General features: G+C 43.5%; 1 protein-coding gene across 1 annotated transcript; it reads left to right on the forward strand.

Moving 5' to 3' along the window:
• The first annotated feature begins 5,581 nt into the window (after nt 1–5,581).
• On the forward strand, nt 5,582–59,793 carry RAD23B (RAD23 homolog B, nucleotide excision repair protein). Its single transcript, XM_084628113.1, has 10 exons — nt 5,582–5,756; nt 31,342–31,423; nt 32,920–32,999; nt 34,353–34,630; nt 36,537–36,592; nt 42,343–42,470; nt 46,815–46,941; nt 49,891–50,018; nt 51,330–51,500; nt 58,467–59,793. The coding sequence occupies exons 1-10, from the start codon at nt 5,691–5,693 to the stop codon at nt 58,578–58,580; spliced, it is 1,230 nt and encodes a 409-aa protein (XP_084484239.1). The 5' UTR covers nt 5,582–5,690; the 3' UTR covers nt 58,581–59,793.
• Nucleotides 59,794–72,089: the final 12,296 nt, after the last annotated feature.

Raw genomic sequence — 72,089 nt, forward strand, 5'->3', positions numbered from 1 at the left:
CTGTTTGGGTGATTTGATTTTAAGCTAATGAATGTCAGATCAGCTACGGAAGAGTCTTAGATAATGGAGGAAAGACATGGGCGAACTGATGGGGACAAATATTTAGAAATGAAAGATCAGGTCTTTTGAACAGATAATAATCACGGGGGGCATTTAGGTTTGCAATCCAGACCTTAACTGAAAGTAGTGAAATCTTAGGTTCAACTTTACTGCCAGTGAAGCAAACAGGAATTTTGCCATTGACTTTGAATGGAAGCAGGATTGTTGCCCTTACAGAGCCAACAAAAAAAAAAATTGTTACCAAAGTGTACATTGTGAGCCTTGTTATGCTCACAGAGCAATAATTGTTCCCAATATGGTAGAATGAAAAGAGAAGAAAACAAACAGATTCCAAAGCAGAAAATATTTCTCTGCTGTCGAAGGACCAAACATGGTGGAAGCACCACAATTCTACTACCTGTAGGAACCGGGCTGCAGAAAGAGCATGCAGGTGGTGGTGGGGTGCGCGGGGGAGATGCCACATCTCCAACAGCCAACATCAGCAGTGACCTGCTTTATGGAAATGAAGAGGTTATGTATGGGCCGTACGATTGTCAAGCGTGCGACTACTGGGTTTCTGTCCTGCTCAGATCCACTGGTTCCAAACCCTGCAAAGGAGAAGCAGATGGTAAAGTTGCCCCAGGGCCTTGCCCTCTACACTAGGGGAGGATTATGCTCTTTTTCATCCGCTGTTGATTCATAGAATCATAGAATATCAGGGTTGGAAGGGACCCCAGAAGGTCATCTAGTCCAACCCCCTGCTCGAAGCAGGACCAATTCCCAGTTAAATCATCCCAGCCAGGGCTTTGTCAAGCCTGACCTTAAAAACCTCTAAGGAAGGAGATTCTACCACCTCCCTAGGTAACGCATTCCAGTGTTTCACCACCCTCTTAGTGAAAAAGTTTTTCCTAATATCCAATCTAAACCTCCCCCACTGCAACTTGAGACCATTACTCCTCGTTCTGTCATCTGCTACCATTGAGAACAGTCTAGAGCCATCCTCTTTGGAACCCCCTTTCAGGTAGTTGAAAGCAGCTATCAAATCCCCCCTCATTCTTCTCTTCTGCAGGCTAAACAATCCCAGCTCCCTCAGCCTCTCCTCATAAGTCATGTGTTCCAGACCCCTAATCATTTTTGTTGCCCTTCGCTGGACTCTCTCCAATTTATCCACATCCTTCTTGTAGTGTGGGGCCCAAAACTGGACACAGTACTCCAGATGAGGCCACACCAATGTCGAATAGAGGGGAACGATCACGTCCCTCGATCTGCTGGCTATGCCCCTACTTATACATCCCAAAATGCCATTGGCCTTCTTGGCAACAAGGGCACACTGCTGACTCATATCCAGCTTCTCGTCCACTGTCACCCCTAGGTCCTTTTCCGCAGAACTGCTGCCTAGCCATTCGGTCCCTAGTCTGTAGCTGTGCATTGGGTTCTTCCGTCCTAAGTGCAGGACCCTGCACTTATCCTTATTGAACCTCATCAGATTTCTTTTGGCCCAATCCTCCAATTTGTCTAGGTCCTTCTGTATCCTATCCCTCCCCTCCAGCGTATCTACCACTCCTCCCAGTTTAGTATCATCTGCAAATTTGCTGAAATTCCTCACTTAAAGCGCAAGTAACAGGCTTTGATAATTTCATCCTAAGAAATTAAATGTCTTTGGATTCGAAAGAGACAAGATGGGTGAGGAATTGGACCAACTTCTGTTGGGGAGAGACAAAAGTTGGGGTTTACACAAAGCTCTTCTTCAGGTCTGGGAAATTAGCTCTGGACTTGATTCTCATTTACACTGATGCCATTTTATACTACTCTGCCAAGGTAAAAGGGCCTTAAAGTGGGCATTCATTTTCTTGAAGCCATCTTTAAAGCCCCGTATGCTGGCAGAGAGGTGCAAAACAGCCTCAGCGAAAATGAGGATCAGATCCTATATTTGGGAGGAGAAGTTTGCAATGTATAAATTGCAACCATGCACAAATGATAAAAGGGATTGTTTATGTTTAACTGGTTCTATTTGATTTCAGTGGTGAAGGGTAGTGCAATTGATGGAAATTGAACTATTCGCTACAAAATATCTACATTTGTGCTCACCTATTAACTACAAAACATCTATATTTACATGCTGAAATCAGCATTTAAGGAGGTTTGATTGCTTTTAATTCAAACACTGCTAAATGAAATGCTAAAGTACAATTAAAGGTTTTAGCTGCAAAACAAAAAATTAGATACAGTAGCATGCAGGAGTAGTAAAAGAGGGTAAATGATGTTTTAACTTGTAAATAAACAACCAGTACAAAAACAAGTGATATTAGATGTGCTTGAACACAGAGGGGAGGGGACAGCTCAGTGGTTTGAGCATTGGCCTGCTAAACCCACGGTTGTGAGTTCAATCACTCTCTTTTTGAATGACCCTGAATACAAAGCAACCAAGTTATTCTCTGCTGTCAAGATTGCTGGATTCCTATTAGCAACAGTCAGCAGTTTCTTTGGCTGTCTGGTAAAAGCGTGTGTCAGAGCCCAAGGTGCAGTGGATGCAGACAGCAATGCCCCTCACACATTCATTCTCACTATGAGGCTCCTCCTAAGTCTCCCCTGGACTACAGAGAAATCCTCCAATTTCTGATCCTCAGTGCTGCTTGGGAACCTTGCAAATTATCAGAGACATTCATCAGTTTAAGCACAAAATCTAATCCTCCAATTTACCATGCTAATGATGATAATGATCCAAATATTTTACTTACTCATTACAAAGTTCTACTCACCCTGCATAAAGAGAGTGAAGAGAACTTTGCAAGGCATCCTGGGATAAGAAGGAGGAGGGATTTTGTTATTATTTATAGTATAATAGTGTTGTAGTTGGAGCATTCATATATGTTGACATCTAAATGATGTTAACATTGGTATTTAATGGGGATTTTAGGTGTGTCTGTGTGTGTGAGTGAGACAAGGTGGGTGAGGTAATATATTTTATTGGAACAACTTCTGTTGGTGAGAGAGACAAGCTTTCAGGCTACTCAGAGCTCTTCATCAGGTCTGGGACAGGTACTTTGGGCTTGTCTTCACCTGCAGCACTACAGTGGGGTATCTGCACCGGGGCAGCTACGCCACTGTATCGCTGTATGTGAAGATGATACTAGTTAACCCACCTCCCCAAGAGGCAGTAGCTATGTTGATGGGAGGAGCTCTCCCATCAACACAGCGCTGTTTACATGGGGAGTGGGGGGATTAGGCTGGTATAAGTAGGTCACTTAGGTGTGTGGATTTGTCACACCTCTGAGCAACATAGGTCTGCAGAGTAAACCTGGCCTTAGGGCTTGTCTACACTACACAGCTTTTAGTGACACGGCTGCGTCGCTACAGCCGTGCTACTAAAAGTCGGGCAGCGTAGCCAATGTCTGACAAAAATCTTCCACCCCCCCCAACGAGCAGCATTTGTGTTGTCGGCAGGAGACATGTCGCAGCAAAACTTGCGCCTTTGGAGGGCGGGGGGAGGAGGCTGACACCGCTGAAAGACAAGTTTTGTCATTCAATTGCCAGTGTAGACATAGCCTTAGTGTGTCACAGCTAAATAGGAGATCCAACAGACAGAATATGCACCAAGGGACCATTAAAAGTGAAGTGGCCCATTAACAACCCTCTAGTCATAGGACAAAAAAAGGGTGGGGGTTAACGGGTTACAGAGACACAGACAGACATCATTAAGCTCCATAGAAGTATAGTGAGACAGGATTTTTTTTATAGGGGCATCATAAAAAGAGTATAACACTTTTGCTAAAATATGTGGGAGAGGTGCCATCCATGTGTAATGCTCATCACAACCCCCGTGTGCTCAGGCTCCTGTGTATTATACTGAAAAACACTCTACAGGGGTAGCAGCCGGGCAGAGGACCCTGGATCCCAGCTCCTCCTCCAGTCTCAACTGCTCTTCACTCACGCCCAATCCCAGACAGCCCCCGGACTGCCCCTTCCCTCCTCAATCCTAGCTCCTTCCAACAGCCCCTTCCCCCCAGCAACCCGAACCCAGCCCCCCAGCAGCCCCTTCCCCCCAGCAACCCCAACCTAGCACTCAGCAGCCCCCTCCCCCAATCCCAGCCCCCCAGCAGCCCCTCCCCCCAGCAACCCTAACCCAGCCCCCAGCAGCCCCTTCCCCCCAGCAACCCGAACCCAGCCCCCCAGCAGCCCCTTCCCCCCAGCAACCCCAACCTAGCACTCAGCAGCCCCTTCCCCCAATCCCAGCCCCCCAGCAGCCCCTTCCCCCCAGCAACCCCAACCTAGCACTCAGCAGCCCCTTCCCCCAATCCCAGCCCCCTAGCAGCCCCTCCCCCCAGTAACCCTAACCCAGCCCCCAGCAGCCCCTTCCCCCCAGCAACCCGAACCCAGCCCCCCAGCAGCCCCTTCCCCCAATCCCAGCCCCCCAGCAGCCCCTTCCCCCCAGCAACCCTAACCCAGCCCCCAGCAGCCCCCTCCCCCAATCCCAGCCCCCCAGCAGCCCCTTCCCCTCAGCAACCCCAACCTAGCACTCAGCAGCCCCCTCCCCCAATCCCAGACCCCAGCAGCCCCTCCCCCCAGTAACCCTAAACCAGTCCCTTCCCCCAATCCCAGCCCCCCAGCAGCCCCTCCCCCCAGTAACCCTAAACCAGTCCCTTCCCCCAATCCCAGCCCCCTAGTAGCCCCTTCCCCCCAGCAGCCCGAACCCAGCCCCCCAGCAGCCCCCTCCCCCAATCCCAGCCCCCAGCAGCCCCTCCCCCCAGTAACCCTAAACCAGTCCCTTCCCCCAATCCCAGCCCCCCAGCAGCCCCTCCCCCCAGTAACCCTAAACCAGTCCCTTCCCCCAATCCCAGCCCCCTAGTAGCCCCTTCCCCCCAGCAGCCCGAACCCAGCCCCCCAGCAGCCCCCTCCCCCAATCCCAGCCCCCAGCAGCCCCTCCCCCCAGTAACCCTAAACCAGTCCCTTCCCCCAATCCCAGCCCCCCAGCAGCCCCTCCCCCCAGTAACCCTAAACCAGTCCCTTCCCCCAATCCCAGCCCCCTAGTAGCCCCTTCCCCCCAGCAGCCCAAACCCAGCCCCCCAGAAGCCCCTTCCCCCAATCCCAGCCCCCCAGCAGCCCCTTCCCCCCCAGCAGCCCCCTCCCCCAATCCCAGCCCCCCAGAAGCCCTTGCCCCCCAGCAGCCGTAACCCAGCCCCCCAGAAGCCCCTGCCCCCAATCCCAGCCCCCAGGCGGACCCTGCCCGCCCCAGCCCAATTTAGCCCCTCCCCCTCCTTCAATCCCCTTCCTGCCCAGCAGCTTCTCCCGCCCCAGCCGAAGCCCTCCCGGCACATGCGCAGCGGCCGCCCCCTCCCGCGCCTGCGCGCCGAGCGTCCCTGCCCCGCTCCCCTCCCCCTCCTCCTCGCTTGCGCAGGGGGCTGCGGAGGCGAGTCATGATGGCGGCGGCCAGGCTGTGAGCCGCGAGAGACTCTCCCCCGCCCGCCCGCCCGCCCGCACGCGCGCCCCCGCCCCTCCCCCGACGCCCCCTCCCCTCCCCTCCCCTGCCCTGCCCTGCCCTGCCCGCGCGCCCAGCGGCGGGAGCGGCCCCCGGGGCCCCGGCGGCGGGAGCGGGTCCGGGAGGCGCAGGCCGCGAGCGCGGGGCGGCCGAGCCCCGGGGCGGCGCCCTCGCCATGCAGATCACCCTGAAAACCCTGCAGCAGCAGACCTTCAAGATCGACATCGACCCCGAGGAGACGGTGCGCGGGGGGGCGGGGAGGCTGGGGGGGGAGTGGCGCGGGGGGAGGTTGGGGGGCGATAGAGGTGGGGGGAGTGGCGCGGGGGGAGGTTGGGGGGCGATAGAGGTGGGGAGGCTGTGGGGGGTTGGGGGAGTGGCGCGGGGGGAGGTTGGGGGGGCGATAGAGGTGGGGGGAGTGGCGCGGGGGGAGGTTGGGGGGCGATAGAGGTGGGGGGAGTGGCGCGGGGGGAGGTTGGGGGGCGATAGAGGTGGGGGGAGTGGCGCGGGGGGAGGTTGGGGGGCGATAGAGGTGGGGAGGCTGTGGGGGGTTGGGGGAGTGGCGCGGGGGGAGGTTGGGGGGCGATAGAGGTGGGGGGAGTGGCACGGGGGGAGGTTGGGGGGCGATAGAGGTGGGGAGGCTGTGGGGGGTTGGGGGAGTGGCGCGGGGGGAGGTTGGGGGGCGATAGAGGTGGGGAGGCTGTGGGGGGTTGGGGGAGTGGCGCGGAGGGAGGTTGGGGGGGCGATAGAGGTGGGGAGGCTGTGGGGGGTTGGGGGAGTGGCGCGGAGGGAGGTTGGGGGGGCGATAGAGGTGGGGAGGCTGTGGGGGGTTGGGGGAGTGGCGCGGAGGGAGGTTGGGGGGGCGATAGAGGTGGGGAGGCTGTGGGGGGTTGGGGGAGTGGCGCGGGGGGAGGTTGGGGGGCGATAGAGGTGGGGGGAGTGGCGCGGGGGGAGGTTGGGGGGCGATAGAGGTGGGGGGAGTGGCGCGGGGGGAGGTTGGGGGGGCGATAGAGGTGGGGAGGCTGTGGGGGGTTGGGGGAGTGGCGCGGAGGGAGGTTGGGGGGGCGATAGAGGTGGGGAGGCTGTGGGGGGTTGGGGGAGTGGCGCGGGGGGAGGTTGGGGGGCGATAGAGGTGGGGGGAGTGGCGCGGGGGGAGGTTGGAGGGGCGATAGAGGTGGGGGGAGTGGCGCGGGGGGAGGTTGGAGGGGCGATAGAGGTGGGGGGAGTGGCGCGGGGGGAGGTTGGAGGGGCGATAGAGGTGGGGGGAGTGGCGCGGGGGGAGGTTGGAGGGGCGATAGAGGTGGGGGGAGTGGCGCGGGGGGAGGTTGGAGGGGCGATAGAGGTGGGGGGAGTGGCGCGGGGGGAGGTTGGAGGGGCGATAGAGGTGGGGGGAGTGGCGCGGGGGGAGGTTGGAGGGGCGATAGAGGTGGGGGGAGTGGCGCGGGGGGAGGTTGGAGGGGCGATAGAGGTGGGGGGAGTGGCGCGGGGGGAGGTTGGAGGGGCGATAGAGGTGGGGGGAGTGGCGCGGGGGGAGGTTGGAGGGGCGATAGAGGTGGGGAGGCTGTGGGGGGTGGTTAGCAGCTGTTCCAGTTTGTGAATAGTGGAGACCTGTTTTGCAGGGCATGTGTCTCCTTAGGGCGCGAGGGAGGACTGGTGCGTCTCTGCTGGGTGAGGCCTGTGTGTGTCTGGTGGGGTTGGTGTATGTGGGGAGACTCATGGCCTGGCCTGGGGTGCAGGTTGCTGTGACTGCACTTCTCCTCGGGGAGGGGGGGAGTCTTGGAGGGGGGGTGGCTGTGCTGGGTGTGAATTGAGAGACCCCAGAGGCTTTTGTGTGTGTGTTTGGGGGGCGGGATTCTAGTAGTTCCTTTAGAGTTTCGGTTGCAGTGACAGCTCTGTAGTGGGGGTGCATGCGTGGGGTGACTTCACTGGCAGTCCCTGTGAGTGGTTTCAGAGTAGCCGCCCTGTTACTCTGTATCCACAAAAAGAAAAGGAGGACTTGTGGCACCTTAGAGACTAACTCTGCAAGGTGGTGGGGGACGGGTGTTACTGCAAAATATTGATATTGGGGGGGGGTGGGAGGGGGGGTTGTATGTGTAACTAAAATGAGGGTTAGGTACTTATACCCTGACCAGCTTTGGAAGTTCACTACGGTGCCCTTTAAACTCAGAGAGGAATGTGGGTGCAAACTCTTACAGCTTGTTCCCCCATGTTACACCCATACGTGCTGCCATCTTTTAACACCCCACTGGGATTTCAGTGGATCTTCCCCAGGCCTTGCCCATTAGGGCTCGGCAGTGAAACTATCGAAAGACCTCTGTGCCTCATCGTTTCCCTAGGTTTGATTGTTTAAACACCTCTGCTCTCCTCTTCTCCCCCCACCCCCAAAAAGAAAAGATAATTGAGTGTTGTGAAGGGTAGCTGCAGCTTGCTCACAGGGGTGCTTGGGTCTAGACAAGTTGGCTGAGAGAGACTGTGAATGTTTAATTGAAATGTACACAGCGGAGTCCTTCACAGGCTTAAAACACTAGCCTTTATAATTAATCCCTACCCAGGGAGTCACTTTCTCTCTTTTTATTCCCCTTCTCATCATATTGAGTGAATTGGAGCAGCTCTGAGGTCCTAGGAAACCTCAGCAAAAGGAGGGGATTAAGCGGGGGGTTTGCCCAGCCACACAAGCCATGCATGTGAGACTGCAAAAAGTATTGGCTAGGTCAGGGGTGGGGAACCTTTTTTCTATCAAGGGCACTGACCCACATAAAAAAATCAGTCACAGGCCACACACAGCCCTGCAGGGGCGTGCAGAGGCTCGGGGCTTCCCCTAGGCTCCGGGTTGGGGCCAGATATGAGGGTTTCAGGGTGCGGTACAGGGCTCTAGGCTCTGACAAGGAGTTTGGGTGCGGGAGGGGGTGAGGGCTTTGGCTGGTGGGTGCAGGCTTTGGGGTGTAGGAGAGGGCTCTGAGCTGGGGCCAAGGAGTTTGGAGTGCAGGAGCAAGCTCATTGCTGGGGTAGGGGATTGGGGTGTGGGAGGAGGTTTGGGGTGCGGGCTCAGGGAGGGAGTTTGTGTGTGGGAGGGGGCACAGGGCTGCGGCAGCCAGTTGGGTGGGGGTGCAGGGTCTGGGAGGAGTTAGGGTGTGAGGGAGGGGGTTCTGACTTAGGGCACAGAGTTTTGGGGGGTGGGGGGACTCAGAGCTTCTGGCCCACTCCACGGAAAGCTGCCAGCTAAAATGAAGCAGCGGGCTGGATCTGGCCCATGGGCCGTAGGTTCCCCACCCTTGGGCTAGGTGTTGGAGGATGGGGAAGTAGAATGGCTTCTCCAATTAATAAACATTTGATCACTGTGTAGGTGTACCTGAGCAAAGAACTTGCTCCAGTAAATTAGGGGCTTTGCATACACACAATGTTTCAGTAGAATTATGGCTAAAAATATGAGAAGATTTTTTGGGTATCTTATGTCAAATTATATATCATGAAACCATGATCTTGGTAACTCTGCAGCAATAGGGTTGAAGTATTAAACTAGCAAATTCAGGAGAAACTAGTTGGAAAAAGTATGCCAAACATTAGAACAGCTGATGATACAGTTGTAATGCCAGCTTTATAAAAAAACATGCTCATGAGGCCTGTGTTAAAAACCAAAATCAGTTTAAATCACCAAATCCTTTAAAATAGTCTTGTTAATTTAGGTTTCAAAGCTGTTTTATTGGTTGGATGTTCCCTTTCAGTCTAATTTTGAAAATGGCCCTTTATAGTGAAGTGTACTAGTGCCCAAACCAAATGTTAGACTTGTGTTGAATCAAAACGTGTTAACTCCTGGGAGTTTTTGAAACGTTACATTTAGTCAATTCACTGTTTCTATGTGCTCAATGCCAAAGGTAGGTTTGATTACCTGGAGCACTGCCCTGTACTGTGACATGGCCAAAATTATCTAGTTAAGATAGGCTCAGGAAATTTGTTTTAAACCTCCTACTATTCTAGCAATTTCTGACCACTTCTTTAACTTTCTTTATATAAGTCAAGCTTAAAAGAACAAAGAAATAACTGATCTTGAGTGCAAAGTAAGAAACACTACAGATTGTCATTAGAAGTATTCAACCATCAGAAGTCAGGAAAATATTTAACTATACTTTCCACTAAGAACATGAAAGAACACACTTAATTTTCATTTTATATTAAAATAACCACAAATTTAGTAACAATTTCAGCATTTTGCATAAACTTCTGACTATATCTCCCTTAATCAAAGAACAGGCTCACATAACCAAGTTATTGAATGTTGTTGCTATGGTCCTAAGTTAGATGTTGGTGTTGCTTTTATTTATTTATTTATTTATTTATTTTAAGTACTAGCATGGTCTGAACTTCCCCTTTTTAATTACTAGACTTGAAGCAGGACCTGTCTTGTGTCCATGGAAGTACCCTTCTAAATTTATCAGGTAGAAACTGTAGAACATGTCATCTGGTATAATACTTGGTTTAAGAAAGTCTTGGCTAAAGGCCTCATGGTTGGAGAAGTTCTGTGGGGTTTGCATTGGGGGGGAAAATACGTGCCACACTTTGTTCTGGCCTCTGAATTTTGGGCAGTCAACTTTTGGAACAAGTGTGCAGAGATCATATTTACACCCCTCATTCTCAATGGAAAATCATTTTGCCAGTTGGAGCAGTTGCAGTGTTTTAAGTTTTGCTGGCTGAATACTTGTAATGCATTCTGTTTGGTTCAGGATGAATAAAAGCACCTGTTTATATAATATCAGGGGATAGCCGTGTTAGTCTGTATCCACAAAAACAAGGAGTCCTGGCATAATAGTTGGTACTCCTGTTTACTGACAATGTTTGATTGAAATGGTGAATGCAGTAGAGGACCACAGGCTGAAATAATTCCCACTACCTGAGACTTTTGCAATAGTGTCTAGCAAAGGAGTTCTTTCCTGTGGCTGAAAGACAGTTATGACAATCCAGAGTTGTAGACTTTGAAAGGTGTTATGTTGTTGGGAATGCCTAGACCAAGGTGCAGTTGATGTGGCCCAGGAAAAGCATGCTGCTAAATATACAGCAGTGCTGGGTAAAATGTTTTTAAGCTTCCCTAATATGTTGAATACTGATCTCAATAATTCAACCTGGTTAAGTTATGTTTAACTTAAATTTTACGAGGCTATTGAAGTAAATCTCTCTTTCCAAGCTGAGAGAAATGCCAAAAATGTCACTCTTCTTCCAAAAGTGTCTAGTTAACATTGCCTGATTTCTCCTGTGCTAGCACTCTTTAGGGAATGCCTGTTTGAGAAATGTCTTTTTTTTAAAAAGTTGTGGAAGCTATTTTAAAAACAACTTTTGGACAAATTTTGTGTTCATGTTAATTTTAACAGTAAAATATAAATATAACTAGTATGTACACATCAAAAAGCCCTGTTCATAGCAGATATCTGTTGTGGTGATGAAAGTGTCAGCCTCTCAAATTTTAGCATTATGGAATCTGCTTGGAGGGTGGGGTCTAACAAAAGGAATCCTGGACATGAAGCAGGTTCCATTGAAGCTGCAATGGGAAGAGGAAGGGGGAAAAGCTACAGTGGGGATGGTGGTGTTGCATGTGGGCTTCATTGAGTCAGCGTTCTTAGTGCTCCATCAAAACTGATACTCGGGTCTTGGAGGGTGATAGGAAGAAGTGACTACTCTAGCAGGGAAGGTAAGGGAGACTTTGAGGGGTGGGGAGTAAGGCAGCAGGCTTACAATAAAGGATGTGGGTAAAAACCTGTCAGTCAGAGGAGCACAGAGCCTAGGTAAAATCTGACAAATCTGAAATGCTTTTTCTGGTGATGTAATCACAAACATATGTGGGGGAAATCCCAAAACTTAACTCTGGTTCTTTTCTGTGGTCCTACTTGTAGTGGTAATGTCAAATTTGTGAATCAGATAATGTTACTAAACCAAATAGTCTTTTGGGTGGTTGAAACTTTACAAATGGATTTATATGCAAGTTTGAGACTGAAAGACATATTGGTCCCATCAGTTTCTAATCTCTTCAGTACTTCAGAAGTTTTGCTAAAGACTGTTTAAAAGCTGTTAATGAAGTGGGAAGGCCACAGCGCTTAAAAGCACAATCCTGCCCTAACTGAAGTCAGTGGTAGTTTTGCCATTGAAATCAACAGGAGTGGCATCTAGCCCTAAACACTTGATTTTTGTGGCAGATAGGACTTTGCATTTGGTCAATATTCAAGAATAAAGTGAGTAATAAATACCCCAAAATGATCTGCTTTACTTGTCTAAATTTTAGACTTGCCCTTAGTTTTAACAGATCACCTTGTGAGCAGATCTACAACTACAAGCACTGCAGTGACACAGATCACCACTGTAGTGTAGACCAGGGGTAGGCAACCTATGGCATGCCTGCCAAAGGTGGCACACGAGCTGATTTTCAGTGGCACTCACACTGCCTGGGTCCTGGCCATCGGTCCCGGGGACTCCGCTGCTGGCCTGGGGTACTGGCTGCCGGCCCCCTGCCAGCTGGGTTTTCGTCTGCCAGTCCCCCTCAGCCCCGAGTCTCTGCCACCTGTCTGGGGGCTATGCTGCTAGCCTGGGGTCCTGGCTGCTGGCCCAGGGCTCTGCAGCTGCCCCCAGCTGTGGCCCACTGGTCCCAGCCTGGGGCAGTGAGGGGTGCAGGTAGGGGCAAGATGGGGCACAGCTCAGCACCCCCACCTTAAGAATTGTTCCAGCGCCACCGTACTGGGATATTTTTAAGTCCTGATTTGCTGCTTATATCACTCTCACGCCACGTGGAACAGCGCGCTGCGTCTGACGTTGAGATTAGAATGTATATGCAAGAACTGGAATCAGAATATTCCGACAGATTTCAACAGTTCTAGCGATTTGGCCCAATGCTTTCTTTTGTAATTAAACCTGAAAAGTTTGATGAAAGCAACTTGGATTTGTCTGTATTTTAGTGGATGGGTGTTGAAGATTTCAAAATGCAGCTCATTCAATAAAAAAAAGCTCAGATTTGTGGGCATTGAAGTTTGGAGATCTGCAGAGTGCACTTGAAGCTACGAAGAGAGATCATGGGGCCTCAATTCTGACCTGCTGGACATCCCTGCCAGTGAAATTTAACTGTTTGAAGAAAACTGCGTTTGCAATGCTTTCAGCATTTGGATCCACATACCTGTGTGAACAGGTATTTTTCACACATGAAATCTGTCCTCTGTCCCTCTCAGAGCCAGTTAACAAATGATCAAGCTGCACACAGGCTTCTCAGTGAAGTATCCAAATACATGCCAGACATTGGAAAACTCAGCAAGGAAAAGCAAAGGCAAGGATTACACCAAATTTATAAGATCTGCATTTTAATTTAATTTTAAATGAAGCTTCTTAAACATTTAAAAAACCTTATTTACTTTACATATGATAGTTTAGTTATATATTATAGACTTATAGAAAGAGACCTTCTAAAAATGTTAAAATGTATTACTGGCATGCGAAACCTTAAATTAGAGGGAATAAATGAAGACTTGGCACACCACTTCTGAAAGGTTGCCGACCTCTGGTGTAGACACTTAGCGACAGAAGGTGTTAGCTAGGTTGATCTAAATTTTAGGTTTAGGCCAAACCTAAGGTTTGGAAGTATCCCTATTCTTCCATTCATCTACTGTAACTTGTCATTAGCTCTTTCCTAAACATTGTCATCAGCTGCCAATGCCATAGTATGCTTTATGCTTGCTAGCGTGGAAGGGCATGCTTCTTGACTCAACAACCAAGTTGTGGTGTTATGATATAAAAGTAAATACTGCAGTTCTGCTACTTTTATTTCCTATGGTGTGGTAGAAAAATCAAGTATTTTCTTTCCAGTCCAATAAATCTTCAAAGGGAAAAGTTGGCAATTTTAAACCAAAAGGGAATATAATGTGGCATGCTGAAACTGAAGCTGTGCTTCTGAATAGAGCCTCTTATAGAATCTTAGAATCATAAACTTTAAGGTCAGAAGGGACCATTATGATTGTCTAGTCTGACCTTGCACAGTGCAGGCCACAGAATCTCACCCACCCACTTCTGTAACAAACCTTTAACCTATGTCTGAGCTACTGAAGTCCTCAAATCGTGGTTTAAAGACTTTGAGGTGCAGCGAATCCTCCAGCAAGTGACTCGTGCCCCACGTTGCAGAGGAAGGCGAAAAACCGCCAGGGCCTCTGCCAATCTGCCCTGGAGGAAAATTCCTTCCCGACCCCATATATGGCCATCAGCTAAACCCTAAGCTTGTGGGCAAAACTCACCAGCCAGACACCCAGGAAAGAATTCTCTGTAGTAACTCAGATCCCACCCCATCTAACATCCCATCACAGGCCATTGGGCATATCTACCGCTAATAGTTAATCAATTAATTGCCAAAATTAGGCTATCCCATCATATCATCCTTTCCATAAACTTATCAAGCTTCGTCTTAAAGCCAGATAGGTCTTTTGCCCCCACTGCTTCCCTTGGAAGGCTGTTCCAGAACTTCACTCCTCTGATGGTTAGAAACCTTCATCTAATTTCAAGTCTAAATTTTCTGATGGCCAGTTTATATCTATTTGTTCTTGTGTCCACATTGGTACCGAGCTTAGATAATTCTCCTCCCTCCGTGATATTTATCCCTCTGATATATTTATAGAGAGCAATCATATCTCCTCTGTCTTCTTTTGGTTAGGCTAAACAAGCCAAGCTCTTTGAGTGTCCTTTCATAAGACAGGTTTTCCATTCCAAGGATCATCCTAGTAGCCCTTCTCTGTACCTGTTCCAGTTTGAATTCATCCTTCTTAAACATGGGAGACCAGAGCCGCACATAATATTCCAGATGAGGTCTCACCAGTGCCTTGTATAACGGTACTAACACCTCCTTATCTCTACTGGAAATACCTTGCCTGATGCATCCCAAGGCTGCATTAGTTTTTTTCACGGCCATATCACATTGGCGACTCGTAATCATCCTGTGATCAACCAATACTCAAGGTCCTTCTCCTCCTCTGTTACTTCCAAGTGATGTGTCCCCAGTTTATAACAAAAATTCTTGTTGTTAATCCCTAAATGCATGACCTTGCACTTTTCACTATTACATTTAATCCTATTACTGTTACTCCAGTTTACAAGGTCATCCAGATCTTCCTGTATGATATCCTGGTCCTTCTCTGTATTGGCAATACCTCTCAGCTTCGTGTCATCCACAGACTTTATTAGCACACTCCAACTTTTTGTGCCAAGGTCAGTAATAAAAAGATTGGTCCCAAAATCGATCCCTGAGGAACTCCACTAGTAACCTCCTTCCAGCCTGGCAGTTCACCTTTCAGTATGACCTCTTGTTGTCTCCCCTTTAACCAGTTCCTTATCCACCTTTCAGTTTTCATATTGATCCCCATCTTTTTCCAATTTAGCTAATAATTCCCAATGTGGAACCTTATCAGATGCCTTACTGAAATCAAGGTAAATTAGATCCACTAGGTTTCCTTTGTCTAAAAAAATCTGTTACCTTCTCAAAGAAAGAGATCAGGTTGGTTTGACACAATCTACCTTTTGTAAAACCATGTTGTACTTTGTCCCAGTTACCACTATGTCCTTAACTACTTTCTCCTTCAAAATTTTTTCCAAGACCTTGCATGCTACAGATGTCAAACAAACTGGTCTGTAGTTACCCAGATCACATTTTTCCCCCTTTCTTAAAAATAGGAACTGTTAGCGATTCTCCAGTCATACTGTACAACCCCTAAGGTTACAGATTCATTGACATTTTTTGCTAATGGGCTTGCAATTTCATGTGCCAGTTCCTTTAATCTTCTTGGATGAAGATTATCCGGGCCCCCCGATTTAGTCCCATTAAGCTGTTCAAGTTTGGCATCTACCTCGGATGTGGTAATGTCTACCTCCATATCCTAATTCCCATTTGTCGCCCTATCATTACCCCTAAGCTCCTCATTAAAGACTGAAGCAAAGTATTTAGATATTGGGCCATGCGTAGATTTTCCTTAACCTCCACGCCATCCTCCAGTGTTTAGGGGTCCCACTTCTTTTTTCTTTTCTTCTTATTTATATGGCTATAAAACCTTTTACTATCGCTTTTAATTCCCTTTGCAAGGTCCAACTCTACATGGCTTTTGGCCTTTCTCACTTTATCCCTACCTGTCCTGACCTCAATAAGGTAGCTTTCCTTGCCGATCCTTCCCATCTTCCACTCCCTGTAGGCTTTCTGGTTTTTCTTAATCACCTCTCTAAGGTGCTTGCTCATCCAGCTTGGTTTACAACTCCTGCCGAAGAATTTTTTCCCCTTTCTTGGGATGCAGGCTTCTGATAGTTTCTGCAACTTTGACTTGAAGTAATTCCAGGCCTCCTCTGCCTTTAGATCCACAAGTTCTTCAGTCCAGTCAAATCCACTTCCCTAATTAATTTCTTTAATTTTTTAAAGTTAGCCCCTTTGAAATCAAAAACCCTAGTCACAGATCTATTTTTGTTTATCCTTCCATTTAGTTTGAACTGAATTAGCTCATGATCGCTTGAACCAAGGTTGTCCCCTACAACCATTTCTTCTATGAGGTCCTCACTACTCACCAAAACCAAATCTAAAATGGTATCCTCTCTTGTTGGTTCAGCAACTACTTGATGAAGGAATCCATCAGTTATCGCATCCAGGAAAATCTGAGCCCTATTATTATTACTAACATTTGTCCTCCAGTCTATATCTGGGAAGTTAGTTTCCCATGATCACACAATTCCCATTAGTATTTACTTCATTAAAAGCATTAAAGAGGTCTCTATCCATATCCAGATCGGATCCTGGCGGTCTATAGCACACCCTGAGCACTATCCCAGAGGAGGCTCTAGTAGCTCTCTTCCCCAAAGTGATTTTTACCCAGATAGACTCTTATCCATTCCATCACTTCTTATTTCTTTACATTCTACCTCATCATTGATATACAATGCTACTCCACTACCTTTGCCTTTATTTCTGTCTTTCCTAAACAGCACATACCCTTCATGTAGTCCAGTCATGACTCCTATTCCACCATGTTTCTGTTATCCCCGTAATATCTGATTTCACTTCCTGTACCGGTAGCTCTAGTTCCTCCATTTTGTTACCCAGCCTCCTCGCATTGGTGTACAAACATCTTAATTTTTGCTGTTTGGCCTCGCTCACATTCTTTACCCGATTAGGAGCAGACATTCTACCGCCAGTATCACCTATTAGACTGGTATGTACACTACCCTTCTTCCTTATGTCCATTCTCCTACCCACGGCTGCATCCTTTCTTACTTAGTTTTCTTCCCTCTCAATGTTAAACTCCGGCGTGGAGATTACCTGGATATCTCCCAACCATCTCCCCCAGATTCCTAGTTTAAAGCTCTCTTGATCAGTTGTGCCATCCTAGAAGTCTATTTCCTTCCTTACTCAGGTGAAGTCCATTCCGAGAGAACAGTCCTCTGTCCATGAATGCTTCCCAGTGGCCACACATTCCAAAGCCCTCCTTATAGCACAAGTGCCTTTCCATCTGTTGAGCATCATAATCTTGTCACACCTTTGTTGCCCTTCTCTAGGAACAGGCAGAATCCCACTAAAGATCACCTGAGCCTCGATTTCCTTATGCGACCAATCTGATGTAATGCCAATTTTTAAAAAAGACTTCAGAGGCTATCTTGGCAATTACACGGTAAGAAGCCTAACTTCATTACCTGGTAAATTGGTTGAAACCATAGTAGAGAACAAAATTGTCAGGCATCTAGATAAACACAATGCTCTGAGGAAGAGTTAACATGGTATTTGCAAAGAGAAATCATGCCTCACCAATCTGTTAGAATTCTTTGAGGTTATCAACAAGCTTGTGGACAAGGGTTATCTAGTGCATATAGTGTACCTGGACTTTCAGAAAGCCTTTGACAGGGTCCCACACTAAAGACTCTTAAGCAAAGTAAGCAGTCATGGGATAAGAGGGAAGGTCCACTCATGGATCAGTAACAGATTAAAAACATAGTAATCAAAGGGTAGGAATAAATGGTCAGTTTAAACAATGGAGAGAGTTAAATAGCGGAGTCCTCCAAAGGGCTGGACAAGGACCTGTGCTATTCAACAATAATCTTGAGAAGTGGGTAAACAGGTGGCAAACTTTGCAGGTGACACACAATTACTCAAGATAGATCCAGAGCTGTCTGCAGAGAGTTACAAAGGGATTTTACTAAACTGGATGACAAAATGACCGATAAAATTCAATGTTGATATATGCAAAGTTGTGTATATTGGAAAACATAATTCCAACTATATATACAAAATGATGATATCTAAATTGGTGGTTACCACTCAAGAAAGAGATCTTGAAGTCATTGTGGATAGTTCTCTGAAAATATCTGCTCAATATATAATAGCAGTCAAAAAAGATAAGGTTAGAAACCATTAGAAAAGGGATACATAAGACAGAAAATATCACCATGCCACTGTATAAATCCATGGTACGCTTACACCTTGAGTACTGTTTGCAGTTCTGGTCATCTCTCCTCTCAAAAAAGATATTAGAATTGGAAAAGGTACAGAGAAGGGCAATTAAAGTATTTAAGAGTATGGAACAACTTCCATAGGAGAGATTAAAAAGACTGGGACTCTTCAGTTTAGAAAAAAGAGGACTAAGGAGGGAGATGATAGAGGTCTATTCAATCACAAACAGTGTGTTGAAAGTGAATAAGAAAGTTATTGATCCCTTCATATAACACAAGAAGCAGGGTTCACCAATGAAATTAATATGCAGCAAATTTAAAGTACGGAAGTACTACTTCACACATCTGTGGAACTCGTGAAGGCCAAAATTGTAACTGGGTTAAAAAAAAATTAGAAGGGTTCATGGAGGATAGGTCTATCAATGGCTATTAGCCAAGATAGTCAAGGATGGAAGCCCCTGTCCTGGGTGTCCCATGACCTGTGACTCCCGGAAGCTGGAGACAGGGCATGGATCACTCCATAATTTCCCTGTTTTATTTGATTCCCTCTGAAGCATCTGGCACTGGCCACTGTCAGTGGAAGTCGGGATACTGGGTTAGATGGACCATTGGTCTGACCCAGTGTGGCCATTCTTATGTTCTTATCTAAGTGGATCACTACAACTAAGTCTGCAACATACCTTCTAGTTTCAATTACTTAATTTCATTTTCTAATACCAGCAGGAGCCACTAGGCCCTGAGTTACCTAAGTTCTGAATCTTTAGGTAATATAAATTCATATGGGTTGGCAGACTAGTCATTAGTTTTAAGCCATATGTTGTTTTTGACTTTACTGCTTTGGGATTTAACCTCAGTGCTTTTTTTGCCTCTGTCTTCATGAACGATTTTTATCAGCCCTGATATGGCAGTTTGTTTCCCCTCTAAAGGCTAGTTACATTTCTCCTTTAACTGCTACTGCACAAATAGTTGGGGAAGCTGTGAAGTATAAGGGCCTGTACTTTGCTTCTTGATACTCAGTGGATGACTCTGTAAAAATAGTAACTTCAAAATTCTATGCTGTCAGAATAAACATTTAGTAGTATGTATGCGCAAAAAGAACAGGCACTGAATTTAGCTGTATGGAGTGGAAATCTATCAACTTCATGAAAAAACTCGTACCCCACTGTATTTTCCACTGAATGCATCCGATGAAGTGAGCTGTAGCTCACGAAAGCTTATGCTCAAATAAATTGGTTAGTCTCTAAGGTGCCACAAGTCCTCCTGTTTTTTGCGAATACAGACTAACACGGCTGCTACTCTGAAAGGAGTACTTGTGGCACCTTTTTTGTTTCATAATTTGTCGTGCGTTCCTCGAAATTAAGATCTGTGGGCAAGGTTAGACGTCCTTTTGAGAAGTCAAACTGGTATTTTTCTGTAAAGCACATTTTGCTCGTCTTTGGAAATTCTGTTTGCATCCAATCTTGTAGCCACAGTTTGAGTTTTTAGGCTAGAGAAGGGTAAAATCCAGTTCTCTTTGGTTTTCTAATCCTCTCCAGTATTCTGTGGCATTTCTTAATATAAATATATTGTATTCTATAAGCCTTCTTTAAGGGAATGCTAAGACTGCATGAAATGTCAGGTGTGCTCACAACTAATTTTGTTCAGATACATTACAGGATGGCCATATAGGATTGATTATTATATCTGAAGTACTGGGGACTCTCAGCTATTTTATAACCATACATGTTTACACCCTCTCTAATAATTTTTGTATACCTACCCTAATTTATTAAACTATCGATGTGGATTTTTTTTAAAAAATTGTATTTTATATTATACTCCTTTCAGTGATCACACCTTTCCTTGGATAGAGTTCAGAGCATGGGCAATTAACTATCAAGCTAACTTTACTAAAGACTTTTGGGGGCTGTGTTAACAGATAACACAGAAATGTTCAATGAATATTTCTGTTCGTTAGTTGGGGAAAAGTCCAGGTGATGATGCTTTCTATTCTAGTAGTAATTCATGAGGATGTTAAAGAGCTGCTACTAAAGTTAGATATTTATAAATCAGCAGGTCGAGATAAATTTTATCCAGGAGTTTAGAAGAGCTGGCTGAGGAGCTTGCTGGCCCATTACTGTTGATTTTTGTTAAGGTGGAACTCTTAGGAATGTAGACCAGTGCTTTGAAAAGTGTACCAGACCTACCTGTGAGAGGTCTAAACTGTCTGTCAGATACGCTTACGGTGTAGCAGTGAGAAATCCAGTTGCATTTCTGTTTTTTTTTTCTGTCCTGCTATGCCACTCCCCCAAAAACTTTCAGGTATTGGGAAGGCAAATAGAATCTTGACAGGAATTTTTGTCTCGTGTATCAGCTTTTGACTAGCAGGTGTCTGAAATATCAAATCTACCCCTGGTTCTTTCTGCTAAAATAGAAATCTTACACCCGCTGTAGTCTTGACTACTGGGCAAATAGACCTCTGTTCTACCCAATTTCCTGGGTTCTGGTGGTTTTTGAGCCTTTTCTCTCTCAAATAACTCCAGTGCTTGCCTGTACTGCTCAAAGCTTTCTCCAGTCAGCAGCAAAGTGAAGTTGATGTGACTCTTGTGTGGCTTCATTCCTGCCCATAGGGTTTTTGAAAATGAGGATTGAAATTTAACAGTGTTAATCTCCCCTTGATACTGCTTGAGAAATCTACGGACAGCAATATCACTGCAGCTGACTCTCTGCAAACTGTGAGGGGAGAAATGCATTAGTTTAAATTTGGTACACCTGCAAAAGCATAGCTTCACAAACAGAAGTCTAGAAGCTTTTTAAAGAAAACGATTTGGGTTAGTCCCCCTCCCCCCCCAATATGCTTATCAGGGACAGAATCCTATTTGCTACTGGCAAATGGACTTTAAAGTCCTGGTATTGTCTCAGTATTAGTGGTATGAGAGCATGGCAGAAACATCAAAACTAACCAATAAAACTAGTGAACCACGTTGGGTTAATCAAACTTTTGTTCTGTCTCACTAAATTGCCCTGTTTGTAATGCAAGTTGCTATTCTACTCCTGGTCCAGAGGAATAATATAAATTGAGGATAAATAAAACCGTGTCCCATGTAAAAGGCCGTACTGTAAAGTAGGCTCATGTCAACCAAGACGGTTTTTGATATTTCTACTAAAAGTTGGAGCTAGGTATCCCCTTATCAGTGAAGTTGTCTTAGGCTATCTTCATGAGAAATGCTGCAGCTGCTCCTCTGTAGTGCTTGTTACAGTGATGAGAGGGGTTCTCCCATTTTTTGTAGTTAACTCACCTCCCCAAGAGGCGGTAGTTAGGTTGTCTGACTAATTCTTCCATTGACCTAATGCTGTCTACACTAGGGGTAAGGTTGGCTTAACTGTGTCTCTCAGGAGCATAGATTTTTCACACCCTTGAGTGATGTAGCTGGATTGACTTAACTTTTTAGCGTAGACCTGACCTTACGCTAATACACTGATTATTTTAGTGGTCACTGAGATGTTGGTCCTTTGTCTCTTAGTAGTATTGGAGGAGGGTGTAGGGGAATAAAACCTGTTATATTGGTCAGTTTACAACTTCAGGCTATCAGTCAGTTTGTTTCTTGATCTAGCAGTGATAGCATGGGCTGACTTTGAACACACACTATATAGCAATCATCACAATGCAAATATCCCTTTCAAAGGCTAGACTGCAATGCTTGAGAACCAAAAAGTGGACGCTAGTCCACTAGTTTGTGTTCAAAGTGAAACACAAAAAAAAGTATAAGATGCTTTGGTTTAAATGTTTTGTAAGCAACCTGTAGAACTTATAAGATGGGTAAGAACTTTGTATATGCTTTGATGAATCCACTAATAGTGTACTTAACAATCCATTTGAACTGGAAGCTGCTGCTTCAGTCATCGTCACAATGTGCCTCAGGTAGTACATGACCAGGATTCACCACCAAATTTGGTTCGCTGGTTGATCATTAGCTGGACCAGGCCAGGTACTGATAGGGAGTGTGTCGTAAACGCCGATCCATCTATCGCTTCCCCTGCTGCAGTAACTGTGGATCAAATGGTGGTAGAAAAAACAAATGAAGTGAATACTCCCCGCGTATGGAATTAAATAAAACCAGACATCCCTTTTAAATAATTTAACATTTGTAATAGCGAGAGTGATGATTACTTCAAAACAGTCTACCATAGAATCATAGAATATCAGGGTTGGAAGGGACCTCAGGAGGTCATCTAGTCCAACCCCCTGCTCAAAGCAGGACCAATTCCCAATTTTTGCCCCCGATCCCTAAATGGTCCCCTCAAGGATTGAACTCACAACCCTGCGTTTAGCAGGCCAATGCTCAAACCACTGAGCTATCCCTCCCCCCCACTGAGCTATCCCTCCCCCCAGCCCCACTTAAGAGCTAGAGTCAGACAGGCCATTAATGTAATTTTTGTCCACACTGGGTATCTTGCACTTATTTAGTTGCAAAGTAAAAACTCAGTGTAATCAAAATCTTAGTTTGAAAATAGATGGTTTCCTGGGACTCTTTGTAGCAGCACTGTAAAATGCAATTTTAAAATCAGTAGTTGGCTTATCATTTGTTACCAGATATGCCTGTTACTTTGGGGTATGCTCATTTATTAGGGTTGCTCTTCTGCGGGGGGAGGGGTTCTGTAATTCTATTAATGTAGTGCTTACGTCACTTGTGTGTCCATATGGAGCTCTACTCCTTCCTTCTGCAAGTCCCCTTCCAATGGAGCTATCTTGCAGGACCTACGTTCCCCAGGACTGGGTTTCTCCAGGGCTAGAATTAGATGAACATGCGCGCGCACACACACTAACAGAGCAAGTCTAAGCGGACCGGGTCAAACCTGGAGTTTCAGCTAGCAAGAGATGTTAAGTAACAAGAAGGGTTTCTTCAGGTATGTTAGCATCAAGAAGAAAGTCAAGGAAACTGTGAGCCCCTTACTGAATGAGGGAGGCAACCTAGTGACAGAGGATGTGGAAAAAGCTAATGTACTCAATGCTATTTTTGGCTTTGTCTTCACGAACAAGGTCAGCTTCCATACTATTGCACTGGGCAGCACAGCATGGGAAGGAGGTGACCAGCCCTCTGTGGAGAAAGAAGTGGTTCGGGACTATTTAGAAAAGCTGGACGAGCACAAGTCCATGGGGCCGATGCGCTGCATCTGAGAGCGCTAAAGGAGTTGGCAGATGTGATTGCAGAGCCATTGGCCATTATCTTTGAAAACTCATGGCGATTGTGGGAGGTCCCAGATGACTGCTAAAAGGCTAATGTAGTGCCCATCTTTTAAGAAGGGAAGGAGGAGGATCCTGGGAACTACAGGCCAGTCAGCCTCACCTCAGTTCCTGGAAAAATCATGGAGCAGGTCCTCAAGGAATCAATTTTGAAGCACTTAGAGGAGAGGAAAGTGATCAGGAACAGTCAGCATGCATTCACCAAGGGCAAGTCATGCCTGACTAATCTAATTACCTTCTATGACGAGATAACTGGCTCTGTGGATGAGGGGAAAGCAGTGGACGTGGTGTTCCTTGACTTTAGCAAAGCTTTTGACACGGTCTCCCACAGTATTCTTGCCAGCAAGTTAAAGAAGTACAGACTGGATTCATGGACTATAAGGTGGATAGAAAGCTGGCTAGATTGTCGGGCTCAATGGGTAGTGATCAATGGCTCCATGTCTAGTTGGCAGCCGGTATCAAGTGGAGTGCCCCAAGGGTCGGTCTTGGGGCCGGTTTTGTTCAATATCTTCATAAATGATCTGGAGGATGGTGTGGATTGCACCCTTCGCAAGTTTGCAGATGACACTAAACTGGGAGGAGTGGTAGATACGCTGGAGGGCAGGGATAGGATACAGAGGGCCCTAGACAAATTAGAGGATTGGGCCAAAAGCAATCTGATGAGGTTCAACAAGGACAAGTGCAGAGTCTTGCACTTAGGACTGAAGAATTCCATGCACTGCTACAGACTAGGGACCGAATGGCTAGGCAGCAGTTCTGCAGAAAAGGACCAAGGGGTTACAGTGGACGAGAGGCTGGATATGAGTCAACAGTGTGCCCTTGTTGCCAAGAAGGTCAATGGCATTTTGGGCTGTATAAGTAGGGGCATTGCCAGCAGATTGAGGGACGTGATCATTCCCTTCTATTCGACATTGGTGAGTCCTCATCTGGAATACTGTGTCCAGTTTTGGGTCCTGCACTACAAGAAGGATGTGGAAAAATTGGGAAGAGTCCAGCGGAGAGCAACAAAAATGATTAGGGGACTGGAACACATAACTTCTGAGGAGAGGCTGAGGGAACTGGGATTGTTTAGTCTGCGGAAGAGAAGAGTGAGGGGGATTTGATAGCTGCTTTCAACTACCTGAAAGGGAGTTCCAAAGAGGATGGCTCTAGACTGTTCTCAGTGGTAGCAGATGACAGAACAAGGAGTAATGGTCTCAAGATGCAGTGGGGGAGGTTTAGGTTGGATATTAAGAAAAACTTTTTCACTAGGAGAGTGGTGAATCACTGGAATGTGTTACTTAGGGAGGTGGTGGAATCTTCTTCCTCAGAAGTTTTTAAGGTCAGGCTTGACAAAGCCCTGGCTGGGATGATTTAGTTGGGGCTTGGTCCTGCTTTGAGCAGGGGGTTGGACTAGATGACCTCCTGAGGTCCCTTCGAACCCTGATATTCTATGATTCGAATCAACACTCTCAACGGATCCCCTTATATGTCGCTATACTCACTGGGATGGGTTAAGCAGCACTTTCAAGCTCTCGCCCTTATGTGCCCCTGGTCTCAATAGACTGGGCTGAGCAGCACTTTCAGCTGCCCTCCCCTTATCATAGAATCATATTTGGGGTTGGGAAGGAATTTTCCTCCAGGGCAGATTGGAAGAGGCCCTGGAGGTTTTTCGCATTCCTCTGTAGCATGGGGCATGGGTCACTTGCTGTAGGATTCTCTGCTCCTTGAAGTCTTTAAACCACGATTTGAGGACTTCAGTAGCTCAGACATAGGTGAGAGGTTTTTCTCAGGAGTGGGTGGGTGAGATTCTGTGGCCTGCGTTGTGCAGGTCAGACTAGATGATCATAATGGTCCCTTCTGACCTTAGTATCTATGATGCAGTGTGTCCCTGTTTTTCTGGTCCCAGAGTTCAGTGCGGTTCTCTGTTCTTCATTCTTTATGCTAATCCCTGTCCCATCTTTCATGCAGATGAGGCTAGGGGAGTTGTCTCTGTTCTTCATTCTGTATGCTAATGGAGATGTCTTAATCTTGTCACCCTTGTCAGGAGGGGTCTGGGTGTGTCTCCCAAGGCCCTTCACTGCTCTCTGCAAGTTTTTTTTCTCTGATGGGTTTTGGTTTAAGCAGAGGCTGTGGAGCTAATGTGGAGAATCCTTTGCTTACTCTATAATGAAGTCACTAGACCATTAGAGCTGAGGAAAAGCCAGCCATGCACTAAATATAAGATTTGTTGCAAACTATTACAGTGGTAAGCGGGTGAGGCGCTTCTTTCAAAAGCGTCAAAATCCAGTTTCTCAGGATGTTTAAATTTGCTGATTGGAAGAATTCCCATACTATTACTTCATCCCCAGTTGAGGACTTGAAGGATTCAAGGGCTATTACATGCTATAGGTTCTGTCTTAATCAGTGGTATGTGTGAGGGGAACACCCTCAGTCTGCATGACTCTTCTGTCTAATTGTAAGAGCTATCAGCTGTGGAAGAGGCCAATGGCTACCTTGGCACAGTCCCTTTTAAACTTTCCTAGTTGAATGAAATCAGTTAGCTATGATATATAACTTGTGTAAGGCCTGCCCTACACTTAAAAGTTAAGTTGACACAGCTACTGCATTCATGGATGTGAAAGTCGTGTCTCCCCCCCACTCCCCCAAAGCTGTAGCTGTAGTGAGCTAACCCCCAGTGTAGATGTGGCTAGGTTGGAGAAACACTTCCTAGTCCTCAGAGTTGATAGCTGTATTTGACTGCTAGGTTGGGTGGAGTCAAGCTTTGCTCTTTGAAAAGGGGTTATATAGAATGCTTACTCAGCAGGTTGGATGTCTGCCTGGTTGGTGTGTGCTTTGAGAACAGTGGTCGGAAGGTTATGGATGTTTCTTTAGTTGTCCTTCTGCCTCTTTAACATTGCTTGCTTTTTCAAATGTACAAGTTTTCACTTTGTCCCCTAATCTGGTGGTACTGCTGAGCAACTGGTCTGTTTGTCTCATCTCTACTCAAAGATTTAATTTTGTAGCTCTTAGTGAAACTTGAGTTGCTTAATATTTTTGTGATCAAATGGCTTAATATAAAATTGAGTCATAAATAATTAAACATTATTATAGAATCAGTGGCAACCATAACACAGGTCTAGCATTACTCATAAACCCTCTGCAGGTGAGGAGATTCTTGGCTGGATAGTCCAAAAGACCAGAGGAGTTTACAGTTGCAGAAACTAATTATAGCTTGAATGTCTTAAAGAATTTACTTCTGTTTCTAGTAGCAGAAGTCTGTTGGTATCTGTACTGAATGCATTTTGTGACAGATTACACCAGTACTGACTTGGTAACAGCAGAAAAACTTCTCATTCTGATTATTTTTCTGAGAAACAACCACTTTAAACTTAAGTAAATGTTTCAGAGAAACAGCCAATGAAGAGAGCTGTAGCTCACGAAAGCTTATGCTCAAATAAATTGGTTAATCTCTAAGGTGCCACAAGTACTCCTTTTCTTTTTAAGTAAATGTGTTTCTTTAGGGTGTGATTGAGATTCTTTAGGTTTATCAAAAATAAGTGTATATTTTTAGAAATTGCTGTTTTGGAAGCAACTTGAGTATTGCATAAAACGGTAATAAATTCAGCTGGTCAATAGAAATTCTCTTAATTTATGGCTTAATTTGACCTTCAGTTACAGCCATGCATCCCCATTGACGTCAGTGGAGTTGCACAAGCATGATTGAGGATAATCTGGCCCACAATGTCACAAATGTTCCAAAGAGGATGGATCTAGACTGTTCTCAGTGGTAGCAGACTATCAACAGAATATCAAACCCTGATATTCTATGAAATGAATATGTGCCTTGTTTTTAAACTGATGGACAACTATAGGCTTGTCTACACAGGGGTGTTCTGGAAGATTAATCTGAATTTGAAGGTGTGAATTTAAAGTGGATTAGTTAAATTGCATTAAATAGTTCAGAATTAGTGGCCTTAATTTGTCTTCGGAAGTAAATTCAGCTAAACCAAATTAAGGCCAATTTTATTCTGAATGAGGGTGTTCACATGTATTTAATGCAGATTAACTAATCCACTTCAAATTCGCGCTTCTAGTTAACTTTGATGAACTTCTTCCTAGATTTCCCTGTGTAGACAAGTCCTAAGTTTGAGACCGTTGGGAAGAGCAGATCAAGACTGGTATTGTACTATAATGACACATCTCTTATAGCTTTTTTCAATTTACCGTCAATTTGCTTCTTATAAACCAGTTGTGGAACACTTCAATTTTATATCTTCTGGCTCAGTCTAGTCAAAAGTATATCAGTGATCTGGTGTAGAAGAGTGTGGTTTGGCCCTGCATCCTATGTGGTTTTGTTAGGTAGGTAGTTTTTTAGGTATCGCCAATATTTTTTTAAACTCCACCTTTTTGAACTCTAGTAGATTATTTTCAATTCAGTATTCTTCAAGTCATTAGCTGAAATCTATTGCTCTTGTTGGTGACCACAGTTAGCACATTGATCTAGGCTTTGCCTACACTTGAACTTCCATTGTTAAAACTTTTGTTGCTCAGGGGTGTGGAAAACCCCCACCCCCACTGAATACAAAAGTTTTAATGACGGAAAACCGGTGGGTGTGGATAGTGCTTCATCAGCAGGAGCCACTCTCCCTTCAACAAAGCAACCGTCCCTCAGTGGGGGTGGTTTTATTTTGTCACCCAGAGAGCTGTCTCCCAGTGGCAGAGCAACTGCACTGTGCACCTTACAACAGCCGTACCATTTTAGACTTAGCCTTAGTCTTAAGGCCTGGCTACACTTGCAAGTTAGAGTGTATTAAAGCAGTCCCGGGCGCCCTAACGCATGACCCATCCACACTGGCAAGGTGCCTGGACTCTGCAGCTGGAGCGCTCCTGGTAATCCGCCTCCATCAGAAGCATAACACTTGCTGCACCTCGGCTGAAATGTCCCAGTCTGGGTGAACGAGGTGTTGCATTACTGCGCTCTGATCAGCCTCTGGAAACATCCCATAATCCCCTTAAATCAAGTGGCCACTCTTGTCATTGTTTTGTAATCAGCTGTAGGAATGCAGATATGCCCTTTCAAAGCTCCATTTCTGACAGCCGGCTGCTTATCTGCTCTGGGACAAAGCAAACCATTACTGTGGAATGCTGCTGCTGTGAGTGTGAGAGAGGGAGGAGGGTCTGCTGCTGTCTGAACTGACAAGACAGATGTGGACACACTGCAGCGCTTTCCCTGCTGCGCTCTCTGAGGGCTGGGTTAACTCTCAGCACTCTACATCTGCAAGTGTAGCCGTGCCCTTGGTCTCCCAGAGGAAGGGAATAAAATCTATAACACCCTTACGAAAGGGTGTTAAACATGTAAGGGCTAGTGTATGCTGGCAGCACTTTAATGTGCCTTGTCTGGTCGTGGCGCAGCGCTGGGAGAGAGCTCTCCCCGTGCTCTAAAAAACCCACCTCAAGAAGGGGCGTAGCTCTCAGCGCTGGGAGTGTGGCTCACAGTGCTGAGGCACTGTTTACACTGGCGCTTTACAGTGCCGCAGCTTGCTGCGCTCAGGGGGTGTTCTTTCACCCCCCCAAGTGAGAAAATTGCAGCGCTGTTAATTGTCAGTGTAGACAAGCCCTAAAGATGAAATAGCATGGTCAAATGAGTGCAACTGAATGTGGTGGCTGAGTTTGAGAGTGACAATGATCAGCCAAGTTCTGATTAGTTCAGCTGCTAATGACAGCTTTTAGTCTTAGCCAGTGAAGTCCCTAAAACTTTATCATACTTGCTTACAGATCACATTTACAGGTTTGTTTGTTGTGGTAACAAATGACACAGACTTAAGGTATGACTAAACTGCCCATGTTACAGCATTGCAACGTGGCCATTGTAGTCATGCTTTATGGCCGGGGGAGAGATCTCCCGGAAATAAAAAATAACCACCCCGAACTAGGGGGGCGATAACGCGCTGTCTATACGAAAACTTTTGTCACTTGGGGGCGTGTTTTTCACACCCCTGAATGACTAAAGTTTTAGTGCCAAAAGTGGCAGTATAGACATAGCTTAGACACTGCCTAAGTTAACATTTCAGAAAGCAAGGTGAATGACCTTCAGCCTCAAGAAGTAGTATAGGAAGAATTCACATCTGAACAGTCATAGTTTTGTAGACTCCATGTAAAGTCTTTTTGGAGTAAACACTGGATAAGACTGGCGTTTTATTATTTAAAGTAAATATAATGCATCTTGCCAGCAAGTCAGTAGTATTGTAGGAAAAATTCAGAGGGGAATAGAGTGCCCTTTATAAACAAAGAAAATCCTGTCCATGGTAAAGCCATGTAGAGGTCGTGGAGTTGTAACAGATCCAAACTCAAGAGCCTGGCTAGTTTTCCAATAGAAATACAACTGATTAGCTAGGAGGCTGATATGAGAGAGCTGCTGATAGGTCCCAGGGCAGCATATCTAATGGGAATATCAGCACAGTCTTCTTCCCAGCTGCTGGAAAAGGAAGAAGATGTGATTCCTCATTTGAGTTTCCTTTGGACAGTGGGTTCTCATTTCTAAGCACTGTGGGGAGAGGCTGATGGGAGAAAGTTAAAATACGGTCAGTGTGTAAAATGTATAATGTAGCGGAAAAAAGATGGAAGAAGCAAAGTCGTTAGGTGCGGGGTAGGGAACTGGAGAGGGAGAAGGATGAACTACATAACAGTGATGCCAGGAAAGATATAAGAAATGTGTAAGAGCAAATATTTGACCAATTTCACCAGTGTTAAGTGACATAACTTGACAGCTTTTTGTAATACCCAAGTTAACAAATCTATCAGATATTGAATAGCAAGCATTTGAGTATATTTCTGCTATTGGGCTCACCTTAGTAAGCTGCATTTTAACATTGAACAATATTGATCATGTAGCAGCTACACAGGGCACAAGTAGTATTGACTTACTTGTATCCTAATATCACAATTTATCTTTTGCTTTGGTTAGTAAGTATAGTCTTCTGGGTTAAGTGTCTCATGCACTTTTCAACCTCAGTGTCTGTTTTACTGACCATGCATCAGCTTGTGTTGTATACTTTTGAAAAACAGGTATGGAAATCCTCTAGAAGATAGGTTAGTTTGTGGATGCATGCATGTGACTTTCAGATTGTCTGTTTGAAAGCTGTCACGGTTCTTGTGAACTGTCAAGGGATAAATACAACAAATGTAAAATGCTTCCGGTACACTTCATTTGAGTGTTTATATTTAACATTCTAAGTGCATTAGTATAAAAGCATTTCTTTGATTATGTATTCTGAACAGTCTTTAGTGATCCTTTTGCACATTACTACCAGAATATAGTCCCTTTGGATAGCAGTCGTCTAACTTCAGCAGCAAAACTGGACAACTTGGCCCCCACAGTGGTCTAGCACAGCAGTTCCCAAACTGTGGGTCAGGACCCCAAAGTTTGTTGCAACCCCATTTTAATGGGATTGCCAGAGCTGGAGTTAGACTTGCTGGGGCCCAGGGCCCAAGCCTGAACCCTACCATGCTGGGCCAAAGCCCAAGCCCCACTGCCCAGGGCGGTGGTGTTTAGGTTACAGGTCCCCCAACTGGGGCTTAAGCCCTTGGGCTTTGCCTTTGGCCCCCCATCCTGGGCTTGGGTGGGCTCAGACTTTGGTCCTTCCTCCTGGGGTCATGTAGTAATTTTTGTTGTCAGAAGGGGATTGCGGTGCTGTGAAGTTTGAGAACCTCTGCTCTAGCAGATCACTTGTGACTACAGTGGTTAAAGACTGTGCAACTGAATTTATAGATAGAGATCATGATTCTGTTGGAAAAAAAACTTTTTTTAAAAAAAAATATCTCTTATCTACTCTGCTTGCCCCATATATTCTGAGCAAGTGCTTTAAGGAAGGGCCACTAGGCTTGTTACCTCATTTCTTTAATGAGCACTTTGTGTCAAATCTCATCTTCAGTTTTCACTGAATTCTAGATCCTTATTTCATATTTGTCAGGGGAGTAATTGTAATGTGACACTGGATTGTAACTCATTTGATTTCGTAGAAAATTCCTTGAACAATATTTCTCCAATCGGGGGCTGGAAGGAAAGCTCTTTGGGAGTTTGACTTTTGTGACATAATGTTCCAAATGTGGGATTGAAATACACTTTATTTTGTATCTGCTGTTCTGTTGAAACAAACACAGTGTTAGCGGGATTTGAAGTGTGAATCTATTTTCCTCTAATAAGAATTATGTGTTTTAGGTGAAGGCGCTGAAAGAGAAGATTGAATCAGAAAAAGGGAAGGATGCATTTCCAGTAGCTGGCCAAAAACTAATTTATGCAGGTAACATCTTCTCAAGTAAAGATTACATCTGAAACTGACAAACTTTCTGCTTTTCATTGATCTCTTAATCAATATCACCCTATTCCAAGAATTAGGATTTTGTTTAGCCCTTAAGTACTAAAAACCAAAACAAGCTGTCTCATCAGTAGAGGGAGTTCTTGGTATTTTGGGATCGGCTCTCAGTAGTAGTTTTCCGGGTGCATCACAAACAATCCCGTAGAAACAATAAGTATATACCAATGAGAAAGTGGCCATGGCAGATAGACATTAGGGCTTAAAATCATATTCTTAATACTTGATGCCAGAATCGCTTGGTGAAATCCAATGGCTGTGTAACAACCATCTTCTGACCTCTTGCGTAATGGTCCCTTTTGGCTTTAAAATGTCTGAATCCACTCTCCTCGTAGTTTCATTTCTGAGTTCAGAGGACACTTATCTCAAGGACCAAAATATTCCCACAGATTCCTTCTTCCCCCCCAAAAAGCCTTATTGATATCCTTAACATATGGGAAGCAGCTGTCTTGACCTCTCCCCAACACATCAAGGTGGGATTTCTGGAACTCAGAACAACTGTTCTCCTTCAGAGGCAAAAAAAGTCCTTAAATTGGAGTTAAGGCTGAGTACACATGTCAATAACTTAAGAGAAAAAACACAAGTTTAGCATAAATAAAAAAGGAAATAGAAAATTAAGATTAAACTTGGAAACCCCACATTTGAAACAAGTGGAGAGACAGTTAAGGCAGCTATTCTGGATTCTCTTCACATCTCTGGTCCTGGAGGGTTTAAGTCAGGCAGACCAATAAATAAGTCTGGTCACGACTGTTTTTTGTCTTGTCTCTACCTTCATCTTTTTGCAAGACAGGATGGAAAAAAGGTTAAGCCTGTTTCACATAAAGCCAGTATTTGAGTCTCCTAAGTTTAAATTGGCAAAATTGCAGAGTCACAAGCTTGCCTCATGCAGAAACATTTATGCTGATCAGTTGCTGGCTCTGAAAGTCTAACCAAGTCACAATCATGCAGTAGGGATATAAAGCATGGAGGATATTGAATTTTTTTCCTTTCTCTTAAGCACAATAGGCAAATTTAAATTATTTGATTGAAATTAATGATTGATACACAGAAGTCTTTCTTCTGCTGTTTGAAAAGATGAATTTTGAGAAAGAGTGAACAAAACCTTTTCCTTGAGATGATGATCCTGTTTTCAATATTATGGAGCATATTGACTCTGCTGGTGTTGTGCTGAAAATGTTCTGTCGGAATAGTCAGAACTGGCTTCAAATAACTTGTGCTATAGAAGGACACAGCAGGAAAATTTTATTTGGGAGCTCTGCAGACAGAGCTTAGGGGTAAAACATTCTTCTTTGGCTTATGCATATTCAAGTGTCTGCATAAAGCTATTTTTTAGGTACTTGAAACTGTTTGCACTAGTGGAATATTAAGATGAGCTAACAAACTGTTAAATGACTGCTCGATAACTTTCATATTGAACTTGCTAGGTAAAATCCTTAATGATGATACTGCTCTTAAAGAATACAAAATCGATGAGAAGAACTTTGTGGTGGTTATGGTAACAAAAGTAAGTTGCAATTTTCTCATCAAAATCACATTCATTTTGTAAAGAGTTCTTACTGTGGTTCTCAGTATTACAGAACCACTAAAGTCTATTTAAGTTATCTGAGAGTTATGTTATTCATGAAGAGTGTGTGAGCGCGCGTGAGAGAGATTCAGAGTTGAAACTTCAACTTCAGAGTTGAAACCTTTATCCACTCCACTGTGCGTAAATCCCAATACTAGAATGCAAAAATCTCCAACAAAATTTTGATGGCTCCTGGCTGATACGTGGAGTCTGAATTTTACCGTTCACCCTTTCTTACAATCTCCCCTTGTTTCATTCTGCCTACTTGGATTACATTCTTGTCCTCCTGTTCATGAGTTCATTCACCAAAGAAGGAAGACCAGTATTAAATCCTCAGGTTCAGAACTTCCAAAGTTTCTAGTGGCTGCCTTTCAGAACTCATGACCTGTGGTCCTTTGTGTCAACTTCAACAGTTTAAACCAGGAAAAAAACATGATTTGTGACATGAGCTGTGAATTTTGACAGCTGTGGCAAATTAGTGGGGACCATATATGAGGACTTAATGAATGTAAATAAGTTTTACATGTTTCAAGTGGTGAGTGGTAGGGAAGAGAGAATTGTAGAAACCATCATGTTTGTAATAGAAAACCTGTCACATATTGCTAACTAATTTATATTGAAGACACTGCATGACTTCTATGGACTTCAGTGGTAACTACATAGCTAAAATGCTCTGCAGTATTTTGAAAATGGTGCTCTAGTACCTAGGCATACTGGTAGTGGGTTAAGCTTAATATTAAGGATTCACGTCTAATCTTAACTCTTGGTACCTTACCTTCCAACAAATTAACAGTTAAATGTCAAATTTTTATTTTATCACCTTTTTTCAAATTTGTGTGGTCAGACCTTGCACTCTCTACACTTGTCAAGAATTTGCTGATGATTATCTTAAAGAATTTCCACTACAAACATTTTTGCGTATAGAATATTTATGAAATGTACATCTTATAAAAATGAGTAGGCATTCTTTTAATATATTTGGATTTGAATGTACTTGGTTATGAAGCAAAACGTGAAGCATCTAACATAGTACTGGATGTTGTAATTATGTATTCAATAAATCAGTTCTGATTGCAAAATTCTGGCCTTTAAAAATGTGTATCTTTAGACACTTAAGATGTTGTAAATTTAGGTTTTTCAATTATTCACCTTCATATTTTTAAGTGTCTTTTATAAAATCCACTAAATGGAGAGTTTGAGTTGGCAAGTTACTATCTGAACCATAACTGGTCCTTGCGGAGCATACTTAGGGCAGGGATGTGCCATCTTAATTCTCTTTCATTGTTTTTGTAGCCCAAAGCAGCAGCTGCTCCAACACCATCACCAGCTACAACGCAGCAATCAAATGCTACCACTACTACTGTTAGTTCTACTACAACGGCTGCTGCAGCCCCTGCACCAGCCTCTCTACCAGTCCCTGCTCCAGCCCCTGCCCCTGCCCCTGCCCCTGCCCCTCCAACACCAGCTGCAGTGGCTTGTGAACCTGCACCTGTAAGTGCCCCTAAAGAAGAGAAACCAGCAGAGAAGCCCATTGAGGCAACAGCTGCTATCAGCCCAACATCAATTGACAGGTATGAATGGGCCACTTGAACACTGTTGAAACCATTCTATGTGAAATTGGCCATTATTCTTTCCTTTAGCTTTGATTTAAATTAAATCTGCCAGTAAAGTGGGACACGGAAGGAAAAGATGGCTAATTATTTTTCTCCATTACAATAGTGTGTATATGGCTGTCTGGCCGGTGTGAAGCTTTGCAGAGTGCACTACCTTTTTTCAGGGAAAGGACGGTCTTACAATTGAATCCCAGCCCTGTGGGTTTGAGAAATCCAGGTTCTATTTCTGGCTTTGTCACAGACATCTTTGATCTTGTGTGTGTCACAGAATTACTGTGACTCTGTTTTCCCATCTAAGCTCAGCATACTTTCCTGTTTCCTGGGGTATTGTGATCCATAGTGAATTAATGTCTGTAAAGCCATTCTGGACTTAAATGAATTGCCCTCCAGAAGCTCAAAACCGTATTTTGAAACATCTTAGTCAGATGCACTAGACATGTTGTTAAGTTCTTACTCTGACCAGAATCTCACATAGTTTCTGGAAAGAATAATTTTATAAGGAATCTATCGTTCTTACCTTTGCTAAACAGATTCCAAAAGATTGACTTATTCTACCAAAGGGTTAATAAATGAGCTGCATCTTACCACTATTGGAAAATATTCATAATAAAAGCAATCCTTGACCCAGCTGCGAAGGTCTATGGGAGTTGGGTGGGTTGTGACAAATTGCATTTGACATTTGCATTCTGGGGAGTTCAGAGCTCTTGTCTAGCTCTTGTTTGCCCTTCCCTATTCATTTTGAAGATGGTAGTTAACAAATACCTCAAACACACAAACGGGTCTGAAGAGAGAGAGTTCTTGGTTATTGAATGACTTCATATATGGACTGATACAAGTGAGTAAAATGCACTTAGTTAAATACACTTCTGGATTGTAAATATTAAAATTCACTCAAGTGATGTTGTGGACTGGTGGGGGAGCAGGTGATTCAAAGATGGCATAGAAACTGTTGGGGAGAAAAGAGGAAGGCCACAAATAAAACTTCAGGTTGAATATAAAATAAGTCTTTTGTGTAAATGCCCACTCTGAATTAGAGGTAGGAAGAGTGTAGTAATGGAAATAGAATCTTCTTTTTAAAATCTTGCTAGATTGTGGAAGGGGGCTTTACCATCAACCCAAATAACTCAAACTGTTTCTTAAATAACTGTCCTCTGGAGTATGGATGTGGATTTCCCTGGCATTGGCTTGTAAAAACAGACCTCCCCTCACTTTCTAGCATTTCTAGCTCTGGTAAATCTTCTCCATGTCAAATGATAGTGTGGTAGTCTTTCCAGAACATTTTTCTTGATATGTAGAAAAATTCACATCCATTTAAACAGTGTTTTCTGAATGGTTGCCTTTTTGGAAGTGGATTCAGACAAACTTCGGGAACAAAGGTCTTCATCTGTCACAGGAATTTTAAAGGGAACGGGTAAACTTTGATCAGTTGTCCTTCAAGGGGCAATACTGAGAGATTTTTAAAAGTGCTCTGCCTTGGCCCAACTCGGCTCCCACTGAATTCAATGTCAGTTTTACTGTTGACTTCTGTGGGAGCAGTTAGGCAAACACTGAGCACTTACGAAAATCCCGTTTTTACCCTTACTTTTCTCCCAGCCCTAAAGGCATTGCTTAGGTAAGCAAGTGTCAGCTCTTGAATGGTTAAACGGTATTCCAAATGTAGATATTCTTGATGGGAGTCAGCAAGAGTAAGGGTTAAAAACAGTAGCATTTACGTAGAGTACAGAAGTATGTAAATTCTGGCTTCATACCGGGTCTTAAACACCCTTAACTCCTTTAGGAAATAACATAGAGTTACAGATGCTGCTTCTACTTACCAATTATGCGTTCCAAACTCGTATATTTGAGATCTTGTTTTATCTTGCAGTACATCAGGTGATACTTCTCGATCCAACCTTTTTGAGGATGCTACAAGTGCACTTGGTAAGTGTTTATCTAAACTTTAGCTTGCACTTAAACCTTGTTTCATTGCAGCCAAAATAAATGGTGGGTTAACAGATAAGTTGTTTGCCTTCTCTCCTCTACTATACCTTTTATTCTCAAGATTATAATCAAAACACTGTTCCCAAAGAACAGAAGTAAATGTGGTAAAATCAACCTCATGTAAGCATTCTTCTCCTTTAGTACAGAGGTTATTTTAACTTATATACAAAGATGTGTTGTATAAAGATGGGAAAACAAACTTATAACAGCCTTTCTGGTTTTTCCAGATTTCTTTTACTCTTTCCCAGTGATTCAACTTGAATTGGTTCGGATGGAATGCTGAGTTTGGTGTGTGTTTTCTTTTATGTTGTGGCCAGTAAACACAACCAATGTGTGTACATGCCCTCCTCTGACTTGCACCCTCAGCCATTATGTTCACATAATTGAAACAACCATTTCAACTTTGACAGCACTATATAGCATGTGTACCTAGTGAATTTAGGGTCACTAGTTTGAATGCAGTTCTGGTCACAAAGGGTCTCTGGCAGTAATTATCTCTAGAGACAGTGCAGTGACCTGTGAAGTGAGTTGCTGGTCTTCATTTATAGCACATGCAGCGCTTGTTATCCATAACTCATAAGACTCTTCACAAAGGTGAGTGGGCATAAACTCACATTTTTTTAAATGTGGAAACTGACTTAGAAAAGAAATGACTTGCCCAAGAATCACACATCACATTAGCAGAGTTGGATCTAGAACCCAGGTATCCTGACTCAGTCTTGTCTTTAACTTTTGGCCTCTGGGCTGTAGTACATCCCAGAGAGGATTTTATGGAAGGACATTTTAGTTCCACAGTCTGTCCAGTAAAGAGATTACTTTCTATGGAGAGGTCTGTCTCTCTCCACTTGACTAAACCTGCTGCTCCCCTGTCATGTGCTACAAGGATGGATGGCACATCTGTCAGTCTTTCTCACTGTGTAAGTTAGCTGACTGTTTACTCCTTTTTCACTGAAGCAGTCCAAGTTTCACTGCAGGTTAGAATATCCACAACTGAATATGAATGAGGATGGATTGTTAAAACAAAAAAGTGGATCCTAGAGTACCAGTCACAAGCCTGCTTTAACACTACTTAGGAGTGACTGGAGAAATCAAATTTGAGTGCATGGATTGCTGTTGACTATAGATGCATAAATTGCCAGTATTCAGATTTATTCCTTCATCTTAACCTGTGCGGACTCCCACAGTATTCTTGCCAGCAAGTTAAAGTAGTATGGGCTGGATGAATGGACTATAAGGTGGATAGTAAGCTGGCTAGATTGTCGGGCTCAATGGGTAGTGATTAATGGCTCCACTTGATACGAGCTGCCAACTGGACATGGAGTGCTCCAAGGGTCGGTCCTGGGGCCAGTTTTGTTCAATATCTCCATAAATGATCTGGAGGATGGTGTGGATTGCACCCTCAGCAAGTTTGTGGATGACACTAAACTGGGAGGAGAGGCAGATACGCTGGAGGGTAGGGATAGGATACAGAGGGACCTAGACAAATTGGAGGATTGGGCCAAAAGAAATCTGATGAAGTTCAACAAGGACAAGTGCAGAGTCCTGCACTTAGGACGGAAGAATCCCATGCACCTCTACAGACTAGGGACCGAATGGCTCGGCAGCAGTTCTGCGGAAAAGGACCTAGGGGTTACAGTGGAAGAGAAGCTGGATACGAGTCAACAGTGTGCCCTTGTTGCCAAGAAGGCTGATGGCATTTTGGGCTGTATAAGTAGGGGCATTGCCAGCAGATGGAGGGACGTGATCGTTCCCCTCTATTCGACATTGGTGAGGCCTCATCTGGAGTACTGTCCAGTTTTGGGGCCCTACACTACAAGAAGGATGTGGAAAAATTGGAAAGAGTCCATTGGAGGGCAACAAAAATGATTAGGGGACTGGAACACGTGACTTCTGAGGAGAGGCTGAGGGAACTGGGATTGTTTAGTCTGCGGAAGAGAAGAATGAGGGGGGATTTGACAGCTGCATTCAACTACCTGAAAGGGGGTTCCAAAGAGGATGGCTGTAGACTGTTCTCAGTGGTAGCAGAAGACAGAACAAGGAGTAATGGTCTCAAGTTGCAGTGGGGGAGATTTAGGTTGGATATTAAGAAAAACTTTTTCACTAGGAGAGTGGTGAAACACTGGAATGCGTTACCTAGGGAGGTGGTGGAATCTCCTTCCTTAGAAGTTTTTAAGGTCAGGCTTGACAAAGCCCTGGCTGGGATGATTTAATTGGGGATAGGTCCTGCTTTGAGCAGGGGGTTGGACTAGATCATAGAATCATAGACTATCAGGGTTGGAAGAGACCTCAGGAGGTCATCTAGTCCACCCCCCTGCTCAAAGCAGGACCAATCCCCAAAATTGCCCCAAATCCCTAAATGGCCCCTTCAAGGATTGAACTCACAACCCTGGGTTTAGCAGGCCAATGCTCAAACCACTGAGCTATCCCTCCCCCCCTCCTGAGGTCCCTTCCAACCCTGATATTCTATGATTCTATGACTGCAGTAGCTAGAATAAATTGACCGTTATCTCTTTCAGATTTCCTTTAGTTTTCCCCATTCATGTATTGGTCTAGTTCACACCTGGATAACATGGGTGGTCACAAAATGCACTTGAAAAAAGTGACCAGTTTAATGGGGTTAGGGACCAGAAGTGATGGTGTTCTTCACTTGCGCTATGGCGTGTTTTTGCCAGTCTTAGTTTGTGATTTGTAGTATGAGTAAATGATTGATGTGTCAGTAGAAAGAATTGCTGATCTTGTAGATTAAGATCACCTCACCTAAGATAATTGTACTTGCACTGGTTTTCTGACACTGTTTCTCAAAACACAAATCAGTTACTTTACAAGTTTGTATTTTAAGAAGTTTCTTTCTGGAAACTTGGAAGGCCAAGGAGAGACCATGGTTAATCCCTTATTGCAGATGCACACACAACCACAATAACTTGAGCATGCACTTCTTTAAACCTGGGCCAAAGTTATTGACCCTGTATTGACCATTTTAGTCAAGTGGTAGTCACTCAGAATTAAACTGATTTTTGTTTAATAGTGAATTGACATTACTAATGCCCTGGGGAGTCCAACTCTGTACGTGGTTTACCAGGTTATTTTGGATAAACCAGTGGTTCTTATGTATGTTATCTCCACTTACCCCCTAAATTCATTGTAGATAATAGAGTATGTCTACACAACAGTGTAAGCCTAGGGTTGGTGGGATTCCAGTCAGCTGATGCATGTCAGGGAATCGTGGAATTGAACATCTACTTTGCATTTTAACAGGTTGAGTTTTCTGACCCATGCTCAAACCTGGGGCTCTGGCATCCACACTGCTGTGCACAAATCTGAGTCAGAGAAAAACCCTATCCCAAAGTCCCTAGTGCGCCCCACCTCCAATTGTCGACACTCTAGCCCTAGGAACACGATGCACTGCAGGTAAACTACTGCCCACCTTGTTTCCTAACTCTGGCAGTGCTGTTGATGTCACTCCAGTGCCCATGAGGGGCCTGTGAGTACATAATCTGCATAATTAGCTCCTTTGGTGACTGTTGCAGTAGAATGCCCTTCAGTTTGAGAAGGTTGATGCTGAACTACCATCTAATCTAAGAATTGGGCTCTCCAGCTCTAGACTGAGGATAATTAGGACATCAGTCTCCAGGGCTGTCAAACAATTAGCATGAAACTTTGCAATTCTTAATTTTTAAAATGGGATGTTCAATGAAGGTGTTCTTGGTTGGCTTTTATTTTTGTCTGTTTTTAAGTTAGATATTTAATATAGGGTTTAGAGGAAAAACACAGGCAGCCCAGCCTGCCGGCTCCCGGCTACCTGGATGTTGGGGGTCATCCCTCCCCCAGCTATGCTGAGCCGGGAGCTCTGCTGCTCTCGTCCCTGCATGGCAGCTGCTTGGTCCCACTCTGCTCGCTGTCCTGCTCCCAGGCCGCCCCTGCCTTCCTTGGGGCTGCATGTGCAGCGGCATCCAGGTTGTGTGGTTGGTGAGGGAGGTGAGTGGGAGCCAGCTCTAAAACATGAGATTCTTTTCCATTGTTACTTAGTACTCTTAGAGTACTATTAACAAATTTAGAATATGGATAAATAACAAGAAAACAAAACTGTTAGTTGCTGTAATTGCAATTGTGAATTGTTTTAGCAACCTTGCTTAAGTGACCGGACTGTGTCACTGGTACCTAGAACAGTGATGCACAGTCCCATTGAGTCAGTTAGTACTGATCAGCTCTGCCATACTTAACTGCTCACCACACCATGAAGGTTGTCAGGTTACATTTCAAGGTAGAATCAGCCGTTTACTTGACTTGTGTAACATGCTCTTCTTAAAGAAAGGAAGCAAAGCATTTAGAGTAAAATGACTGATTTTTGCATTTAATAGTAATGTCTCTGAATGTACTTTCGAGGCTCTTACACTGAATTTTTTCCCTTTAAAAATTCTTAAGTATGCTACATATGATGAGGCAGGGCACGTGTGCACCTTTTCCCCTTTACCTTAGTGTTGGGACCTCTGGAGGCAACAGCCTAGTGTAGAAAGCCCTGCCTTGGAGGGCTGTACACCAAGCTGCTGCCTATGTTTTCTGTGATACCCCAGGAGCTCAATCAGTTTTTAATGAAGAGAAGATTAATGGATAACTTGATCAGTCTGTATGTACATACATGGGAAACAGACATTTGATAAAGGGCACTAATCTTATCTCTGCTCTCTAATCTCTCAGACACAGAAAACAAGATCCAATGGCTGGAAGTTTGAAGCTAGGCAAACTCAGACTAGAAATGAAGTGTAGTATTTTAATAGGATAATTAACCATGGAACAATTTACCAAGACTTTTGGTGGTTTTTCCATCTCTGTGATTTTTAAATCAAGATTAGATATTTTTCTAAAAGATATTCTAGTTCATCCAAGAATAAATTTAGAGAAGTCCTGTAGCCCATATCATACAGGAGGACAGATAAGATCAGAATGCCTTGTGGACTTAGAATCTATTAAGTTAGGAGGGTGTCAGTTGATAGGGCTATAAATATCTAACACTCAAAATTTTGTTGGACCCAATTCACTATCCACTGACTGTTTGGGGAGGGGGGCGGGGGGGACAAAAAACAAGTTGCATCACTAAACAGCACTTCAAGCCTTCTGTTACTTTTCAGAACTTCCCTTCTCTGCCATCCTGGGTTGATCCATCCAATGCATTACTGTGCTGTCCAGGCAGCCTTCACTGTCTCTCCTTACCATGTTACCAACTGTCAGTTGGTCTATACTTACCATTGGTGACCATTCCAGCTGTTGTGTTAAGCCATTATTTGGTTTTTCAAAGCAATCTGGCACAGATTTTGTTTTATTGGGATTAATTTCCGGTGTTAAACTGCAGGAAGCTTTTTAAATTAGGCCAGGAACTGAATATTAGATAGCTGTGAAGATGCCCTTGACCTTAGTGAAGAGTGAGGAAGAGGAATGATTAGTACAAGGAGTGTCACCAACACACTGAATCTTCCATAGAAGCCTGTATTGTGCTCTGTCCCCAGGAACTCTGCCATCCTGTTGACTGCTTAATACAAAACTTGAACATACTGAAAAATGAAATCAGCAGAATTTGGCAAGTTTAGTGTGACTTTCCTTCACTTCCTCTTGAGTGAATGTCTCAGTTTTGGTATTTCTCAAAATCTGCTTGCACCCTTTTACTGCATTTAAAACTGTTATTTTTGCCCCTCTAGTGACAGGTCAGTCTTATGAGAATATGGTGACTGAGATCATGTCAATGGGCTATGAGCGAGAGCAAGTAATTGCAGCACTGAGAGCCAGCTTCAACAATCCTGACAGAGCAGTGGAATACCTTCTAATGGTGAGCTGTTTTTTCATCTTTTCACTTTCTCCCCATCTTTTGAGAAGAATTTAATCTTTGAATGATTTGATAACCTAAAAGAGATAAGATGAGTAAAAGTCCACAAAGGAACAGCAGCTTTAAGTAGAGGGGCTGGCAGGTTGAGAAATGGATTTTCAAGAGCCTACTGCCTTAAGGGCGATACCTGCGTCTAAATTTTGTGATTGCCATATTTTGTACTCATTTATTTGGCTGCGTATGCTAGGTGTGTCTAAAAATTGTGATGCTGATGTGGTGTGGTTAATTAGCTATGACCTGTCTCAATTGGATACTGCCTGTATCTAACTAAAAATGGTTCTCTTATTGTGACCAATTGAGGATAATAGTCACTGTTTTTTTGTATTGGCAGTTATAGTATCACAAAACAGACTAAGCCCTTAAAGCTGTTGGTTCATCCTTGGTATGAATCATGCTATAGAGCCTAGGGAGCATATCCTGTATGTATTATAATAACTTAGGGTCTGGACTTCAGTGTTTTTCTTTAAATAGTAGTTAAACTTGGAGAGGAGTTGATTGATCAATCTGCTGAAGAAGATACAACCTATCTGTGGTAAGACTGGCTTTAAAAATGCAGTGCACTTCTATTTGCTTGATTGGAAATGGAAAATGGCTACAAGTCCAAGTGAATCTTGTTATGTTACTTCATGTTAAAATCTTCTTCATTCCATTTTTGTATTGGGTTACATTCAGTTCTGTTTCTCAGCCTGATAGGTTACAAGCAGCTCTGGAAACTAAGAAAAATATGAAAATGGGTATGGAAGCTCAGTGGGACAGATGGTTATTTAATGCATATTTCCAGTGTCTCTAGCTTTGGCTACATTTGAGTTCATTTGAAACTGTCACATCCCAGAAATCAGTTTCCCTTTGCTATTCCCCATTCATGCTTAATGAACTTAATTTCTGGCTTATTTTGAAGCTGAGAGATACAGATTGTGTGTGAACAGGACTTCCTATAGACTGAGGAAGGAAAAAAACTCGAACTTTCTAGGAAGCTTTCAAATTGGTAACAGTTTTTCGTAGGCATCGTTCATATGTAAATCCTTCACGTTACTACTTACAGTTTTAAGCCAGTGCTGCACTTGTTACTTATGACTCATTTTCAACATAAATTGTGTATAACTGACTTCAAGCTTTCAACTGTGAGGACTAAACATTGCACTACATAACAGATGTAAAGAGATCTCAGTCCTCCCCGTTAATGTTCTAGGTTTCACAGTGTTGGTCTATAATAGAGAAATTTCTTTACATAGCTGTTTAGTAAGCCAGCAGTAAGAGAATTTTTTTTAATGATGTAAACTTCCGCATAGTTCCTGTATGTCTGGGTTTGGGACTTGATGAGAGAGAGCTGGCTAATCATAGAAATGTAGGGCTGGAAGGGACCTATAGGCATCGTCCTCTCCAGGGTTTCTCGACCTTTTTGATACCAGGGACCAGCTTGCTGCCTTCATAAACTGTCAGGGAAATTTCAGGGACTGGCAAGGAGGTTGCCATGTTTGAGTCATTGAGAAACAACTAGTTCAATCCCCCTCACCCTGTGCCACCACTGAGGTGGAACCAACTAACTGTACCTAGACAGGTGTCTGACTAGACTGTTCTTCAAAACCTCAAGTGATGGGGATTGCACAACCTTCCTTGGTAACCTATTCCAATGCTTAATTAGCCTTATAGTTAGAAATTTTTCCCAGTTTCCAACCTAAATCTGTCTAGAGGCAGAATTAAGCAGATTACTTGTTTGTCCTGCCTTTAGTGGATATGGAGAACAATTGATCACTATTGACTTATCAGGTCCCTCCTAAGTTGTCTTTTCTCAAGACTAAACATGCCCAGTTTTGTAATGTTTCCTTGTAGATCAGGTTTTCTAAACCTTTTACAATTTTTGTTGCTCTTCTCTGGGTTCACTCCAATTTATCCACATTGTTCTTAAACTGTGGCACCCAAAACAGGACAGCTACTTCCTGTGTTTCACATACAATGCTCCTGTTAATACTCCCCAAAATATTAGCCTTTTTTACAGCTACATCATATTGACTTATTAAATTTGTGATCGACTGTAACCCCAAATCCGTTTCTGCAGTACTACCACCTATCCATTTATTCCTTATTTTGTATGTGTGCATTTGATTTTTTTTCCTTCCTAAGTGTAGTACTTTGCACTTGTCTTTATTGAATTTCATCTTGTTGATTTCAGACCAATCCTTCAATTTGTCAAGGTAACTTTGAATTTTAGTCCTGTCCTCCAAAGTGCTTGCAACTCCTCCCAGCTTGGTGTCATCCGCCAACTTTATTAGCACACTTTCCACTCCTTTGTCTGAGTCATTAATGAAAATGTTGAATAATACCAGACCCAGGACAGAACCCTGTTGGGACCCCACTAGATCCCAGTTTGATGCCAAACCATTGCTAATTATTCTTTTGATTAGTTTTTCAACCAGTTGTGAACCCATCATTAGGTAATTTAAATCTAAATCACATTTCCCTAGATTGCTTATGAGAATATTTGTCAAAAGCCTTACTAAAATCAAAATGTCAAGTCTCTTCCCCTCCTGCCCAAAACAGGAGACCAGTAAGCCTGTCAAAGAAGGAAATTAGGGTTGGTTTGGCATGATTTGTTCTTGATAAATTCATGTTGGCTATTACTACTTATCCTCTAGATGCTTACATATTGTTTAATAATTTTGTTCCAGTATTTTTCTAGGTATTAAAGTTAGGCTGATGGACCTATAATTCCCAAGGTCCTATGTTCTCTTTTTAAAGATAGAGGTACTGTATTTTCCCTTCCCTCTTGTACCACATCCGTCTTCCATGAGTTCTCAAAGATAATTGCCAATGGTTCCAAGATTGCTTCGGCTAGTTCCTTAAATACACTAGCATGAATTTCGTTAGGCCCTGCTGCCTTGAATACATCTAACTTACTTGAATGTTCTTTAACATGTTCTTTCCCTATTCTGGCTTGTGTTCCTTCTTCCTTGTTGTAAATATTAACTGTGGTAACAGTTAACCGTTCTGGTCACAATTAACCATTTTAGTGAAGACTGAAGCAAAATAGGCATTAAACACCTTGGCCTTCTTGGTGTCATCCGTTGTTAGCTCTCCTTCCCTGCTAAGTAGTGGACCTACACTTTACATTAGAAGCAAGAGAGAGGATTTATAGAACCTCTTCTTATAGCCTTTCTATCCCTTGTTAGTTGCGACTCATTTTGTGCCTTTTGCCTTTCTGATTTTGTCCCAACATGCTTGTGCTGCTATTTTGTATTCACCTGTAACAATTTGTCCATGTTTCCATTTTTTGTAGGATTCCTCTTTTTTGATTTTTCAAGTTACTAAAGAACTCCTAATGCAGTCATATTGTCCTCTTACTGTTCTTCCTACTTTGCTTTGGATCAGAATAGTTGAGCCTTTAATGTTGTCTCTTTGAGAAACTGTCAGCTCTGCTGAACTCCCAAACCCTTAGATTTTCTTCCCATGGGACCCTATCTACCAGTTCTGAGTTTGTCTGCTTTTTTAAAAGTCTATTGTCCTTATTCAGCTGTTCACTCCTTTCTTTCCTTAGCCAAGAAATGGTTGATTTCATGATTCACTTTCAGCCAAATTACTTTGCACTGTCAGATTCACAACCAATTTCTCTTTAGTCAAAATCAAGTCTAAAATGGGTGCCCCATAGTTATCTCTCCACCTTCTGAAACAAGATGTTATCCTCAAGAAATGTTCCAAGAATTGCTCAGCCCAAATAAGAATATTGAGGGGAGCAATTCAGGAAACTAGATCTGTACCTCTGACAGAGCCCCTTGTAATACAGACTTGCTATTTAAGGGTCCTACATCCTGGTCTACTTCTGAGCTATCGAGTGCTGTAGGCAAGAGTGCTCTTCACCATCCGCCACTGGCAACAAGTGCAATCTTCCCATTTGGATGTGGCCCTTATGACAATTATGTATTGATTTCCTCTATTAAAGTCATACAATGAAGCGCTCATCGTGCAAAAAACATATTAGAACACTGCGCGACTCTGCATTAACTACCAGTAAACTTCCTGGTGCAGTTCAAAATGTTGAGTTTTAACAGAGCACTAAATTGGCGAGACCTCTCTCCCTTTTTTTTCAGTTTATTCAATGCTATATTGAATGATTTGGAGCTGTTTGTAGGTTTTTCAGCAATAGTGTCTGCAAATTTGTAGTGTATTAATGCTTTCTATTTGTAATGAAAGTATTGAGTCTTATTTCTAGGGCAAAGCAAGTGTAGTGAAGCCATTACCGTTGATCTCTACCCGTGAAAATGCTGTAAATTGTAACATGATCCCTGGATTTAGGGTATCCCTGGAGACAGAGAGACTCAAGCCGCAGCGGATCCCCCTCAGGCAGCAAGCACTGGTGCATCTCAATCTTCAGCAGCGGCGGCAGCAGCAGCTGCAACTACAACTTCTAGCTCTTCGGGAGGTAAGACGGTCTTGGGCGTAAGGGTAGCTGTTACGCAGCCCATCTGTACTAGACGTTTAAGCAGTGGGGTTAAGTTCATGAGGTTTTTCGAAGTGAGAGACAAAAGAGCAGTAGAACTTGCTTGGAAGAAACACTTGTTGTGGGTGGCAAGTTTCAGAGTGGTAGCCATGTTAGTCTGTGTCGGCAAAAACAACGACCTCGCACTTGGTAAGGCAGCTCCCATCCTTTCATGTATTTATACCTGCTCCTGTATTTTCCACTCCATGCATCTGAGGAAGTGGGTTCTAGCCCACGAAAGCTTATGCCCAAATAAATTTGTTAGTCTCTATCGTGCCACAAGGACTCCTCGTTGTTTTTGTTGTGGGTGGGAAGATCTGTAATGTTGGGGCCAAAGTTGGTCAAATTCCCAAATACCACTGTTGGTTTTATACCCACTCTGTGATCCAGTGTGTGTGGTTTTAAGTTTCTGAGATCACAGATATGGACAGCTTCATATTTCCCCAACCTCATCTCTGGCTTCGTATTGTCTAGGATTAGAGTTGTAGCAATACATCACTTCAGAACTTCCCCACTTGTAACCACAGAGAATTAGGTTTAATTTATAAAGGTGTCCATTTTTATATTGCCTACAATAATAGGCAACCCTCCTTGTGCCCACCGAAATTTTTAAACTTACTAGTAAGCTCTTTGGGGCAGGGACTGACTTTTTGTTCTGTGTTTATATAGTGCCTAGCACAACGAGGACCTGGTCCATGACTAGTGCTCCTAGGCACTACTGTAATATAAATAATAATCAGGGTTCTCAAAATGTGGCAAATACTGTTAAGTAGGTGGTCCATGAGAGCCTCCCCTCTCTTGCAACCACAACAATGGTACATGAAAAAGCAATGTTGACAAAATAAAATTAAATATTTCCCGTTTTTTTAATGTAGTAAATGTCCTCTCAGTGCAACTCACTTTTCAATCTTCATCACTGTTTCACTGTTTTTTTCCTTTTTATTGTCCCCTTTCCACCTGTTCTGCATATGTTACTTGACCCTTGGTTGCTTTGCTTCCAGTGATGTGCCTTTCTAGCTAGTGACTCCAGTTTGTCCTGCTGTGTATCCAACCCTAATAGAAGCAGATAGACTGGCTCCACTATTTCTGGCTTCTCCATGCCTCCAGCTGTTTTCAAAGAGGCCTGTAGGAGTAGCTGGAAACAAAGCTAGCACTACATGTCCACCCAGCTCTTAATCCGCTGCCATGAAATGCTCTGTGGGCCATCTCAGTTTGGGCTCTGCTGTACGTAGATCAGTCTTTTGGGTAAGCCTTTGAGGGTGCTTGGGAAGAGGACCTATTCATCAGCATCATACCCCCCTCAAATATAGTACCTCACAGCAGCAGAGAGCTTTTCATTTTTCTGCAGGGGACCCACCAGTTCAGCTACTAAGTTCAGAGGACTCAAACTTGCCTTAACGTAAGCATTTAACAAGTACCTATCCTGTTTATTAAATGCAGTGTGGTTGCTAAGTTACACTACAAAGTATAAAGCTTCAAACATTACTTTTCAAAGGAGGCCCTATAGTTTCTTCTGCATAGTTTTAAAAGTTTGAGGTGGTGTTTGGAGACACTTAAGGGAGTGCACGTGCATCATTGGGAAGGTGGCAAAAGGAGTAACGCTTGGAATTGGCATTCCCAAAATGAAATCTAGTGTGAGGAGGTGGAGAGGGTCAGTGAGCGTGTCAGACGTTCATTGCTGTTGTTAGTCCTTCATATACTAAAAATAAACCAAATTGTCTGCTACATTTTTGTCATTGTAATGACAAGTTTTCTTTAAGTTCTGCCTTTTTTTTGTGTGTACCAGAATAAAACTACACCCGTGCTGCATATTATAATGCTGCTGCTCTGCATTTTTATCTTTCAGATGTGTATATTTGGGAGGGAGTTGTATGGTGGTCTCCTAGCTATATGGTTCACAGACACCCATTTTTGATCTCCCCTCGGTTAGCAGAAACCTTTGTTTTTCCAGTATGTTGAATCATCCTTCTCTTTATCTAAAAAGCAAAATAAAATACTGTATGCTTGTTGGAATTAATTCCTCTATAAATTATATAGAATGGAAAACCACCCTTGGAATCTTATGTTCTGCTCTTTAAAAGGTTAGATGTGTGTCTTTATTTGAGGTGATATATTCTCATTACTGTTCATGGGTGGTTGGCAAGTAACTCGCTGAAACAGTTCAATCTGTGAAGGGGTGGGGGGAAAGCCTCTTAAAAGCTGATTTTTTTAGCAGTAAATGCTGGTCCCAAAGAGGCTGAACATTTGTCCACTTTTACTTGATCTCTGCAATTCAGCTGCAGTGGTCTTCAGATTAGATCTCTAGTCACCATCTCATTGGGGTTGGAGACACTTCTTGTAAAGCCACAAGATCCTTTGAACTCGTATATTTTGCTTTATCCCTTTGTATTACATTTTACTTTTTAAATTGAACAGTGTGAAATGTTAGTCCCCAACACAGCCCCACCTTAGGCCTTAAGAGACCAAAGTCTGCTTTTATTTTTTTTTAGTCATTTTCTAAATTCTTGAGCCATGTTGGTTGACATTCTCTTAAACTGAAGTTCTCTGTATAAAGCCACAGAACAGGAGCAGTGTGGTTATTGGTGAGGCAAGCTTTGCTGCCATTTCACTAGTGCACCTCCTCCCTAAGAGAGGAGCCACTTTCATGGGTGAGACAGGTCCTGCTGCCAAGCCCATTCCTTCGTCTGAGCCTGTCCGTAAGAAGGCCATTATGAATACTGTACACTTCAAAGACTTGAGTCACCTTGAAAGGAATTTTACATTACCCTCCAACTCTGAAACTTCAGCTAATTCAGTTTTTTCCTTCCAATATATATTGTTGGTCTCATTTACAGAAGCCTATTTAGTAACTTGCTTGCTTTTTACTTAAATGTATAACTCTTTATATTGCAGGACATCCACTTGAATTTTTACGAAATCAACCTCAGTTCCAGCAAATGAGACAAATTATTCAGCAGAATCCTAATTTGCTGCCAGCATTGCTACAGCAAATAGGACGGGAAAACCCACAGCTACTGCAGGTGACTTAAGCACCATGGGATAACGTGTCTAGATCAGGCAAGGGCGCTTTAATACATCAATACTAGCAATGTGCCCTCTTATTTTTGGGGTGTGAAACAATTTCATGACTGGAAAGTACTGGAATGGACGCTTTCTTTCTGCACCTCACCCAATTTGGCCACAAACTGAAGTACTAGATACTGTCTAAGAGTTCATAGAATCCTAGAAGATTAGGGTTGGAAGAGACCTCAGGAGGTCGTCTAGTCCAACCCCCTGCTCAAAGCAGGACCAGCACCAACTAAATAATCCCAGCCAGGGCTTTGTCAAGCCAGGCCGTAAAAACTTCTAAGGATAGAGATTCCACCATCTCCCTAGGTAACCCATTCCAGTGCTTCACCACCCTCCTAGTGAAATAGTGTTTCCTAATATCCAGCCGAGACCTCCCCCACTGCAACTTGAGACCATTACTCCTTGTTCTGTCATTTCCCACCACTGGGAACAGCCGAGCTCCATCCTCTTTGGAACCCCCCCTTCAGGTAGTTGAAGGCTGCTATCAAATCCCCCCTCACTCTTCTCTTCTGCAGACTAAACAAGCCCTTAGCCTCTCCTTATAAGTCATGTGCCCCAGCCCCCTGATCATTTTTGTTGCTCTCCGCTGGACTCTCTCCAATTTGTCCCCATCCTTTCAAAACTGGATGCAATACTCCAGATGTGTCCTTACCAGTGCCGAATAGAGGGGAATAATCACTTCCCTTGATCTGCTGGCAATGCTCTGACTAATGCAGCTCAATATGCTGAGTCACTGTCCTTAAATCCTTAAGATACGCTTGTAAATTCTCCTAGTTTTCATTTTCTTTAGAAGTACCATCTCTCAAATTATAAGTATGGTGAGTGGGTTGGGAAGGAAGAAGTCAGAAGCTTTTTTCCGAAAAGGGGAGCTATTGAGACTCAACTGAATTACGATCAAATGTTAGCAATAGAAGGTAGGTATTCCTTTAGTAATACCTGTGACAAGCTAACCTTCCTCAGTAGCTGTCCTTTTGGCCAGTGAGAATAATGGAGAAACCGCCTTAGTTCCTGCACAGAATGCATGACAGCTTATTTCCTTTACATGGGGTGCAGAGTGTGTAAGGGAGTAAAGAGAGAGCTGCAACTTGACTATGGTAACCATAACAGCTTCTCTTCTCAGTCAGAACCTGCCAAGCATTATTCTCAAAATTAACCAGGCTTCCGAAATATTTCTCTAGACCACTTTTAAAGTTGCCTGTTTGCAGGACTGAACATGCTTTATTTCAGTGTATTGCTTCCTTTTGTTCTCCCATGCACCACAGCAAATCAGCCAACATCAGGAGCATTTTATTCAGATGTTAAATGAGCCAGTTCAAGAGTCTGGTGGCCAAGGAGGAGGTGGCGGTGGTGGGAGTGGAGGAGTAGCAGAAGCTGGAAGTGGTCAGATGAACTACATTCAAGTAACACCTCAGGAGAAAGAAGCTATAGAGAGGGTAAGCTGCCTTTTTGGGTTTAAAATACTTTACATGCCCTTGCTATCTTTTTTTCTCCCAAGATTAGACATTGTGCAGGTTAAAACATGCACTAAAGCTGTATGTGAAGTTGATACCTTACTGCTATGAATCATCTTAATTTTCCAGTGTCCGATTTGCAGTCTGTTATAGCCTTGGCCTGCTGGAAATCATGTCTTTGCTGCTAGGCCATTGCTTCCCAACCTCTTTTGGAACTTGCCTTTTTAGAAGAGAAGCTCGTAAAAGGCCATGCAATTGCAATCACAGCACTGCGATTTGAAGTGGCCAAAGGTCCACTGTGTACATACATAACTGAGTGAGTATAGAGCTCTATTTAGGAAGAGGGTAAAACAAAAGTTCTTCTTCGAGTGATTGCTCATATCTATTCCAGTTAGGTGTGCGCATGCCACGTGCACAGTCATCTGAAAGTTTTTTCCCCTAGCAGTACCCGTCAGGTCGGCTGTGGAGCGGCGCCTCCATAGCGCTCTATACAGACCCTGCCGACCCGGCGCCGCCTCTGTTCCTTCTTACTGCCAGTGACGGTCTTTGGAACTGTGGTGTCTTGCTCAGCAAGCTCTCTACGTTTCCCTAGTTCTGTTTACTTAGTGTTTGTTTTCCTTAGTTTGTTCATTTATTAGTGTAGTGTTAATAGTTCGCTGTCGGGAGTGGGGGTTCTCCTTCAACCCGACTGCACTCTCCTTGGGGACTCAGGGCATGCCTAAGTCCCAGGATTCAAACCCTGCAAGTCCTGCAACAAGCTTATGCCAACGGGCAACCCCCATGACGCTTGCTCGACGTGTCTGGGAAAAACACATCAGGTGGATACGCGCAGGATTTGCAAAGGGTTTCACCTGAGAACGAAGAAGGAGCGGGACTTCAGACTGACGCAGCTCCTCATGGAGGCAGCTCTTAGACCGCAACCAGCATCGGCGCGGCAGGACCCGGCACTGAGTGCATCGGTGCGTAGCATCCCGGCAGCAGCGGAGATGACTCTGCGGAAGGGCTCTGGAAGAGACCTGCAGCGTCGCTGCTCTCCGGTGCGGAAACCATCGGAGACGACTTGGCACTGGTCCCATTCTCTGGGTCAGAAGCTGCACCGGAATCAAGGGAGGAGTGGTTCCCTGACTTCGGGACTGAACCCCTTGGAACCGGCCAGTGGGGCGTTTCCCAGGGAGGAGCCCCCAGTGCCGAAAACTTCGGAGCCAGCACTGTAGACTTCAGTCCCGCAAGGGGCGTCGTTGAGTCCGGTGCAATTGTACTCCCTATGTCAGGTAGTGGAGAAGGTACAACTGCCTTCCACCCCAGACACATTTGAGTCCACGAGAGACCTCATAGACATGATGGCACCGCAGTCCCCGGCCCTTCGCACCAAGCCCCCAATGCCACAGCGTGTGATAGCATCCCGCAGAAAGCCTGCAATGCTCCGCCCCTCGGCGCCACCAGGGACAAGACACCACTCTGAGTCCTAACACTTCTCAGAGTCCTAATCCCCAAGGCAAGGGTGGGGGGGTGCGATCCATTCTAGACCTGTGAGGACTCAACGAATTCACGGTGAAGTTAAAGTTCAGTATGGTCTCCCTGAGCATGATTACCCCTTCCCTGGATCCGGGAGACTGATACGCCACCCTCAACATGAAAGACGTGTACTTTCACATAACCATTTGCTTCACGCACAGGCGATTTCTAAAGTTTGTGGTCGACCACAAACACTTTCAGTTCAAGGTCCTTCCATTCGGTCTCTGGACAGCCCCCTGAGTTTTCTCCAAGTGCATGTCCATCGTAGCAGCCTTTCTTCACAAGAGACAGGTGCTGGTATACCCCTACCTCAACGGCTGGCTGCTCAGGGGGCGCACCAGAGAGCAGGTGGAATCTCGGGTCCGGTTCATCAGATCCACTCTCGAGAGACTGGGCCTCCTCCTTAATGTGAACAAGTCAACCTTGTCTCTGACCCAGAGAATAGAGTTCATCGGGGCAGTGGTGGACTCAGTGCAGGCAAGAGCATTTCTGCAGGAGACATAATTCCAAGCCATGTAAAACATCATTCCAGGCCTCAGGCAATTCCCGACCACTACTGTTAGGGGTTGACTACATCTCCTTGGCCACATGGTCGTGGCCCGGCATGCCAGGCTGAGGCTCAGACTTCTGCAAGCGTGGCTTGCGTCAGCCTATCGCCTGGGACACGAGAACCTGGAATTAGTAGTGATGGTACCAGAGCACATACTCAAGTCCTTCCAGTGGTGGCTTGACCCTCAGACGGTGTGCAAAGGAGTCCCCTTCCACAGCCCTCCTTGTTCCTGGTAACGGATGCATTGACTCTGGGTTGGGGTGCGCATTTGGGAGATCTACAAACGCAGGGCCTATGGTCTCTGGACGAGCTCTCCCTTCATATCAACATCAAGGAGCTCAGGGTGGTACGCCTAGCATGCCGAACTTTTTGGGCCTGGCTGCAAGGCCAGTGCATGGCAATGAGGACAGACCAACATCGCTACCGTGTTTTACATCAACAAACAGGGAACACCTCCATCCCCAGATTAGACAGCCAGTTCTTGGGTGGGACCTGAACTTGGTCCTCTCCAATCTAATGGGGCCCCTGTTTGAACTGGTGGCGACTTGGTCCTTCCTCTAATCTGTCGTACAAGGTAGCTTTTCTGGTCGCCATTACCTCAGTATGAAGGGTGTCTGAGTTGAAGGCCCTCACCTCTGACCCACCTTACACGGTCTTCCACTAAACCATTCAGAAAGTCGAACCAGCTTTCATAGCGGTGGCATCAGCATGTACGAGTTAGCCAAAATCCTAGCTCCAGCAGTTACAGCACACTCTACAAGGGCACAGGCCTCATCAGTGGCTTTCCTGGCCCAAGTCCCAATCCAAGAAATCTGCCGGGCAGCGACTTGGTCCTCGGTGCATATGTTCACCTCTCATTACGCCATCGTCCAGCATGCTAGAGATGAAGCAGCATTCGGCAGAGCAGTGTTCCAATCAGCAATTCCATGACTCCTACCCCACCACCTAGGTCAGGCTTGGGAGTAACCTAATTAGAATTGATATGAGCAATCACTTGAAGAAAGAATGGTTACTCACCTTCTTGTAACTGTTGTTCTACGGGATGTGTTGCTTATCTCCATTCCAAACCCACCTGCCTTCCTCTCTGTCAGAGTAGCCATCAAGAAGGAACTGAGGAGGCGCCAGGTTGGCAGGTTATATGTGAAGCGCTATGGAGGCGCCTCTCCAGGGGGCTCCACAGCCAACCCGACGGGTGCTGCTAGGGGAAAAAACTTTGACAGCTGTGTTTGCGGCGCGCACCCACCTAATTGGAATGGAGATGAGCAACACATCTCAAAGAACAACAGTTACAAGAAGGTGAGTAGCCGTTCTTTTTTGCGAAAGCTTCAGATACCAATGCCAGAAGTGTAATAGTGGTTTTAGTAATGTGCAGAGGGAGTGCTTTTGTGCCTTTAAAATTGATTCCTAAACTATTCAGACTGGCCCTGAACTTTCATAGGAAGTAGATGAAAGTCACTGTTTGAGTTTTTGCTCTGTAGGTTGCTAAAAATACTAGTAAACATCTATATAAACTTGCAGATCTGCAAGCCCTGGAAACCTAATGCAGTGAATGCATTAAATTCCATTTGCTGCTCAATAAAGGTGACACACATACACATGCAGTAATTTGGAACCAAATGAAACTTGAACAGTTGGGACGACAATTTGTAGAATAGACTGAGGCTGCATTATTTTGCTAACTAGAAGCGTAGCTGTGGAATTTTGAAGTAGTTACACTTGAATGCTCCAATCCAGTAAAATGCATGATGATTTTTACCTCTACATACCAACACTAAGGAAGTAGTTAAGTATCTAAATCTGGATTTGTATGTGTAATGCTTCCATGCAGTTCTTTTAAAACCCAGGTTTTTTTCTATAAATAGTTGTAAAGGAATAATTCCTAGGGCTGTCAAACGATTAAAAAAATTAATAGAATACCATTTATTTAAATATTTTTGGATGTTTTCTACATTTTCAGGTGTATTGATTTCAATTACAACACCGAATGCAAAGTGTACAGGTGTTCACTTTATATTTATTTTTTATTACAAATATTTACACTGTAAAAACAAAAGAAATAGTATTTTTCAGTTCACCTACTACAAATACTGTAGTGCAATCTCTTTATCATGAAAGTTGAACTTACAAATGTAGGTTTCAGAGTAACAGCCGTGTTAGTCTGTATTCGCAAAAAGAAAAGGAGTACTTGTGGCACCTTAGAGACTAACCAATTTATTAGAGCATAAGCTTTCGTGAGCTACAGCTCACTTCATCAGATGCATATCGTGGAAACTGCAGCAGACTTTATATATACACAGAGAATATGAACCAATACCTCCTCCCACCCCACTGTCCTGCTGGTAATAGCTTATCTAAAGTGATCATCAGGTGGGCCATTTCTTTTCTTTTTACAAATGTAGAATTATGTACAATAAAAACCCACATTCAAATATAAAACAACGTAAAACTTTAGAGCCTACAAGTCCTTGTTCAGCCAATCGCTCAGACAAACAAGTTTGTTTACATTTGCAGAAGATAATGCTGCCCACTTCTTGTTTACAGGTTTACAATGTCACTTGATAGTGAGAACAGGCTTTTGCATGGCACTGTTGTAGCAAATGTCGCAAAATATTTACATGCCAGGTGTGCTAAAGATTCATATGTCTCTTGATGCTTCAACCACTATTCCAGAGGAATATCTGCTCGATAACGATCCAAAGCAGTGCAGACCGGCGCATTCCATTTTCATCATCTGAGTCAGATGCCACTAGCAGAAAGCTAATTTTCTTTTTTGACGGTTTGGCTTCTGTTGTTTCTACATCAGTGTTGCTTTTTTAAGACTTCTGAAAGCATGCTCCATGCCTCATCCCTCTCAGATTTGGGAAGACACTTCAGATTCTTAAATTTTGAGTTGAGCGCTGTAGCTCTTTTTAGAAATTTCATATTGCTATCTTCTTTGCATTTTGTCAAATTTGCAGTGAAAGTGTTCTTAAAACAATGTGTTGAGTCGTCATTTGAGACTGCAATAACATGAAATATATGTCAGAATGTGGGTAAAACCGAGCAGGAGACCTACAATTCTCACCTAAGGAGTTCACTCACAAATGTAATTAACATTATTTTTTTAATGAGCGTCATCAGCATGGCAGCATGTCCTCTGGAATGGTGGCAGAAGCACAAAGGAGCATACGAATATTTAGCATATCTGGCACGTAAATACCTTGCAATGCCAGCTACAAAAGTGGCATGCAAACGCCTGTTCTCACTTTCAGGTGATGTAATTAAGAAGTGGGCAGCGTTATCTTCTGCAAATGTAAACAAACTTTCTCTGAGCGATTGGCTGAACAAGAAGTACGATTGAGTGGACTTGTAAACTCTAAAGTTTTCCATTGTTTTGTTTAAGTGCATTGTTTCATTGTTTTGTTTAACAAAAATACCCTACATTTGTAAGTTGCCCTTAAATGATAGAGATTGCACTACTGTACTTATATGAGGTGAATTGAAAAATACTATCTTTTGTTTATCATTTTTACAGAGCAAATATTTTTAATAAAAAATAATATAAAGTGAGCATTGTACACTTGGTATTCTGTGTTGTAATTGAAATCGATATATTTAAAAATGAAGAAAAACATCCTAAAATATTTAATAAATTTCAATTGGTATTCTGTTTAACATTGTGATTAATCGTAATTAATTTTTTTAATCAATCATGTGAGTTAACTGCGATTGACAGCCCTAATAATTCCCCCTAAAATTGTGGAAATGTTCGTATATTTCATTGAAATTTTGAATTCTTCCAATGGAGCTCCCTGATTCTGCAGCAGCTTTTGGAATAACCATAAGAAAGGTGGGGTAGGTCAGGCAGGGTTGGTGAAGGAAAATTGGTATGCACGAAAATAGCTCATTTTCCTCATGCAGCCTGCACAATAAGACTCCTGTCTCTATCTAGGGTCGCCTCAACCTGCTGTTTTCTCTTCTAAATTCATTTTTATGCAGCAAAGGATTAACTCTAAAACAGCTTCAAAACCTCATAGAGTGTAACATCTTTTCCTAGCAGATGCTCAGCACACTGCAGAGCTCCAATGCCTTATGTGGTGTCACCCCTGCACGCTCCCTAGAGGTGCACCATAAGTCTCTAGAGTTAATTAGGGATTGATATCCTCTCCTAGTTAAGAGCACCCAGTGTCTCAGACTAAGCGTTGGTTTTGTATTAATTTAGAATATGTGCAGGTTGCTCTGAGGCTTTTAAGAAAATCTTGTGACAGAAAATACAAATTCCTTAACCTGACTGACATGTAGTTAGCTAAAATGAAGACACAAGCAGAAGTGTAAAGTGGATAAATCCAGCACTCACTTTTATCCACCCAAACCTAATCAAATGGTCAGAGGTTAATGGTCTTCACAGCAGCAATTGCACTTGCCTGCTCGCTCAGTTAAAATCAAACACTCTTTTTGCTATAGTCAGGTTCCCCAGTGTCATTGCACGCTAGACCCTGTTTGCTACAATCTATACTTGTTACTAAAGGCACCGAACTATCATACTATTCATATTTAAAATGTGCTTTGTGTTGAATGAATTTTAGCTACAGCAGTGCAACATTCAGATGCTATTTCCTGGTGCCTGTTTTATAACTTATTACAGCAGTGAAAGCAGAGATGTGTCTTAATATACTCAGTCAGACTGACATAGCCACATTTTAAATGAGAACTTAATTTGATTTTACCACAAGAAACCAAATAAAAAATTTCTAGTAAATAAGGGATAGGAAGAGAAGCCTAACTGTGGTCACAATGTTTATTTGAACAAATGGCTTAAATGGTGAAATCCTAATGTAGTAAACATTCCAGGAGCTTTAATATACTTAAATGTAGTGGTTTCTAAATACATGTCTCTTCTTTAGTTAAAGGCATTAGGATTTCCTGAAGGACTTGTGATACAAGCATATTTTGCTTGCGAGAAGAATGAAAACTTGGCTGCCAATTTTCTTCTACAACAGAACTTCGATGAAGATTGAAAGGGAGAGACTTTTTTTATCTCACGCTTCACACCAGTGCATTACACTAACTTTGTTCACTGGATTGTTTGGGGGTATTTGGGCTCATATCCACAATACTTGGTGTATGGCATGGGGGGAGGGAGAAGAAAACATAGGAAACGAAGTAAGAATAAATAAAGCATGTCTGCTTTAAAGTGGCAGATGCAGCAAATCACACAGTGTAAAATACTATACAACCAAAAATCAGCTTCTGCAGGTATTTAGTTCCTTCTGTACACTGTAGGTTACCTTTTTTTCTAGGGTTTCACTTTTACTGTACTAGTTCCAGAAACTTAGTGTAATGCCCTGCTTCATGTTTCTTTTTACTTAACATTGGTATTGGAAAATAGCTTTTGCTACCTAGAATCTACAATCTGTATTTCATGGCAACACTGGATAATGGCTTTGTGAAATCTAAAACAATTGAGCAACTGTAAACCTACATGCCAAAATATAGGTGGTTATTTTGCTGCTTCAGATGTATTAAATTTAGTGCAAGAAGCCCATGATTTCATGTTAAATGCTGGATTTAAAAGAAGAATGCCTTCAAATGAAAACTCATTACTGTTATGTTAAAATTTGTTGATCATTGAATTAAACTCCCTTCTAACATGATCTGGGAAGTTGTATACTACAGGCAAACTTATTTTCCTGTTTACGTCTTTTCTTTTTGGGGGAAAAAGGATAGCTATCTAATTACTGTTTACTTCAATGTTATGTTGCAGTAAAGGTTTTAAAAACAACCGTTGCATGTTTGGTTTTGATGTATCCCTTTTTGTGAATTGAGCACTTTCTTTGGTCAGCAAAAAAAAAATTTAAACTTCACTTCTCTCCATCATAGGGAAATATTATTTATTAAGTCAGATTCCACCGTACTTCCTGTTTTATTAAAGTTGTTTCACCAATGCAGCTGGAAGTATTTCAAAACCAGGTATCTAATGTTTGTAATACCTTTGCTTTATTTTTTTCATCTTCTGTGAGAATGTAGGACCACTTTAAGGCTATTGGCATTGTATTGCTCTTGAAAGGATTGTAATGTTCCAGGAACTTCTTTTCAGGAAGGACATTGTGTCTATAAATTGCTGTGTGGGGGAATTCAGAACCTGAGAGTTAGGCGAACAATCAAGTTGTTGCATCCCAAAAGATTATGCACATCTACTTTTCCTTCTATTAAAAGTAAGCTCTAATTGTAGAGTTCTGAGTCTTATTTCTTGGTGCCCCGTTGTCAGTTATTTTGAGTGCTGAGTGGCTAATTCAGTGAACCTCCCTGTTAAATACATTTTGGCTTGGCAGAGACAACTTTAACTCTGGTGCAGTGCTGAGGAGGAAAATTAATTTTACTTCCTTCAAAAATCTCTCGTACAACATTTCCTGAACATGGGCTGAAGAGAAGTCATAACTTTTTAGCTATAAAGCAATAACTCTCTAAACTATGTGTTTAACTTTTGATCTCTTCATCCTTATTCATCTGTCTTTAATGGCACAATTCTGACCGGATGAGGGATTTTATACATGGAATATGTAGTCAGTATGCCGACTGATCTTATTGTTCACTGTCTACAATGAGTCATATACCTTGAAAAAGGGGATGAGGTGGGGGAGAGTAAAACAAATACATAGCTCCCAGGCTGGGATTTCATCTTTGCATTGACTAGCTACACTGTACAAAAACTTTCAGTGCCTAGAATAATGAGCTTCACTGTGCCCTGTGGCTTAACTAAACAGAGTTCTCTGCTCCTCTGTAGCCTTCAATTGTGTTTTAGTTTTCTGATGTTTCTCTTATTCATTAAACTTTCATTGCAACTCCTTAGCGTCTTTCATGGTTACATAATACCCATGAGTGCTAACACTGCAACAATATGGCATGGTATCATAGCCAGCTCTAGAGACCAGTAAATAGTTCCACACTGATCTTTTAACCTTTGCAGTTTTACAAAATTTAACTTCAGGACTTCAAAAAACAAAAGAACTTCAATACACTTCAGATAATTTTAAGCATGAGCATCAGTCCCGTAAGCATGGTTTCACAAAAAGTTGGTCAAGATTAGCCCCTTTTACCTGTAGAACATTGTTATATTCAGCATAAGCGTCACTACTAGATACAGTGACTGTAGACTGGTAATACTATGCACCTGAACTAGTGCTGGGAAAATGAGTAAAACTTTTATCCTGGATGCAGGCTGAGACAAATCCCAGCCACTCCTTAGCGGCAGCTGGAAAGGCACATCTCGTAGAAGTCAAGTTTTTAAGTAGGTAGGAATATGACCTAAACAAGTCACCCTCTTATTATCTCCAGTCTTCCTTCAAGTAAAGGTCCCAGGGCCAGGAACTGTTTATGTGGAGATCGGCTGGTCTGCTTTCGCACGCTGCTAGGTGTGCTGGGCTTCTTGGATGACAAAGGTTCACTTAGTCTCAGCTCTGCTATTTATGTCCCTAGTCCTCTATGCTTCCCCTTTCAAAGAGCAGGGGTGGCTATTCTTGTCCCAATCACAAATCCTCTCCTGGCCCTAACTGTAGCTGAAGAGTTTAGAGCAGGGGTGGCTAAACTGCGGTTTGGGTGGTGCCCTCCCCGTTCTCTGTCCACCAGGCCCGGGGGAGGGGCAACAGCAGCAGCTAGGGGCTTCTGAGAGATGACTGGTGCCTGCTGAGAGTAAGGGGGCACTATGTAAAGGTTTGTGGTCCTGCCCTCCCCCCAATAGCTTGAGTGTCACACCCTCAGCGGCCCCTCTCTGCAGCTCCCCGAAGTTAGCTCTGTGTGGAGAGGCAGAGACCTCCTGGTCCATGAGGTACTCCCCCTCCCCCTTTTGGGAGGTTAGGTAGGCAAATGTGTGGCCAGTGTCACTTCTGAAGCTTAGTCGGAGGGTGTGACTAAGAGTTTTGAAATGAAATTGTCCATTTGGAAAATGAAAAGTTGGATTGTTATGAAATAAAATAACGGACAATGCCTTTGAATTTACTGAACTATCCAAACTGTTTTTTTTTTTTTTGTCATTAGCCCTAGTCATAATCCTTGAGGGGACATTGTACAAAATGGTTACTGAACTAAGCTGTTACAACCGTGGTCAGGCTCTGTTGCTCATGCTTGAAGACCGTAAATAGCAGACAAACAAGAGGACTTGCCAAGGGAGAGAGTGGTCACTAAATGTGGTTTGCAGAGATGCTGGAATGCTGAGTGCAAACAAAATGGATCCTATTCCACTTCGCCCTCTTGATGCCCATTTTGCAAGATGCATAGAAGTGGCCAGTGAAAGAAAAGTTTAAATGGGTAGTGAGGTGCCACCTTTGTAATCGCTGTTAGTCTAGTGCTGTTAGCTAGTTTCTAATTTGTCTAATTAGTGTGTTACATGCATGAGTCTTTTCTTAGTACTAGCTCAGTCAGGAATCGGGATGTTCACTGTGACAAGAACCTTGAGCTTGTACTATAGATAAAATATCAGGGTTGCTCTGAATAGCTTCCCCCTCCTGAAATAAGAAATGAACATTGGTTGGGCAAGAGATTAAAACATGAATAATAAGCAATTTAATGCTGCTTTTAACTCAAAATGCACTTTAGAAAAGAAACTGGTATCCGGGAAGTCTATTGTCCACAAATTTCGTTAGGATCAATCTTCTCCATGCAGATCACTCAATCTTGAGTGGTTTTAGTTGTCAATAAATAGGACCATCTAAAGTCATGTTACTGCTGTTCACCTCCCCCCCCAGCCCCCCGCCATCTGCAGAATAACAATCAAACATTATTGGTACTAGGAAATCCAGCAGCAACTGTTGGTGTTCAGGGCCTGGTGTTTTCTGCACCTCCGCCCATGCAGCAATGCTTAGAAGTAGATCATAAAAAGCTTTAAGCCTCTAACTTAAAGGTAATAATGTGTGAGCAAATCCTCAGTGCCCTCGTGGGGGAGCATCTTTGGAATTCCTCTTGGCTGAGATGACAAGGACTCAGACATGATACGTGAGGGATAGTCCTGTACCAAGTAAGTCTTTCAGTGGTTTGTTGTGGTCTCCTCGGTGATGGATTCATTGCTGTTTGTTCATTCATTTGGGTTTTAAAGACCGCAGCCTTGGCTAAGAAAACAGGTAAATTAATCTGTAGTTCATACATGAGAGAATTTTTAGAGCTAGTCATCACTTCTCAAGTTCTGATTTTTTTTCAATGAAAAACTTTGAATGGAAATCCCCTGAAAACTTTTTGTTTGGTCGTCTCTCTCTCCCCCCTCCTCACCTCTCTCTCCCCCCCTCCGCACCTCCCTGCTGTAGTGTTTCTATGTATTGCAGTATGCAGTACAGCCTGCTGCCAGGGTGGCTGGTAGCCCCTAGAGTTGCTGCTACGCTGGGCTGTCATTAGAGGGCTTGAGCCGATTAACTGCAGGCAGCAGAGGGATGAAGCCCTGAGAACAGTGTTCTGGGGAGCTATTTCAGAGCATGTGCTCACTGCTCCTGCTTTTCTAGACCCAGTAGGAATGTTGCAAAAGCTGAATTATTCTAATTGTCTTGAATTTTCTACTGTTATTTGAAAACGAAGGATAAGGGGGGTGGCGGGTGTGTTTGGTAAGAAGAGTACTCAGGCTGGAGGGTTGAGGAAGTTGGATGGGAGCGATACTCAGAGTCTGTTGGATGGCAGAGGTTTCTGAGCTGAGGGGGTTGGTTCTGAGCGGTAAAGATTAAGTAGAAAGAGAGGTCTGGGGCATTAATGATGTGAAGGGAAGGGTCTCTGAGGAGTTAGAGGTTTGGGGAGCTCAGGGGGCCTGAGAAGTTGCCAAGTCAGCCAGGTCACAGGTCAGTTTGGCAAGCTTGAGTGCAGGGGCAAATGGAGTCCACTAACGAATGGGAGTGTGGGTGAAATGGTGGTATCTGCGTGAGGAGGGAGACAGGAGGAGAGGTGGCAGGGAGAGAACAATAAAGGGGTCACAGAAGGATAAAAGCCATATGTTGTTATACACAGACACTCTTCTGAGGTCGTCTCAATATAATTTCACCTGGGCTGCTTGTCTGCTGGTGTGACCCTGCTTGGAGAAAAGGAAGCTGACAGGTAAAACTCTTTCACCATGTGAATGTAGTGGTCAGAAATTTTTTTACTTGCCGCACTTCCATCCACACACATCTTTTTAGCTGCTTTTTCGGCTTCTTTACAATCCCCCCCCCCTTTCCTATTTGAGCTGATTGGAGAGGGAGAACCTGGCTAAACAGCACATTTCGTGGTCATACTATTGCTTGTTTTATTTGTACCTACGGCTAATTTAAAGTCATTCAATTCCCCCCTTGACAATTCAGAGGGTCATGGGTACTATCAAGGGGCTGGTAATGTGGAGTTCATTTTGACAATTCATTCTGTCAGGATTATGGGAAACTGGCATATCTTTAATTCAAGACCTGTTGGCACTTGTCTTGAATTCTAAATAATTGTGACCTACAGAACAGTGCCAAGGAAATTGCTGGAAGTACTTAATCTCAGAAGAGCAGCGGGGTTGAGATAGGAAGTTATCAAAATGCATGAAATGCAGTGCTAAATAAACTAATTTTTGCAATCCCTGTATGATATGACTCAGTGCCAAGTGAGGGCATAGAAATCTGCAGTATGCAAGTTTTTTTCCCCCCATGCCGCATGTTTCCAGTGGCCCAGGTAATGTGACAGTTCTCACACATTGGAGGAAATGTGAACCTAAATATGAAGGGATTGCAATATACAGAGAGAAGACTGGCTATTCTGTGCACCTGTTTCCGTTCCATAGGATATAAGGCCTAGATTGCTGTTCAGAATCAAATTAGCTGATTGGCATTCCCAAAATACTTTTCCTTTGCAGTGGGCCGATGCCGTGACTTTGTTACTGCATTGCGTCCTATAGCCTAGGAGAGTGCAAGTTACTCTGTTTACAAACTGCGAGAGCTGAGGAGGAGGATGTGACTCCCTCCATGGAAGAATAAAGCAATCTCTTGGGTGTATGACACACTGGCCCTGACGTTGGGCGGGGTTGGGTGAACATTCCAGGGTGCAGTCAGCAAGGCAGCTTGCTTCTGAGCTGTTGCCTGCAAGCTTGCTTAGAGGTTCAAGTCAGGTCCGTGCAAAAGTCTCTCCTGCTGCCATCAAAAATCTCTCAAGAGCCACCTCCCTACACCACTTATGGGAGGGGAGGGCTGGTTGGGAGGGAGCTAAGGATGCAAACAAGGGGGATGGGAGATTTACTAGATGAGTGGATGTGACCCCATATTTTCTAACCTTGTTTGGGAAAAGCAGTTTCACGATCGAAGGGGGATACACAAAACGAGGCTGAGTTTGGGAGCTTCTGCACGGTGCACCGCTCTAGCCTCAGAGAAGGCTGCTTGCCTGCCTTGCAGAGTGTCGAATGAGCATTGATGCTGCCTAGGAGAAAACAGGATCTTTGGAAAGAAGGAGTGCAGGATGAGCAAAGTCTTGTGAGCAGGATCAAATACAGTAAGACTAGGTGCATCACCAAGTTGGGAGGAGGGGCGGGATTACTTCCATCCTCTGTGTATTTCAATTTAAAATGAAGGAAATTAAAGATGCATGTTAATTTGTGTCGGGATGATTTTTTTTTTTTTTTTTTTTAAAGTTGCAGCTTGAAGTTGCTCAGGGTTTGGAATGTTTCACAGTGTCCTAGGGTGAATGGATTAGGAGGAAGAGTGCAGGTGAGGCGGTCAGAGGTGGATGATAAATTGCAGAATCCTACAACATATTTATTTATCACAGGGCAATTACCTCAACATATGTGGGGTGTGGGTGTTAATGCATTTTAAAAGTATCTGAGTTGGACTCGCTTCCTTGTCTATTAAAAGTTGCATATGTTTGCAGTTGGCTGTATTGAGCCAATAGTCTGAATGCGATTTTTAGTATGTAATTGTGTAGGCTGTAATGTATTCCAAATAGGAGTGTGTAAATCTAAGTACAAATAAAACCCCACATGGGATTTCCTGGGGGACAGCCTGGAACTGGGAATGCAGCATTTCACATCTGGGTGAAAGAGAGAATATTTTATTTCCAGCTTGAGCAAAGGAAATATGAATGTTATTTAACAGATCTGAACAGGCTAAAGATTACTACAATTCTAATTAACTTCCATTCACATGAGAAGTGGTGATAAGTGATGTTCGCATGACTTGATTATTGGAATATATTTGTCACTATGATGTTAAAGGCAGAGCTGGTAGCATCACGTATATCGTCGTTTCCCTTTATGAGATTCTTGTTTTCAGTTGCTTATAACTTTGCAAATTTAAACCATTGGCCTTTGGCTGAATTTTTGAGGAAATTTTCCGCTAAACCAGTTTGGCCATTTCCGAATGAGATTAGGGGAAAACCATTTTTCCAAGTTAGTTTTTTTAAATAACCGTTTTGTTGAGAGGCTCTAGCACATCCACAGTTTTGAGCGAGGGCTTGACAAATGTGGTGGCTGGGATATGACTTTTGCTATTCCCCTGAAAAACTGCCCAAGTCTGGCCTGTGAAAATCTCTACACTGTATTCAACTCCCATTCAATATAGAAAGACCCCTCCCTCCAGCTGATGTGTGTTCAAATTGGATTGAGTCCTGATTGTAGGATAATGTACCATTGTGAGGAAAGGTAGCAGAATCAGGCCCCAAATGGTCTGGCAATTCTTCCACAGCACAGCAAGCTGTTCTACTGTAAGGGTCTGGAAGAACTTGGATAACCTACTGAAGTGTGAATGTGATACTACACACGATCCAGCGCCTACAGCCAAGCCTACAACCAGCATTTGCTCCAACCCCTCAGACAGAGACAAACTCCTACAGGATCTCTGTCAAGCATTCTTACAGCTACAATACCCACCTGCGGAAGTGAAGAAACAGATTGATAGAGCCAGAAGAGTTCCCAGAAGTCACCTACTACAGGACAGACCTAACAAAGAAAATAACAGAACGCCACTAGCCGTCACCTTCAGCCCCCAACTAAAACCTCCCCAACGCATCATCAAAGATTTACAACCTATCCTGATAAATGGTCCCTCACTCTCACAAATCTTGGGAGACAGGCCAGTCCTTGCCTACAGACAGCCCCCCCAGCCTGAAGCAAATACTCTCCAGCAACCACACATACCACACAACAGAACCACTGACCCAGGAACCTATCCTTGCAACAAAGCCCGATGCCAACTGTGTCCACATATCTATTCAGGGGACACCATCATAGGGCCTAATCACATCAGCCACACTATCAGAGGCTCATTCACCTGCACATCTACCAATGTGATATATGCCATCATGTGCCAGCAATGCCCCTCTGCCATGTACATTGGTCAAACTGGACAGTCTCTACGTAAATGAATAAATGGACACAAATCAGATGTCAAGAATTATAACATTCATAAACCAGTCGGAGAACACTTCAATCTCTCTGGCCTCTCAGTAAAAGATTTAAGGGTGGCAATTTTGCAACAGAAAAGCTTCAAAAACAGACTCCAACGAGAAACTGCTGAGTTTGAATTAATATGCCAACTAGATCCAATTAACTTGGGTTTGAACAGAGACTGGTAGTGGCTGGGTCATTACACATATTGAATCTATTTCCCTAAGTTAGGTATCCTCACACCTTCTTGTCAACTGTCTAAATGGGCCATCTTGATTATCACTACAGAAGTTTTTTTCTCCTGCTGATAATAGCTCATCTTAACTAATTAGCCTCTCACAGTTTGTATGGCAACTTCCACCTTCCCTGTGTGTGTATATGTATATATAATTTATAAATATAATATATATATCTTACTATATGTTCCATTCTATGCATCCGATGAAGTGAGCTGTAGCTCACGAAAGCTCATGCTCAAATAAATTGGTTAGTCTCTAAGGTGCCACAAGTCCTCCTGTTCTTTTTGCGGATACAGACTAACACGGCTGCTACTCTGAAACCTATTCAGAACTGTTGGGGAACTGGAGTGCTAGGGACCATCGGTTCTAAAATGATCTCCATTTTTCTTAACCTAAGACCGAAACAGTTTCCACACTCCCTCCATACATTTTTCACAGCCTCGCCTTCCCTGATCTCCCCTTAATATAAGCAGCATATTTGATAGAAAGCATATACATTTTTCCTTTTGAAAAATGTTTTGGACAGAAAGGTCCTCTTTTCCTAATATATATTTTTGTGTGAAAAAATTCTGTTTTCATAATGAAATAATTTTTTGGTTTTTCTTTGTTCTTCCTTCTCCCTGTGCATTTTTCACTGACAAAATGGAAAAAAGGGGGAAAGGAAGAAACGGGGAAAAAAAGAAAAGGGAGCTGGGGAAAGAAAAGAAGGGCGGGATTGTGAAAATAAAATCAGGTAAGTGAAAAATTGTTCATTTTCTAAACCCGTGAAATGAAATGGCCTAAACTGTTTACTATTTTTGACTGGCTAAGCTATGTAATGGTTTTTTTCCTCCCTGTTGGGCCTGGATCAATATATTTAGATAATTTTTCCCCTTAAGATGTGACACAAATTCCAGTAGAGTAGCTCTGGGTTTGCCTGGTGCAGGAAACCAGTTGAGCACCTCTATGAAGTCTTAGAAAGATGGAAGGAGTCACAGAACAGGGCTGCCCTAGACTATAACTAGGGCAGGTTGGACATTTTCTGTCAAAACTTTTTGACAGCAATTTGGGTTTTTGACTAAAATTGTTCATGAAATGTGTCTGCTTTCCAGGAAAAGTTGCCTGAAATCATTTCAATTCAGATACTCTGTTGTGGTGTCTTATGCTCTCCTCTCCTCTTGCGGCCAGGGTCCCCGCAGCGAAATTTTATTTCCCAGAATACTCCGTAGCCATGAGTCTCCCATGATGCACTCCCTCCACTCAGGACCAGAGGTGGCCATGGTGCATCATGGGACATGTAGTGCAACCAGGGAGCTCGGCCTATTGAGCAGTCTGGGATCATGAGGCACCTATAAGTCCTATGAAGCACTGCCGCAACATTTCTGAATCAAAATATTTCCATGTTGGTTTGTTTCTTTGCTGAAAAGTCAAAATGTTCAGGGGGAATAAGGAATTCTGACCAGCTCTACTTGTAACAGTGACCCTGTTGAGGCTGTTAAGTCAAGAGACTAAAGCAATCTTTCCCGCATCCCTCCTTCAACACATAGAACCTGATCACCACCTGCCCCCGTGCACATCCTTTCCCTAGTTCCTTATGGCTTGACTTTGAGATGCTGATCTCCCACAGCTCTCGCTGCCTTCACTCAGAAATGCAGGTGCTCCACACCTTTGAAAAGCAGGCCACAAGCCCATAACTCGTGAGAAAGTGTATGGATATGATGAATACTTCAGGGTTGTTAGCAGGCAGAAAGCCAAAGTCTGTCTTCAACCAGATGAGAAGTGTGATTGTTGTTTGGTAAAGTTCTATATAACATTTAACGAGTGTGTCCTGCCCCTTTAAGCATATGCTGAATTGCATTCTTTTCAACACCATTAAAGCACTTAGCAATTAATCTTTGTTAAATGGAAAATGACAGTATGGAAAGGAATTTCATTTGGAAGCTTCTAAGAGAGTTATTAAAGAAACAAAACATTAACTGACAATCTCCTATTAATTAAGAACAGCCTGGGAAAAAAATCCAAATGTTGGAACCAAACACAAAGGCAAAAGAAACTATAAACAGCAATTAAACAGTGAAACATGCCTCTCCAATGTGTCTCAGTTCAAAGGACCTCACTCATTTTAGCCCCAAAATTACCGACAACCCACACAAATGTGGGGTCCATGCTCAATTGCATTAACAGGTAGCTACCGATGCGCCTAGCTCTAGCACCTTGCCTAGCTCTTTTCATCAGTCGATCTCAAAGGTCCAGAGCAGGGGTAGGCAACCGATGGCATGTCTGCCAAAGGCGGCTCGTGAGCTGATTGTCAGGGGCACTCACGCTGTCCGGGTCCTGGCCACCGCTCTGGGGGCTCTGCATTTTAATTGAATTTTAAATAAGCTTATTAAACCTTTTAAAAACCTTATTTACTTTACATACAACAATAGTTTAGGTGATATATTATAGACTTACAGAAAGAGACCTTCTAAAAACATTAAAATGTATGACTGGAACGCGAAACCTTAAATTAGAGTGAATAAATGTGGACTCGGCACACCACTTCTGAAAGGTTGCCGACCCCTGGTCCAGATGCTCAAAGGTACTTACCATTGAAATCAATGGTAGTTCTTGAGGATCTGGGCCCAAGCACTTTACAAAGAAGGCTGGTGTATTATCTCTATTTAACAGATGATGGGGACACAGGCAGGGGGCAAGAAGTGACTTGCCCAAGGTCACTCAGCAAGCCAGTTGCAGGAGCGGAAATTGAACGTAGGTCTTTGCAGGCCCGACACTGCTTTCCCACATACGTAATTGCTGTAGTTACTCCATGGATGTAATATGCTCATGACTGAGAGGGGAGGGTCCATGAACGAGGTGCCCATGAGACAATTTCTCGGTTAAGTTGTACCCTAAGAAAAAGTCTGAGATCCCCTGGCATCTGACAAAGTGGGGATTCACCCACTAAAGCTTATGCTCCAATACGTACGTTAGTCTATAAGGTGCCACATGACTCTTTGCTGCTTTTATAGATCCAGACTAACCCGACTACCCCTCTGATATCTGAGGTCCCCTGTTGTAAAAGAATAAATTGTTGATTTCTATCAGTTTACTTATTAGCTCATTTCAAAATACTTTTCCGTGCTATAGTAATGGACCCAAATACTATAGCTTACTCTAATATTAGGACAATGTTCCTGACCATTATTTTAGGGTGCTAGCAAGAAATTCCCCCCTCCCCTCCTGTGGGAATACTTGATATACTAATCATTCATTCATAAGGGCTAGATTGTGCCCTGGTGTGTCACAGTTACAATTCCTTCCCCGTACTCCTCCTGCAGCAGCTGAGCTAGGCACCAGCTCAAACTCCGGCTGCAGCTTTATGGCTTAGTCTCATCCTAAAAGAATAAGGGGGAGATTTTCAAAGGCACAAATCACAGTTAAGGGGCCCAACTCCCATTGGCTTTCAATCGACATAGCTGCGGTCCTTCACGCATCCCTGTCTAGGGATATCGATATCCAGAGTTGTTCCTATTTTATTTATTTTTTATGATTTGTATTGCCATAGTACCTAGGAGCCCTAGTCATGGACCAGCAACCCATTGTGCTAGGCGCTGTACAAACCCAGGACAAAAAGCCAGTCCCTGCCCTGAGAGCTCACAACCTAAGTAATTATAACAATAGTTATGGAAAGGGCATAGTTAGAGAGTTGTTAGAGCTCAGGCAGATTATCCCACAACTGGCTACTGTGTGGTTCTTATGCCTTCCTCTGAAGCATCTGGTGGTGGCAAATGCCACAGACCGGGTACTGGACTAGGTGGACCTGGTAGCCTCTTTCTTACTGAATTGATAAGATGCAAGTATTAGCTGAAATAAAATGCCAAGGTGTGGAAATAGCTGGGTGCTATGATTTAAAAACAAACATAAATCACCAACCCTCTGACAGAACTGAATCAATTTCCACCACTTACTGTTTGTTAGTATTTCAACCATTAACTGATCCCCACAAGCTGACCTGCTCAGAGCTATCTTTCTGCCAGGTAGGCATTAATGAGACATGCTGTATTTGGCAATGTACCTTACTTGAGAGAGCTACTTTTCCAGAGCTCCCAGCTTGCCATCCAAATCATTTTAAAAGCTTTACATTTTACAATTATTTTTTTAAGTGTTTGCTAAAGTGATCCAGTGCCTTTCAAGATAAAACATGGAAAGACCTGGGTAACGTAATTACATTTTTCGTTTTTCCAGATCTCACATTAACTTTTCCAGAGCTTTTCTTAGCACACTATAAAATCTTTGTGTTACATCTGTTCCAATATTCTTCACAATGGAATGCTGGATGCTGCAAGAGTTCCAGACGCTCTTGATTTTTTCCAGATTCTCCTCAGAACATGAGAAAAATAAACACGGAAAGGCAAAAAGACTTTGGAGATTCCACTGCTCGGGGTCCACTTAGCTTCCTGCTTAGTGCAAACACTTCATACAGTGGAGCCAGCTTCTCATTTATATTATGATCCCTTTCCACCACAGTGGGCATGTAAAGAGTCCTGATACTGTACATGTTTAAGGCACCTTTGTTTTCTGAGTGATGTAAAGGGGCCTTAGTGTAAATGAGACTCAGAGTGGATTGCTTATGTATGTATGGAGCCACTCATTTTCCTTTCACGACAGGCCAATGAAGGTCACTGAAATGGCCCAGCCCAACCCTCAACCGGTGTAAATAGACATAACTCCACTGATTTCCGTAGAACTATGTCATTTCATACCAGTGGAGACTCTAGCTCTGAAACCTTAACTTGAATTTTGTGGCATCAATTTAGCACGGAGAAATACAAACAGAACATTAAAGCATCTACTTAGGTAAATACAAGGCATTATAGGCTTGATTTTAAAACTTAGGCATGCCCATTATGTGGCTAATTTACATGTGGAATTAGTGATTGCACATGCAAATGGCGGTAATTATGCATGCA

Source organism: Lepidochelys olivacea (assembly GCF_965140295.1).
Source record: "Lepidochelys olivacea isolate rLepOli2 genome assembly, chromosome: 5".
Classification (NCBI taxonomy): Eukaryota; Metazoa; Chordata; order Testudines; family Cheloniidae; genus Lepidochelys; species Lepidochelys olivacea.

Excerpts from the sequence above, each read along its gene's own strand:
- RAD23B (XM_084628113.1), top strand. The coding sequence starts at position 5,691 with ATGCAGATCACCCTGAAAACCCTGCAGCAGCAGACCTTCAAGATCGAC. Across the intron at positions 33,000-34,352 it reads TGGTGGTTATGGTAACAAAA|CCCAAAGCAGCAGCTGCTCC; the intron begins GTAAGTTGCAAT and ends TTGTTTTTGTAG. Across the intron at positions 42,471-46,814 it reads CAGTGGAATACCTTCTAATG|GGTATCCCTGGAGACAGAGA; the intron begins GTGAGCTGTTTT and ends CCCTGGATTTAG.